The 71,100-nt window shown below is 51.5% G+C and overlaps 1 long non-coding RNA gene across 1 annotated transcript; it reads right to left on the reverse strand.

The window, feature by feature from the left end:
• Positions 1-21,620: 21,620 nt before the first annotated feature.
• Positions 21,621-26,775, reverse strand: LOC135319279 (uncharacterized). Its single transcript, XR_010377738.1, has 3 exons — positions 26,503-26,775; positions 24,114-24,152; positions 21,621-22,316 (listed from the first exon to the last, which is right to left on the reverse strand). It is a non-coding gene; the product is annotated as an uncharacterized LOC135319279 (long non-coding RNA).
• Positions 26,776-71,100: the final 44,325 nt, after the last annotated feature.

Here is a 71,100-nt window from a genome sequence, read left to right on the forward strand (position 1 = left end):
TCCAGGATCTCGACCAGGTTGTGACAGGGATTATTGGAGAAAAAATTGCTTCCAGCAGGGGAGGGGGAAAGGAGGAGCAGTCTGTCCTTCTTAACAAGATCTGCTGTCAAGAGAAACTATTTTAGCAGAATCTAGCCTACCAACAGTGGGGGGCCGACTGGTGGGGGAAGGGAGATACCTGCCGACACCCCCCTGTAGCCTTCCGTGGGGGGAAGGAGAGGGCGCGTTCCAACCCACTGTGGGCACCGTATCCCGCCTGAGGCGTGGCGTGCAGGGCTGGGGGGCCCTCGTGAGCTCACACTGCACGGACACAGGCTCACTAAAGGACTGACACCTGTGGCAGGTGGGTTCGTGGATTCGTCCTCATCCCTTTAGCAGAATTATTTATTTTGATGCTCAAATTGTTCTAGATTCTGTACAACCTTCTTTAATATCCCATGAGAAGAGAAGGCTGAATGTCATCCGCTTGTAAATACGCAAAGTTATTTTTAAGGGTGATGTTTAAACTGGTAACCGAATGTTGAACCACTGCCTAAAATTCACCAAGGAAAGAGACGCCACGGTTGAGTACCCAAGCCTTAAAAGAAAAGATTGAATGCTTTGAACCTGAGTATTTGTGTGGGGCGGAGAGAAAACAGCCGTGGGAAGAGAGGAACCCTTGAGGACCGCGAAGTCCGTGAACTGTGGAAACCTCTCTGATACGATGGGAGGTTTCAGTTTCCTGTTTCGCTCAGGTTGTAGCTGAAGGTTATTTACTTAACCTTTCCCGTGAGGTGAGTCTGACCAGCCAGGCAGCTCTTGTGCTCTCTTCTTTACTGTGATGGAATCCAGCTGGCTTAACTCCCCCCCCCCCCCCCCCCCCCGTTCTTCCGCCACACCTTCCCCCAGCTAGCAGGAAATAGAGCCCCCGGCTATCACGGTGACTCTGAATGAATTACTTGGAAATAGTTTCTTCAAGCGTGTGGAATGGCATTTGCAACTTCTGGGGCTGGCTCATGGGAAAAATACAAACAGAGCTCCCTGGTAGGAGAACCCAAGTGTAACTGACAGGGTTACGGACGCTACGCCTCTTGTGCCTGGCAGGACTTGAGAGGGCCACTCACTGCCCATCCTCATCCCACCGCAGCCTGTAGGTAAACCTAGGTACGTATTGGTTCAGGCTGGCCAGGAACTGTTCTCTTCTTAAACTGGGCTCCACTAGGGAACTAACAGAACGCCTGAAAATCACTTGCAAAAAGACTCATGCCTCTGCCAAAACCCAGTTATCTAAGGGGGTTTAACATCTTTGGATGGGGGAGAGGACAACTGGTCATAGGTGCCTGGGGAACTCGCATATTCTGGACTCTGGACAGAATGGGGAGGTGGGGCCGTGGAGGGAGCAGCCTCGTTCTCTCTTAGTCACCCTTGGAGACTCAGCTCAGTGGCCGGGCAGCACGGAAAACATGTGCTTTGAGGGGCCAAGGAGCCTGCACGTCCCTGGTCGCATTTAGACACTCCTCTGAAACGCTAATGAAGGACGGGTTTCAGGATGGCTCACAAAGTTCTCAGACTTGGTAGCGTCCCACTCCCTCTGAAGGCCAGAGACAGCGGCACTAGACAAACGGCTCAAAGGACGCAGAGAGGAATTGTCGCCTTAGTTGAAAGACTTCCGGGGAAGGACAGCTTCAAGTTCTCCTCGATGCACTACCCCCCTGCCCGGTGTTCTGGCAGCCGACGTGCTGGCTCCATCCACTGGACGTCTCCCTGGCTGATTTTAACCTGATTTCCAGCTCATCACCCTTCTCAAAGCAAACATCCAAATGCTCCCTTTGCTTTCGTGTTATCCCTCTCTTCTTGGATTAAGAAGAAAAGGTGAAAAGGAAACTGAGGGGTAGGAAGGACACGGAGACTGATACGGAGCGCTGCTAGCGAGGGCCGGGCTGCTTGGCTGTCACGGCATTTAGTCCCCACCACATGTGAGGTAGAGCCGAGGAAGCTGAGACCTGGAGGAGACAGGTGATTTGCCGGAGCGCTGAGACCCAGCCTTCGTGCACTCTTCTGAGCGATCTCCGATGAGTCAGAGGGATGGCTTATGGCCATCACTTGGCTGTAGGTTTTCCGCACGACTTTCAGCAAATCACGTGATTTCTCTGAACCTGTTTTCTCAACAATAAAATAGGATTTTTTTTGTACGTATAAAACATATATATATATAGAGATGAATATCCACATGGATATCCATATATACCCATATATTTGTGTGTGTGTGTGTGTGTGTGTGTGTGTGTGTATTTCCCACATATACATCCCTGCTAGAAAGGATTTGCAGAGCCCCCTCTCCCTAATTGACCCACTCCAATTTGTCTCCTCTCATCACTCCAGGAAAGAGCTTTCACTCAAGTCATCAGTGACCTCCACGTTGCTAGTTCCAACGGATATTTACAGTCCTTATTTTTTCCTTATATTACTTTCATGCAGCACGGTGATTTGACATTTGTACATACGGCAGAATGGCCACCACAAGGCGTCTAGTTAATATCCATCGCTGCACAAAGTTGCAAATTTTTTTCCCTTGTGAAAAAACCTGTAAGATTTACTCTCTTAACAGCTTGCAGATGCACAATACAGTACTGTTAACCGTAGTCACCATGCTGTATATTATGTTCTCAAGACTTACTTATATTGTCACTAGAAGTTTGTACCTTTTGACCCACTTCACCCATTTTGCCCACCCTCACCTCCCCCCCACCTCTGGCTGCCATCAATCTGTTCTCTGTAATAGTTCAGGTTTTGGTGTTTTTGTTTTGTTTTTGTTTTTATTTTTGTTTTTGTTTTTGTTTCGTAGATTCCACATATTAGAGATCACACGGTTATTTGTTTTTCTCTGTCTGATTTATTTCACTTAGCATGATGCCCTCAAGGTCCACCCATGTTGTCACAAATAGCAAGGTTTCCTTCTTTTATATAGCTAAATAATATTCCATTGAATATAAATAGCACATCTTCTTTAACCACTCATCCATCAGTGGACACTTAGGTTGCTTCCATGCCTTGGCTACTATAAATAATACTGCAAAGAATGCAGGGGATGCATATATCTTTCTAAGTTAGTGCCTTCATTTCCTTTGACTAAATACCCAGTGGTAGAATTGCTAGATCTTATAGTAATTCTATTTCGAATTTTTGGAGGAATCTCCATACTGTTTTCTGTAGTGGCTGCACCAATTTACATGCCCATCAACAGTGCATAAGGGTTCCCTTTTCACCACATCCTTGCCAACACTTGTTATTTATTTATTTTTTTGATAGTTGTGAGTTGATCCCTCCTTGTGGTTTTGATTTGCATTTCCCTAATGATGAGTGATGCTGAGCACACTTTCGTGTACTTGTTGGCCATCTGTGTGTCTTCTTTGGGAAAATGTCTATTCAGATACTCTGCTCTTTTTATAAAAATCAGATTGCTTGTGGGTTTTTTGTTTGTTTGTGTGTTTGTTTTGCTATTGAGCTGTACCAGTTTTTATATTTTGGATATTTACCCTTTATCAGATACATGATTTACAAATATTTTATCCTCCTCAGTAAGTTGCCTTCTCACTATGTTGATGGTTTCCTTTGCTGTGCGGAACCTTTTTAGTTTGATGTCGCCCTACTTACTTGTTTTTGCTCTTGTTGCCTTTGCTTTAGTTGTCAAATTCAAAGACTCGTTACCAAGACCAACGTCTAGGAACTTCCTATGTTTTCTCCTGGAAGTTTTTATAATTTCAGGTCTTATATTCAAGTCCATAAACCTTTTTGAGTTAGTTTTTGTGTTTTTGTGTGTGGTGTGAGATGGCAGTCCAGTCTGACTCTTTTGCACGTTGTTGTACCGTTTCCCCAGCACTGTTTGTTGAAGAGACTCTTCTTTCCCCATTGTATATTCTTGGCTCCTTGTCAAAAATTAATTGACCATGTATGCATAGATTTACTTCCCAGGTTCTCTATTCTTTTCCAATGATTTATGTGTTTGTTTTTATGCCAATACCATACTGTTTTGATTACTATAAGTTTATAATATAGTTTCAATGAATAGACGCATCATCCACACAGTTTTACAAGTCAGACTAGGGGTCATCCTTAGTGAATCATCACCTTCCCTCCATATCTAATCTGTCACCAAGTTCTCAGTATCCTCCTCAAGTCCATCGTCACAACCCAAGCCGACTAACAGAGCCTCTCACGTGGACTACTGCTGATCTTCCAGATCACCCTTGTTCCCTCCAATCTGTTCTCCATGCTGCAACCAGAGTGATCTTTATGAACTTGAATCTGATAATGTCACACTTCCTGCTTAAAAATCTTTGGTAGCTTTCCTTGCTCCCATTGCAAAACCCTTAATCCTTAACATGACCCCTAAAGCTTGCCAGGTCTTTCCCGCTAACTTCTCTGCTCATCATGCCCCCTGATTCTCCTCGTTCTGTGGGATCCAGCTACAACAGCCTTCCTTCAGGTCTCTGAATCTGCCGTGAGCCCACCCTTCCACAGGGCCTTTGCACATGCTGTTCCTACAGCCTGGACCACTCCTCTCTCTTCATCTAGGCAAACTCTACCTTTATTTTTATTTTTTAAGAGTTCATCTCAGCCATAACTTCCTCAGGGAAGTCTTCTGTGACCTCCTAGGCCCAGCTGAATGTCCTTGTTATAAGTTTTCATAGCATTAATGACAGGAGAAATTCCTTTAACCAACATCCACTTAACCGGATTTCAGATTCACTGCTACTTTGTACCTCTCTGACTGGTGCCCATGGGATTCCGCATGCAGGAAGCCAGTAGGCTGCTCTTGAACGTGACTGAATGTCTCTACTTCTCTCTTGTTTAGTGTTTGCTCATCAAGAGCCATTTGTATCTGTTCCCAAATTCATTCATACTAGTCGTGCACGCCATTGTGATCTACATAATTGAATTAAATATTATATAAGCCAATGAAATATGAGTACAAAAAGATATCCATTTAGAAGAGAATGAAACTGAATAATTCGGAAAGCCTTGGTAAAGGTCAGGCACTAAAACTTGCTTAGGAGTGAGTCAAACAATTGTAAAAGATTGAGAAAGGATTATAAAACAATACAATTCTGCAGTAAGATTTCTTTTCAACTGTGTCTTTAACTTCTCCCTCCCCTTTCAAGAAATGAAAACAGGAAATCATAGATGATACACTGAGGGTGTGTTTTATACAAGAAAGATGACAGAGAAAAAGTGCTGGCTCTGCATCAAAAGATCCATGCAGGGGTGTGTGTGTGTACACGTGTATGTCTTTTATGTTAAAGTACATATTCGTGGCATGTATCTTTTCTCCTGATTCCTTCTTCCAGATCAAAACCTTTATTTATACAGGTAGTAATGCTGGAACATTTCCATTAGGACTCATCACAGAATTCGCAGAGCCCAGTGCATGTGGGATGAGGACTCCTTGTCCAAAATGTATTAGGAATTTCAAGATGGTGACGGCAGAGCTTGCAACCAAGTGCAGGGCCCCATGATCCTGCACGACTCACATGTCCATGAAACCGGCTCTGGTTCCCACCTCCTGGCACAGAACTTGGCACGAAGTCAATGATTCCTTCACTCAATAGGTATTTATTGGGGACTCCACTGTGCCAGGCACTGCTCTAGACTTTGGAAAAACAGCACAGAACAATGGAGAAAAAAAATCCTTGCCCGCATGGAGCTTGATTTTCATTGGCAGTGCTAGGGAGTCAGGGGGGATACATAATGAACAACAAAGAAATAAAATATGTGGTGTGTTAGAAGTTAAGTGCTATGGACGTAAATAAAGGGCAGAGGACTAGGGAGCGTGAGGGGTAATGAATATTTGTTGAGTAAATGCCATGAACGTCTAACCAAAACTCTAAGGAGGATAAAATGGCAAAATATAATCAGAAATGGAAAAAACTGACCCACGGAAAATAAGAATATCAGCAAGAATCAAAACCCAGAATAAACAGACTCAGTGATGTCTGAGCTACAGATTTGGTTCTGAGCCTCCTGGCAGCCAAAGCAAAGAATGAGATATGACCAATCACATTATTCTTATTATCAGAAATGAGGAAGCAAACCAATGCCCCAGGGATAAAAGCAGAGGCTACGTCTCACTTCCTTGCAGACGCAAACCAGACTGCAGCTGTGAAAACCACCTAAAGAAACACACGGATGTGCAGGGGGGTCTTAGTATTAGAACTCTTTCACAGGATGAAAGAGAAGACTTTTCACTGCAGCATCTTTGTTTCTCCTGGAAGGGTGCTAAGTAAATTTCACCTTTGCAGGAGAGGAAACTTTCAAATCGACTCACGTTTTGAAGTTGGGATCCAACCATCGCTTCAGCCTACAAACCTTCTAACTAGTCTGTACTGGTTTCACCAACCTCCCTTCCTGACCTTCTCAGGAGGAAGGAGGCGCCAGGCGGTCAGACATTAAAGAAGTCCTGGGTCTCCGTCCTCCCCCCTCCCGCATCTCCACTCCTCGTGGATGGAGGGTGGAGCTGCTGGCACCTCGTCCTCTGCTCCTCCCTCGTTACCCTGAGGCCCCGAGCGGGTCCATCCTCAGGGACATGGGCGTGGCTTGTCTACAGACAAACCTGGAGCCCTGACACTGGTCGCTAAGAGCAGAGAGAAGGAGCCACCTCGGTTCTCGCCTTCCTGCCCCTTTAGTCTTGCCTTCCTCTCGTCCTTCTCCCTGCGGTCCCTTCTCACCACCATTTAATTAGACAAAGTCCCACGCCCTGTAAGATTCACAGAGACAGACACTTCAGCAGGACACGCGACTTGAGAGGAGTGACAATAGCAGGCCTGTGGCTCCGTCCTTGTCTTTGTGCCAGTTTTCCTGCATCTGTGTCTGTGTGTCTCTCTCCCACACATGGACAAACCAAATAAAGACCTGCATGTGCATCAGAGAGAGAGTCTGACGAGAAACAAACAAGAAGGACCAGCGACCTTGGCTCAGAGACTGTCTTTTATCTCGATGGAAAAGACAAAACCGAAGAACCTCGTTTGGTCAGAAGCATCTTGGGACCCTGAAAGGGGCTCAGGGAAGTTCATTTCATGACTATTTTAAGCAGTAAGCCTCCAGCTTCTCTCGGCCACCTGTCCGAGGCTCGTCCGATACCAAACATCAGCCCACAGAGACCAGCCACAGCCAGAGAGAGTATCTGAGCGTTTCCACCCAACATGTTGCCAGACTGTGAACCTGCTGCTGTTGGAAGATCCCCATAAAATGCAAAGAGAGAGCATCCCCACCAGCCACTGTCGCCGGCGTTAACAACTGACACCGGCCCCTTCGTGGGTACCCTCCGAGGCATCAGAGAGACACCTCTCATGAGAGGAGAGCTCGCTGCAGGATTTCTATTTGGGCCCCATGCTAGTCAATGTAACTGTTGACACGGTCTCGGGTCTGGGACCAGCTCAAGCTGCACAGTGACTGTTTGAAGTGCAGCTTAAGTGTGGTCTTTGAAGCTCTGAGCTGTGGTGCGTGTGGTCGTGTCTGTCTGTCTCTTTCTCTGCCGTGGCGGAATTGTCAACTGTTCCTCCGTGGCTTACATAACATCTATGTGAGAAGGCAGGGACCTGGGGGCTGGGGGTCCGGCCCCCCCCGCGTTGTGGGTGGCGCCCCCAGCACTGAGGGAGACCGGCATCGCTGGCGTCGACCTGCTAGATGCTGGCAGATCTGCCTGTGGTTGTGACAAACAAAGACGTCTCCAGATGTTGTCAAATGTCCCCTTGAGGAGCCCCGTAGTCCCCAGCCAAGGACCACTGCTCCCAGGACTTCTTAACTACATCCCTCAAGTTTTGTTAAGTAGGATTTTAAATTTTGTTCTAAATATTTGTTCACTTATATAATGATTTTTAATTTACCTATGAATTAATTTGAATGGTTTTAAATTCTAAATAAATGTATATTTTGTGTAATTTTAGAATATATATTTTATACATATTTTTAGATATATATTCTTTTCCTTTTTGTGGCCCACTTATAACCTAATTAGGCTGTGGTCAGGGAAGGTGGACTCCGCATCTTGATTCTTTGGCGTTTGTAGGGACGTGCTCTGTGCCTTAGTACCTTGTCAGTTACTGGAATTATTTCTCGTGTGCTTGAAAAAAAACGTACCTTCCTCAGTTTTGGGTACAAGACTCTGTAGAGGTCTGTTGGATCCGCCTTCTTCATTGTGTCATTCAGATCGTGTGATTTTTGCCAATTTTCCTACCACTCGATCTGTCAGTTGCCAGCCAGGCGTATCTTAACGTCTCCTTTGCAGATTTGTCGGTTTCTCCCTGAAAGTCAGTTGACTTCTTGCTGTTACACATTTTGAGGGTTCATAACAGATGAATACAAATTTGGATTTGTTGTGTCTTCCTGTGTATTTATCACTACACAATGACCATCTTCTTGCCTTAAGGACATTCACTCTGCTACCGCCTTAGAGCTAGTTTTGTTTTGATTAGTATTTATCTAGTGTACCTCTTTTTATCCCTTACTTTCCATATTTTGGAATTCTGTTTTAGGTATGTATTTCGAAAGCAGCATCAGCAAGTTTTCTTTTCTATTTTTTTTCACGTGGAACCTGACAATTGTCTTTTAACTAGTGAGTGTAATCCACTTAAATTTATTGCATTTCTTAGTATATTTGGATTTAGCTCCACCGTTTCTTTTTGTGCTTTCTATTTCCTCTGCTTTTTAATGCTCTTCCTCTGTCTTTGGGATTGATCAGAATTTCTCTGTTTCTCTCTTTCCCCCTATTAACTTAGAAATTACATGTTCTATTTCTACTCTTTGAGGGGTTAACCTGAAACTTTTGTCTACCCAGCTGGACCTAAATTCTAAAGTTAATATTATCACCCTCCTCCTAACTAATATAAGGAATTTAGAACATTTTCCCATTTTTTATTGAAGTATAGTGGATTTACAATCTTTTATTAGTTTCTGGTGTAGAACAGAGTGATTCAGTCACACATATACACATATACACACACACACACATTCTTTTACATTGTAGGTCACCACAAGCCATTGAATACAGTTCCCTGTGCTGTACAGTAGGACCTTGTTGTTAATAGGAATTTAGAATATTTTAGCCTATCTTAATTGTCATTATCATACAGCATTTTAGATAGTTCCACTTTAGTTTTCTTATCTTCATGGCTGTCGTTTTTGAGCAATTAATGCGTTTTCTGGTTTTGCCTAGATGCTTACCAACATCTTTAACTGCCAGTCCCTCTTGGTCCTGAATCTTCCCCTCTGAGTTCAGCGTCTTCCTTCCTAAAACACATGCACCAGAAATCTTTTCCACAAGTGTCCTTGAATGATTCATTCTCTGGGTCATTGCTTAAAAATATCTTTCTTTCCTCTTGTTTTTAAATGACAGTTGAAGAAGGTAAAAACAAAGGCTGACCGTTTTTTTCCTCTCAGCACCTTGAAGATATTCTTGTTGACTTCTGGCTTCCACCGTCGCCTTTGAGAAGTCAGTCATCAGTTCAAATACGACTTCTTTGTGAGCAATCCATGTTCCTCTCTTGCTGCTTTTAAGAGCTTCTATTTACTTTCGGTTTTTAAAGGTTTCCTATGATGTTACTGGATATAGGTTTCATTTTGTCTTTCTCAGGACTCATTTCCTGCCTCTGAAGATTCGTTTCTCATAGGTTCTGGAAAATTCTCAGCCTTTTGTCCTTTGGTTACACCCTCCTGTCCGCTCCGCGTTACCCATGTCAATTTAGTGTACTTTTTTTTCTAGGTTCTGTTTGTTTCTGCAAATCTGTCCGGGTTGTCAGGGTTTTTTTCCATAGTCTTATGATTTTTTAAAATATGACATTATAGTCTCTCTGCGGTAGCTCTCCTTCCTGAGACCAGGCTCCTGGCGGTCTCCGCCCATGGTCTGTTGCGCCTGCTGAGGTTTGCCAGGGCGGGTAGGAGACTGTAACTTCAGAGGTGAGGATGCGCTACATCCACCAGTCACGGGAGGTCCGAAGGAGCTGCCCTGAGCTTGGGTCCTGCCAGGGCCATTTCTGTACAGTTATCCACGGGGTCCCATCAGTACCACCCACCAGAGATGACCTGTCATTACGCCGTTGACTTGAGGGCTCCTGGACCACCCGCGTGGTGTCAGTACAGCCCCCGCGCCACGCGCTGGTGAGCGCAGGGCTGTGAGATGACAGGGGCCCTTGTTCTTCTCCCTCGGTGGGTGGACAGAATGCTTCCTTATAAACCTTTCCCTAGAGTTCCCTGAAAGCCCTCATTCCAACCAGCACAGACCCAAGGCCTCATACTCAGTGTTTCTGTGGACCTAAAGAACCCAACCTAAATGAGAAAAATTAGAAGCCTAAAAACCCAAACCTCCCCCTGCCTGCCCCAACTCCCAGGAGCACCCCACATCACTTCACTCATTTTCAGTTCCTGCTTCTTTTCTCCTGGGGGAATCTTTTTTACTTTCTTGTGAGCTCAGCTTTGCATGTAGAGAAATGTTTTGTTTTGTTTTTTAATACTTTGTTCAGCATTTCTAGGAGCTTTGAGATAGAAGTGTTTTCAGGTCATCTAGTCCGCCTTGTTGCAGGAAGTGGGGACCCACCGAGACATAACAGGCAACAGCGCCAATCTGACCCCCCCCCCCAACCTGGGCGCCAGCAGCCCAGTGCTTTAGCCTGGCCTCCAGAAAGCGGTCTGGCCCATCCACTCTGTTTCCCATTGCTCTCTTTCTTTTAAAAAAAAAAATTTAGTTTTATACAATTTTTAAAGGTCATTTTCCATTTAAAGTTGTTACAGAATGCTGGCTGTATTCTCCATGTCGTGCAGTGCATCCTGGAGCCTGCCTTACACCCAATATTTGTACCTCTGAGTCCCCCTTTACTGACCCCCCTCACTGATAACCACTAGTTTGTTCTCTGTGTCTGTGAGTCTGCTTCTTTTGTGTTATATTCACTAGTTTGTTGTATTTTTTCAGATTCCACACAAAAGCGATATCATGCACTATTTCTGTTTCTGACTTACTTCACTTAATATGATCTCCTGGTCCATCCACGTGGCTACAAATGGCATTATTCTATTCTTTTTTATCACTGGGTAATATTCCATTGTATATATAAACCACATTTTCTTTATCCATTCATCCGTTGATGGGCACTTAGGCTGTTCCCATGTCTTGGCCATTGTAAATAATGTTGATATGAGCATTGGGATGCAAGTATCTCTTTGAGTTGGTGTTTTTGTTTTGTTTTGTTTTTTTACATAAAGACCCAGGTCCATCTCTCTCCTCCTAACGCCCTGCATTCCAGCCACACAGACAACTCGCAGCTCTCTGAGCTCCACGCCTGCCCCGCCAGACTGGGGCTGCTCCGTCTTCTTCTCTCATTTCACACACAGCCTGGCTCCTCCGTAAAGCCCACCCCAGCCTCCCCCAGCGTAATGAATCCATCCCTCTCCTCTGCTCCCACTACATTTGAAACTATCTGCTTTAGAATCCTTGTCATATTGAATGAAGCGTTTTCACGTCTTCAGTCTGTTCAGATCTTTTGGGGTGCTGGAGCCAGATATCACCCATCATCCCCGACACGCAGCCCCATATGTGGCACACGGCAGAACCCCCCAAGTGCTACAGCAATTGTCTCAGATAATGAGGCCATTCAACTCTTGCCTAGAGAAATCAGGCTTGAAATTATAATACCTTTGTGTGTTTTAAGCTGTCTTTTTTTTTTGAGAATCTCCCCATAACTGTGAATTGTCGGTGGTGCTAGGTTGGTCACAAGGCAGAGCAAACAGGTTCAGTCTAGCCTCTGCCCATCATTCTCACGAGATGCTGGTCCTGATTCATGACCAAACGCCACCTTGCTGACTGTGTGAGTCGTCGCTCCCGATCGCGGACAGACGGTACAGCTGCCGTAGCCCCGCAGCGTGGGGGCCGGCGGGGGGCGAGTGTCCACCGAGCACATGAATAAATGTGACTGAGTGTGCAGTGGGTGCTATGATGGAAAAGGGAACGTTAGTCAAGGTGCAGGCAGAGGAAGTCAGAAGATGTGCCTGACTCCACCGCTGGCCTCAGGGCTTCGGTTGCGTCGCATTCATCTTTGTAGGCGCCTGGCAGGTGGACACGTTCAGCGCGTGTGGACTAAGCAAACGAGTGGATGAGTGAATGAAAACAAATCATGTGCAAACTGAGTGAATGGGAACATTTCAGATCTAGAGTTACGGGGAGACAGAAACCAAAAGGCCAACATTTTGGATAAGAAGGGGAAAATCAATTTTCCTAAATCTTTTGAGTTTTGCTTCATCCATGCCTGCTAGCCTTACCTGTCTGACTCTCCTGTCCATCTATCCATCCATCCACCCATCCACTTATCATTCATTCTCTCAAGAAACATCTTCCAAGCATCTTCTGTGAGCCAAGCACTGTGCTTTGGGCTGACAGATCTTAGTTTTGTGCTGAGAAAAACTTGAGGCTCTTCTAGCAGTAAAATGGTACCCATGGCAGTCTGGGAGCTGATATTTCTCAAAACTTTCATTCATTTATTCATTCATTTATTCAGCAAGAATCTTGGAGCACATCCTACCATACAGCAGAGAATTTATGTCTTATTTTATGCATTGATTCATTCAATAAACAATGTTTAAGCACCTAGTAACTGCCAGGCACAGACAAGATCTCTGCTTTCAAAGAGCGCAGTGAGGATCGCGGTACGGTTTGGGAGAGAGACCAGTAAGCTGATAAATACACTAGTGCAGAAAATGAGGAGACAAAATACTGCTGGGCTCAGAGTGCGCCTGGGGGACTGCACAACACACACGGCACACACGGGCCGTTGTGGCCCCTGCCCTCCAGGGAGAGGGCTCCCAGGGAGCGGAGCTCCCGCCAGACGATCGGGGTGCAGCCTACCTGGCCTCCTCGGGGAGTGCACAGGGGCGTGTGACCTGGCCTGAGGGCACAGAAGCGGGGTCGTGGAGAGAATGGAGCCAGACGGGCAGCCCCCACATGGGGGCCTTTCTGCCCTCACAGTGTGTCACCAGGGACACAGCCCCTGGCCCTGCGGTCCAGGCTGGCCCGCCTGCACTGTCTTCTGAGAGTGCGAGTCTCGCCTTCAAGCCATTGCAACGGAGCCCGCGCTACGGCCCCTCGGTCAGGAACTTTGACTCCCCACTGACCTGGTTTTGAACTAATGACCCAGAGGTGAACGACTCCCTATTTCGTTACTAGTCCCCCGCAGCCACCGCCCCCTCCTGCAGGCCCCCAGTGGGAGGGCTTGGTGAGCAGGGGGACAAAGTCCAGCCAGAGACCCTGGACCCATCAGCCAGCGTGTGCACCCAGCTCCGGCCCCCAGCCATCTGGCCTCCTGCCTCCCCACCCACCCCAACCCCATGCTTTCGCCTGGCCTGACTGAACAGGTTTTGGAGGAGGCCAAGGTCACCATGGGCCGACCTCCACAGATGGATTCAGCCCAAGAGTGCAGCTGTGGTCCAGCTTGACCGTGAAGGCTCAGGGCCGACACACTCCTTCCTCGGGGGACACTTCCCCCAGATGAGGTCTGAGCCTCCACCAGTTAGGGTCTGGCTAGAGCCACAGACTGTGGCTTGACTCCCCCCACTCCTCCCCATTTCCTTCCAGACCCCCATCTCCTCACTTCCCAGGCCCGCTCCCCGAGACAACCTCATCCCTTCTCCGCAGTCACTGTTCCAGGGAGAGGCCCTCCACCCGGGAACCTGGGTGAGTGCTGGTGGGGAGAGCCGCCACTGAGCCACACTCCAGGGGTCCAGCAAGCGCTGGTCCCCACCGTTCCCTGGGCCGTGGAGGAGCCCAGCCCTCCTGGACCACAGGCTGGACGGTCCCCGCCGAGGAGCCGGGCTGGCTGGTGGATGCTCAGTGGGCTAGTGGTCAAGGCACCAGAAGCACTTAACTCTTGTTCTGATGGGCATGTTTGCTCTGTGTTTCATGCACAAAATACATTCTTTTTTTGTAGGGCTTAGGATACAGGGAAATGGGAGTGCTTCATCTTTTCTAAGAATTACGGCCTTAACCACCACACTTTGAATTCACTTCTGTAAGCATGTGTATCACACATACTGAGATGGTCCCTCACACACCTGTTTCCTCCACTAGACTATGGACTCCTCAAAGACGAGGGCCCTTTCTTACCCATCCTTGGGCCTCTCACTGGTGACTGAGGACGACAGCGACGCAGCCAGCCCGGAGGGAATCCTACTTCCATCCCTGGTCTCTTTGGATTTACTTTAGAGTCTGTTTCAACTGTGGTCATCCCCAGTGGTCCAGACACTCAAAATAATCTGGGATTTCAAAATTGTAGAATAGATAAACAATATTGTACTGTTTAGCACAGGGAAATACATACAAGGTCTTATGGTAGCTCACGGAGAAAAAAATGTGACAATGAATATACATATGTTCATGTATGACTGAAAAATTGTGCTCTACGCTGGAATTTAACACAACATTGTAAAATGATTATAAATCAATAAAAAATGTTAAAAAAAAATCTGATGTGAAACGATTAAAATCAACATTTGCTGAAAAGATAGTCTTTTGATTTACACACTGGTGAGACAAATCCTGCACAGTATCACTTATATGTGACATCTAAAAACTACAACACATTGGTGAATATAACGTAAAAGCAGCAGACCCACAGCTGTAGAGAACAAGCTAGTGGTACCAGTGGGAAGAGGGACGTGGGGAGGGAGAACGTAGGGGTTGGGGAGTAAGAGATACGACCTACGAGGCACAGGGCGAGCTGCGAGGAGACGTTGCACAGCACAGGGACTGTGGCCAAGGTTTCATAGTGACTGCGCGTGGAGGATAACCTTTAAAACTTGTCAGTCACTACGCTGTACACCTGTAACATGTAATATTGTACAGCAACTATACTTCAATCTAAATGTTTTTAAATTACAGAGCAAATTGAAATGAAATGAAACGGTGAGCTTCAAAACTACATGGTGTTCCATTCGGATGAAGCCAGCTTGTCCCCAGTCGCGAACAGTAACGCTCAGATTACACGCGGGGAGAGAGGGGTCTCGCCCAGTGTCAGCCGCAGCACGTTTCTTGCGGTCACAGAGCACAGCCTTGGCTCCAGCGCGCCGTCAGGCTGTGCGTCTCCCAGGCGCTCGTCCTCCTGCAGCCTCAGACTCAGCCCTGGAGTCGCCAGGCTCAGACAGTCGGGAACCCTGAAAGGGCACTGTGCCCTTAGACACACGGCCGGCGTCTGAGCAGGGACTTCAGAGGGGAGCGCCTGCCCTGAACTTGGTCCCAGTGCCGCTTTCCCCGCCTTCCTTCCCAGCCTTAGCTCACGTCAGGGAAACCACGCGTCACGCGGGCTCCTGCCCTGAGCGTGGACGTGCCTGCTCCGCCTGGAGCGACAGGGCCAAGGCCGCACCGGGAGTGAGACGCCTGCCTGGGCTCCTCCGGCACCGACCTCTCAGCCTGGGACTTCTGGGCTCCGAGTAAGTCTTTCCTTCCTCTCTTTTCTCCCTTTATCAGAACTTTTGTCCCCTTCATTCCAAAATTCAGCCAAATTTCCACCATCCACCGCCCTGCTCACTGTGCATCGGGGTTACTTTATCCACGACACCCCCCTCCCCCTGCCACCACCCCGTTCTCTGGGTTCCCTTGAGGAAGTCGCCACGCCTCCCCGTTGGGGCTCCTTTCTTCATCGCTAAGTGGGGAAAGCGCAGCTAGCTGCTTTGAGAGCTGCCCTCCGGTTTGGAGTGCGTGTTCTCGGCACGGTGTTCCTGGCTCCCAGCACGTCCCCGGCTCCGAGGCAGCACTTCGTAAACACTTGGTGCCTTCGCGGGTGAGCCCCATGATGTAATGAATCCAGCCATCACGACCTCCTGGAGAACGACGAGGGGCTCAGCTTAAGTCCCGGCTGTGTGCCTCGCTGGCTGGGCGAGCCCGGTCAGTGGCTTCTCCACTTTGAGGCCAGAGAGGGAAAGAGCGGGCCCCAGGTCACACAGCCAGGAAGGGCAGAGTCAGGGCCAGAGTGCAAGTCTTCTGACCCCTCCTCCTAAGATGCGCTGATCGGGTCTTTTCTAAATTGGGAGGGGGCATCAGGGGTCCCTTGGTATCACTTTTCCATCCAGACTCTGGATTTAGGGCAAGAAACACAAGCTCAAGAAATGACACATGACTTTAAGAAAGGGGGCCTCCCAGGGGCCTCTGACCCACGAGCTCGCTTTACCTGCCGTGGGGAGATAAGCGGCCACCGAGCGGGCTGAGCCGCCAGGCGGGCTGAGCCGGGCCAGCGTTTCCTCCAGGAGGCAGCTCGTGTCTGGGCTGGCGGCAGACCTGGCTGCTTCTGCCACCTCCTAGGGTGGGAACCAGAACGCAGAAAGGGGTCTTGCCAGCAGGAGCAGGGGGCAGAGCAGCTTCCTCTGATGGAACCTCCTGTGAGGGCAGGGAGGCCTCTGTTCTTGTCAACAGGCCGTGCACGGCCCTAGGGGGTGGCGGGGGGTGCCGGCTGCTGTGCGGGCCTGGGACGTCCCTCCTGTAAGCGGGTCTCCACCTGCAGCTCCCCCCTCCCCTGGGGAGGACTGTTGTCACCTTCTCCTCGCCTGGTCGCAGGCTGAGAGGTCAGCACCTGAGGAAAGACCCCAGGACACCGATTCCTGGGTCACACCCTCACTGTCAGAGGCCCTGGTGTCGGGGAGACTTCAATTCACAGCCCACTGTTGCAGATCACTGCCTGTGTGACTTAGGGCAAGTTATTTTAAAAAAAAAATTTTTTGTAGGGGGAGGTAATTAAGTTTATTTATTTATTTTTTAAACAGAGGGACTGGAGACTGGACCCAGGACCTCGTGCACGCTAGACACACACTCGGCCACTAAGCTATCCCCACCCCTGCCAGGCTAGCTATTTAATTCTCTCTCTGCTTTGCTTTACCCTTCTGTAAAATGGGCGTAATAACGGCTACCTCGTGAGACTGTTGTGAGGATTAAGTCTACAACATCTCTAAAACACCCAGCACAATGCCAGAAACATAATAAATGTGAAATAAGTCCTTGCTGAACAATTCTGTGGTGTCATCAAGTTTCCTGGGGGCCTCGGGTCTTTCCCAGGCCCTTGGATGGAAAAGGAGGCGGGCAGGACAGGAAAAGTGAACTGGGTTACTGGACCCCCATTAGCCAAAGCAAACGCTGTTTCCTGCTGTCAGTGTCTGGTCCGCGTCTAAGAGAAGGCTGAAACCTGCCCTGACTCAACCCCCTCATGGGATCAGTGGGAAGCGGAGGCCCAGGGACCTCGGGAATGCCCCCAGCTAGTCCAAGGTGGCACTGGAGGCGACAGGCTGTGGTGTCTGAGAGCGGTCTCTGCGGCGATGCCACCCGGCCCAAGGGTCGGCCCCACCGCTGACGGGTTTTGCTCTCTCACGCTGGTCACTCACCTCTCAGTGCCTCAGTTTCCTCACCTTTACAATGCCTGCTTCTAAGGGTTTTTGTGAAGCTGAAATAAAATTTTATACCTAAAATGCTCAGAGTGACGTCTGACGTGGCGTTAAGCATCAGGGTTGATTTTGAGAACACCTGCCCCACTTTCCAGGCTAACAAAATTCAACTGCGAGTGGAACACTGGCTTTCATATCCCTGCATCCTTCACGGCAACCAGGAGGCCTCGTGGGGTGAGAAGAGCTTCAGCAGGCGGTGACCGAGCCAGAGACAAGGCTCACGTCTCCTCCCGCCCTGGCGGTCCCCGCCTCGCCGGGCACCCTTGCTCAGAGTGGGAGTGGGAGCCAGATGGAGCTGAATGAAGGGGGAAAGCCCCCGGAGGGCGAAAAGAAGCGACTGGAAGAAAAGTTCTATTCTAAGCAATTTCTCCCCAGCAGACATCCCTGGGGGTCGACTTGTGGCACAGGGCTACGTGGGACCGTTCGGGTGCCATTCTGACCACTAGGGGTCAGTGGAATGTTTGCTATCCTTAGAGGGTGGGTAATGTCCACAGCAAGGCGCCACACGGTCCCACCACCGCTGTCCCCTTTGTGGACCTGGATTTGGCCTGGTTTCCAGGAATCCAAGGCATCCACATTTGTCCCCTGGTTCCCTCTGTGAGCAGGTAGCTTTGGCAAGGCACGGCTCTGGGCCAAGGATGGAGAGACCCCTTTCTCCTTTAAAGCCAGCCGGCCCAAGTGTTCAAGGTCGTCCATACCCTGGTTTTCTAACAAATGCAGTCCAAGCTCCTCCAGGGCCTCTGGAGGTACCCTCCCTGACCTCCGTCCTTCCACCCCCAACATCGCATCATTCGATTCTCTCTGCCCTCCTCCACTCGCTCTCCACCGTCCCTCTCCCCATCACAAACCCATCCTCATGACTCCCACCCGTTCTCCAACGCTTCTCCCCCTTCCACAGAGCGGGCGCCGAAGGGTCTCCCAGGGCGAGCCAGCCGCTCGGGGCCGCTCGGGGCCGCTCGGGGCCGCCTCCCCCCGACGCCGTCTGTTTCCGCCTCACAGTGTAAAGCCACGCGGGCGGCTACGCGGCTTCCGAGAATCACGCCAGAGAAGGGCATCCTCTCTCCGTCCTGATCAGAAGAAACCATGGCTTCCAGCCCTGAGACACTAGGATTGAAAGGGAGGGACCCAAGATGGAAACATTAAGCCACACTCAACAGGCGTGACGGCTGGGACCCAGAGGACGTTTGGGAGAACGGAAGGCAAGCTGGCTGAAGGAAAAGCACCCTAACAACGTCTCTTAGCTCAGCTCTGACCCAGTCCCTGGGCTTCCTCACCGTGACAGCTGGGTGCGTCCAAGCAGGGCTGGAGAGGGGGCTTCCACCTTCTCAGAGAAGGCGGAGCTCACCAGGAACAGAACGCTAGCAGGCCCGCGGGTGTGAGAGCGCACCCCGGGGCGGGCTCGGGCACAGATGGTACAGAACCCGTGCGTGGGGACTGGAGACACGGGCGGCCCGGTCAGAAAGCGGCAGCGAGCTTGGCCCAGCCGCGTCCGCACCCGGTGCCGCGTGTCTCCGCGCTCTGCTGCTTTGCAGGGCGTGCGAGCCGTGGAACTAGAGACTCAGCCGAGGGGATTCCTAAGCCAAGTGCTGGAGGAACAGCTTGGTTCCTCCAGACTCTTCTAGTAAAAAGTGGGGAGACAGACACCATGAAGATGAGATTGTTGAGCCAGAAAAACAACCCAGAACTTGGAGGTTTTAGAAATTCCCAGCCTGTTCACACTGCAAAAACGGCAGAAGTTCAAGGAAACACGTGGGTCTTGGAACAGAAATCAGAAGCACAAGTCGCGATCTTTTTCAGGGTCAGAGGTCACCCAGGTACTTGGGTTTCTGAAAAGTGAGGGTAAGTGCCAAGCGATCAGGCACCTCAGGAGTTTTCCGGAATCACTGCCTTCACAGGATGTCTTCCCTGGCCTCCCACTAGTTTCTCCCTGAAGGTTTAGCAACTCAGTACAACCCAGAAATACTCCCGGGGCAGCAGCACCCACCCAGCGCCGTCCGCACAGAGTGGGAATGAATACACATCCTTTTCCGGTCCCCACTGAGGACGGAGGGGAGACTCCTGCTCCCTCATCCGGGCCGCTCTGTGGGTAGCGATAACCTTCACAGTTTTTCGGGTCCTTTTTACTATCTTCACTGAGCCTCACAGCAAACCCTGGGACATGTTTGGTGCCATCATCCCATCCTACGGATAAGAAAATTGAGGCTCAGAAAGGTCAAGTAACTTGCCCAAGGTCATTCCACTAATAAATGGAAGAACCAGGCCCCCAGCCCGAAGCATCTGACTCTAGAAATCACACACATCTCTTGTGCTAGACCAGCTCTCCCAGCATATGAGCACGTGAGTGTGCCTGTGTGTGCGCGCGCACACACACACATGTGCACACAAGTAGAAGGCAGGTGGCAGAAGGACCGAGGAGTCATTTATTTCTGTCCCTTCAAAGTCTTCGAGGGAAAGTGTCACACCTGGGGTGGGAGGGGTTGCACTTGCTTATTAATAAAATAACAATTTTTTAAAATTAAGACTTGTGTTTATAAAATACGCATTTTCTCGAAAAATTCATTCATTCCTTCATGCATTCAGGAAATGCTCAGTGTCTCTTTCCTGTGCTAAGTTCCGGTGGGTGGCGTGGGCCGTCTGGACATCAGACCAGGTCTCTGCACTGGCCCCTGTGCTCCAGCCCCTGTCCTGGGGTCACCTGCCCCCAGGTGATGCTAACAGCGAGGGGATGGGGGGAGGTCTCTAGGCAGCCTCGCCAGGATTCCCGGTGGCCGATGGAGCCTTTGCCTTGGCTTTCGGCAGTGACAGGAAAAGAATGTGCTTTCATTCTCCCGAGGCTCTACTGGGTGTGGTGGGTGCCGCTGTCCCCGGGAGGCTTCTGTAAATAAAGCCTGGCTAATCTCCTTAGCCGGGTGGTGGTGTCAGCCGGCTGGGAGCCCGCAGGAGAGCAGCGTCGCGCCTCAGATTCCCCGGATTGTTCAGAGTGGTGGGTGAGCTGCCCGGGATCCCACACCAGCAGAGGGGCCTGCACCAGCTTGCCCCAGGGAGGGCCGCGGGGCGCAGGGTTTCCTCTCGGTCTGCCGATCCGGGCGTGCTCTCTGAGGCCTCTTTGCCAGCCCGGAGGGGCCGAGCAACCCTGCACGCCCGGGCGGCTGGGCGGTCTCCAGCAGGGCCAGCCTCACCGCTTCCTCCCGTGGGGGAGCTCCCGGGGCTCCCAGGAGAAATCCCCGCTCCCCAGCCCGAAGCCCGCATCACCGGGTGACAGACGTACCCAGAGTGGGCATCTGTGGGTGTCCAGGCTTGTGCAATTTGCAAGCCCTTCTTAAGAAAAAGAACACAGACCAGAGGGCTGGAGCCTCCACCGGGCTTGGGAGGGGCCGCGCCGCGAGGGGCCTGAGGTCAGCCGTGTCCGTGTCTGAGAAGGCCCCTGGCGCCCACGCTCGCCTTCTCAGTCCCTCTCTCTTGACTCCTACGTGGGTCCCTCCAACCCAGCCAACACCTCTGCTCAGGCGGCATCTTCCACACCCTGTCTGGCATTTTTATGCTTCTGCATGATAAGTCTACATGTGAAATGACCCTTAGCTCCTTGAGACACTCGATTCAAGACAATTATCCTTGGAGTGACGATCTTTCTGGGCGCCTCTGCGTGTCAGTTTCGTGTTAGACGCTTACCCCCTGCGAGGCAGGGGACGATGAAAGCTCACTCTGGTCCCCGTGAGGCCTGCATCTCAGAGGCGTCAAGTCGCTTGCCACTGGTCCCAGGCTCAGTAAGTAGCCCAAAAAAACAGAAACAAAAACGCTGTAATTTAAAAATCACATCTTTCTGACTTCAAAATCTAAGCTCTTTCTTTCTACACCAAACTGCCTTCATTCTTTCCTGTGCCGTCTGTAACGTCCCCCACGTGCACACAGACACACTGCAGTCTTTTCCAAATCATTCATACCTGGGCGAGAACATCTCTTAAAAGGAAATGGGGCCAAATACTTGTAATTTGGTCCCAGAAAAATTCAAGTCTTTGTGTTACCACCACACTAGACCTCCTACATGTTTACTTTTAATGCTCGTTAGTGGGTTGTTATGTCATTTCTGCTTTCCGCGTGCAGACCGCCCACATGCCTACCAGTCGGCTACACCGCAAAGATGCTGTGGGGAAAACCCTCTGAAAGGCCACGGCGTTCGGCTGTCAGCATTCACTTTTGTCCACCCATCTGTGGGTCAGCTGGCCTTGGCTTGGTTTCTGCTCTGCTTGGTGTGTTTCTCTTCCCCCTTGGGCCAGTGGTTTCCCAGGGGACATTCATCTCAGGGCAAAGACGGGCACCCGAGAGGGCCAGCCCCCCCCATCAAAGCACGTTCAGGGCTTCACACATGTCATGTCATGTCTTCCAGGGCGTTGGCCCAAGAAAGTCACACAGCCAAGCTCAAAGCCCAGGGCAGGGACGCCCACCCTGCGCAGCAGGAGGCCGCGCGAGGGCAGAGGCGGCCGACATCACTGCAGGGAGACCAGCAGTCAATTGTGTGGTGTCAAGTCTGAAAGAAAGACGCTCCCAACGCGTCTTCAAGCTCTCAAAGTAGCTTCCGGTCCATTCACAGGGCGTCAGGGAAATTCTTTTCAAAAGTCTCCAAATCACTTTCACTCCAAATGCAAATAGATCTAGGCTACAAGCCTTTTTCAGAGAAGAGGAGGAGGAACGTGGCCAGCACTGAAAACTCAAAAATGCCGGTGACCCAACTTCCGAGGCAGAGCAGACCGTGGAAGTCGGAAGCCACTTTTCTGTAGGACTCCCAAGGCACATGGCTGGAAGCAACTCAAGCTCACTTCCAAGTCTCCGGGGCTCCCCTTGAGTAGGGGGGGCACAGAGGAAAGCCCCCACCTCTCCACCTATAAAAAATTAAGGAAGTTCTCAAGTCATCTGATTTCAAGTGAGACAATTTGCATTCTTTCCCTGCCCCGTGCTGTGATTAAAAGTTTAGTGTCCTACCTGCATTTGAAGTAGCAACCTGTCTGTTAACTTGGACTAACCCTAGCCTGGGGGGATGCCAGGTAAACAGAAGAAAGCAAATGAAACTCACTCCAATAAAACAAAGGAACAAAAGTTTAAAAGAAAAAAAAAAGCACTTTGGAATTCTCCAAGAAGAACCCCATACTTAAGTTATCAGGGATGCATTCCCCTTGGAAACTGTTTTGTCATTGTCCCTGGAAATCAGTGTCAGTGATTACTTTTTTAAAATATCTTTTGAGAACTATGTACAGTAATAACGCATTTTTTAAAAGTCCAGAAATAGACGCACCAAAAAATAGGGGATTATTTCTATGTCATGGAGTCATTAAGCAGTTTTTAATTTCTCCGTTATTTTTATTTTCTGTTTCTCCTCTATGGGCCAGGTGTTAATTATATAATAAAAAGAGAAAAAGATTAAAATACAAAAAGGAACAAATTAAAAATTTTTCTTTTTTAGAAATGGCAAATCATGGAGAAAATGCATCTGTGACGTGTCCCCAGGTGTATTCTGCAGACACTGGTTCTCCACGTAGTCATAGTTGTGCAGAAGTGGTGATGGGTTCCATGATAAATAAATTTGGGGAGATCTGTCTTAGACCAAATTAAAACTTAAAAAAAACCCAAAAAACTGCCAGAGTCAATAACCAAGAAGGCAGAAAAAGCAGCGTTCCCAGTTCTGCTAGACTGATGGTCCCTTTTTTCAAGAAACAGCCCTCCAGAGTACCCTCCTTGGGGGTTGCTGTTGGAGGCCAGCAGTGTCAAAGCATCAGTCCTGGTGTAGAGATGACCGTCATGGAGGAAAGACTGGTGCGCTGGACCAGTGCTAGCCAGGATGCCAGGCAGGTCTGTGTTGTCCTCTCCTGAGTTTAGTGGACCCTCTCCTCCTCCCCCAACCCCACCTCCCATCTCCTCCATCCTGCACACCCTCCCCTCTGTCATCACAAAGCTTCGGGGTCAGAACCAGGCTGGCGGAGTGGACACTGAGAACTCCTCTGTCGAGGCTAGATCCTGCTCCCCTGTGCTCTCGTGGCAACCTGGGCTGTCCTTTTACATAACATACGTTATTCACTCACTCAATCCGTCATTCGTTCCAAAACATGGGTCTTATGTGAGCGAGACACTGTGCTAGGCACTAGGGAAACAGGTAAGAGAAACAGACACTCTGCCGTCCTGGCCTTAAATTCTATCTAAGAGAAGTAACAGTGCCAGAACCGGTCGGATGGGTCATGAGTTAATAGCCGTTAAAACTGGGTGGTGGCTGCGTGGAGTGATTTGCTCTCTTCTTCTTTTGCAAATGTTTGAAATTTCCCATAGAAAGGGTTTTTTTAAGTAAATGAAAGAATCACAACATTGAATGCAAATGTGCAACTGTGGTGAGGATTCTGAAGGGGAGAGATGGAGTCAGAAGCACCGCAGGTGGGGAAGGGTTTCTCAGGTGAGGCGGTGGATGAGCTGATCTCTCGGGATGAGGACAGTGGAAGGGCACCTCCAGCGGCGGGGACGGCAGGACCGCAGGGATCTCTGCAGAGGGAGCACCACACCCCAGGGGCTCAAGGAAGCCAAGCGGTCCAAGCCCTGGGCTGGAAAGAGGATGCTGGGGGGAGCCAGAGAAGCAGGAGGGGCCGGACCCCCGCGCTAGTCTGGGACCACCAGGGGAAGCGGTGGGTCCTGCTCACCTCAAGCCTTGCATCGCCTCTAGCGTCTGTGCAACAAATCTGCAAATGAATAAAGGAAGATGAGTGAAAGGACCAAGTCAGCCGGAGGAGCCGGTGCTGGGTGCAAGCCGGAGGCAGAGCCCTAGACCGTCCTGTCCTTTAGAGGCCCGCTTCCCCGGCCTGTCCCCTCCAGCCCCCGAGGTGAGCAGCAACGGGCCTAGAGCCAGGCCTTCCTGCTCTGACCTTTCCCTCCACGTGGAAGCACCTCCCCCTGAGCTGTCGGGGGGGGGGGGGGCCCGGCCCCCCCCTCGCCCTGCCCTCACACAGGGGACAGGAGGGGCGTTTTCGGCGAGTTTGGAAGGAGAAACTGGGCTGCCCTTTCTGCTCTTTTTCTCTCGGAAGCCAGCTGCCCACGCAAGCGTGCTCTCTCCCTGCTGCTCCGCGTCCTCGGTTTTACGAGGGGCCTGTCCCCAGAGGAGGCAGCAGAGAGCTGCTGTGACCGAATGGGCCGTCCCCCCCGACACCAGTGTCTCCAGCCGAGAGCCCTCTTGCCCGTAGCTCTAGAACGCTTTCCCCAGTTTGTCAACAATGGAGGTGAGCGTCCAGCCCCAGCACGTCCTCCTCTGCCCTGCTCCTCTGCTGGCCCTGGAGCAGGATGGCGCGGTGGGTGCTGTTTATTGAGTCAACACTCCGACTCTCTCTCCTAAAGAGCGTCACCCTCGGGGGCTGCCAGCATCGACTTGGCCACCTGTCTAAGACCCCAGGTCACAGCCTCAGGTCCCCTGAAGCTTCTGCTTAAACTTCCTGTTTCTTTGCGTTCAGTCCTTGCTGGAAGATCTGACTCTCATTCTTTTATTCATTGGTTTAATAAGCAAAGTGGAGAAGGTTCCTTCTCCCACAGGGCTTACAGTCTAAAGAGAGTCAACAAGAAAGAAGCCAAGAGAATTTCAGAGAGTAATGACTACTGTCAACGTAACACAAGGGGGGTGCAGCTCAGTGGTAGAGCGCGTGCCTAGGTGCGGAGGTCCTGGGTTCAATCCCTGGTGCCTCCATTTAAATAAACAAACAAACAAACAAACAAACAAACCTGATTACCTCCCCCTGCCACCAGAAAATATAAAATATATTTTAAGAAAAATAAGAAAAGCGATACAAGCCAACATGATAGAGAGTGTCTGCAGGCAACTTTAGACAGTGGGTGGGGAAGCCGTGTTGAAATGGAAGCTGAAAGGCCAAGAAGGAAGCAGCCATGTGGATGTCTGGAGGAGACACATTCTGGGCAGAGGGAACAGCATGTGCAAAGGCCCTGCAATGGGAATAAGCTTGTCTGAGAAAGAGAATTAAAGACGCTATGGCTGAAGCACATGGGAAGAGGGGAGCCCGAAGTTGGGGAGACAGGGCCAAGCCCCATGGGGGCTCATGGTCTGGGGGGGGACTGGGGTGTCGGGCAAATCTCTGTTGGTTGCTTTCTTGGCCAGGAGCTTCCAGAAGCTCAGTGCTCTGTACTCTAGACACTGCTGCCTCTACCTTGCCCCTGTTTTGTAACACATCAGGGGGAACCCCGGGCCTTTCCCATGGTTGTTGCTGTGTTCGTGGTGGGTCATCGCTCTTGTCACATAGAAAAGTGAGACAGCTGATCAAGAGGGGCCCCGAGTCTGAGGGGCCGCCCTTGCAGCCAGTGCCAATGTTGCTCGTCGGGTTTTGGTTCATTTGCATTTGTTTTCATTTTTAAGAATTACAGTAAAAGGTCAATGCCGAACCCAAACAAGGGAGTCACAAATAGTAGAATTTCAGGCAGTTCTACGGCAAAACCTTGGGGATTCCTTCAAGTCTGCAGACTAGGGTCATGGGCAGGGACAAGCGGGGAACAGGAAAATGCAGTCAGAGTGAGAGAGAAAAGCAAAAGAAGCGCCAATTATTTCGGTCAAAAAGCAAAGATACTGGTGGTGCATCTGTCAAAGGGAGAAGTCCACGGGGATGGCCCAGGGGAGTCTCCCCGCCCTCAGCTGAGCCCTCTGAGATGGCCCGAGGGGCGGGGGGGGGGGCTGCAGGGCTGCCTTTGGAGTTCCTTGTTCAGAGTGGGTCTCGGGGATGTCGGTGTGGGGACCATTCTCACGCTCGTGCTGGAAGATATCCCACCGAACTGAAAACACTAGTTCTCTCACCCTGCCTTGCCAAGGACCAAACTCCAGGCACGCGGGCCCACGGGAGAGGGGTGCCCCTGGGAAGCCCCATCCCCTCCAAGCGGCAGGCCCCGCCCCTCCCCAGCCTGCTGGCTGTTCACTTCCTGCAGGTGAGGAAGAGGTTTTGTTTCTAGAAACGAAGCCTGCCCGCTGGGAGAAGACGTCAGAGGCTAGAGTCTGAGTCTATCACAGGGCAGTTGGAATTCTCCACCCTGCTGCCCCCGAACCTTAAGAAGTCCTGGGATCACGGGGGCTGGTCAGTCCTACATCTTCAGAGACTTTCTGTGAGGTGCCGCCTGCTCTTCTAGGAGCTGCAAACTCTCTGGCTTCACACACTTTCTAGATCGTCGCTGTGCAGACGTTCCCAGTATTGTTTGGAGCGCTCCGTCCTTTGATCTGGGTGCCCTGCTATCAGGAGGAGAAATCAGAAAGAAGCATCCTGCTTTGCTACGGAGCCAAATGAGGAAGCACTGGACCGCTGGCGGGTCCCCCTGGCTGGCGGGGCCAGGGCCCGTTTGGCAGGGAGCCCAGCAGGGGGTGCTGCTGGCCTCGGCGTCCCCCCACTGAGGGCTCTGTCTGCAGAGTGCAGCCTGAAACCCGCCATCCAGAGGGCGTGAGAGAGAGCCCCCGGGGAGACCGGGGAAGCCAGGAACCAGCGTGATCAAAAGTGAACACGGTGCTGTTACAAAAGGCAACGGCGGTGTGCAGGGACGTGGGGCCGGCCCCACTGTTTGAGTTTAGTCCCTGTCAGAGCTTGAGGTGGGATGGGCTTTCTGAAAATGCCCCCTCCTCTGCCTCTTTTCCAAGATCAGTTCATCTCCATCCAGCAAACTTCTACTGACTGTCTGTAAGGGTCCAAGATGACTCTGATCTGATCTCTGCCCACAGGGAGCTCACAGGGGGCTGTCAGAGGCACCCAGAGTGGGGTTCCCAAAGTCTGGCTGCCAGGCCAATGTGGCCCAAAGCCTGGTTTTGTAAAGCCTGCCAGATTTTTACATTTTTTTTAATCAAAAGAGGAATTGTATGTTGTGGCAAGTGGAAATTCCATGATATTCAGATCTCAGTGTGCATAGATCAAGTCTTATTGGAACCCAGCCATGCCCCCTGGGTTTTCCTGTGGTCCAGGGTTGCTTCTGCCCTGTGGTGCCCAAGGTGAGCAGAGACCACATGACCCACTGAAGGCTGATGTGTTTGCTCTCTGACCCTTCACTGAAAAAGTTTGTTGACCCTTGGACTAGAGTTATGTCTCCAGCAGCAATAATATAAGGTCATTTCCAAAGTTAAGACAAACCCCATGCTGTCTAAGCATTCTTGGTCCTCTATTATCTGTAACAAAAAACTCGATAACTTGGTGAACTGCCACTCTGCTGTGCTTATGTGGAGGTTTGTTTTGTTTTGTTTTGTTTTAATATTCCAGGAGGGAAGGACTCAACCTCCCTGAAGAAGGTTCTGAAGTGAGATCAGAATACGTACAGGAGACGAGCATCCTGGGTGACACTCAGAGTCAGACCTCCAGGGCTCAAACCTGAGCCCACCACGAATGAGAGTGACCTTGGGCAAGATGCTTACCCGGACTCTGTTTCAGCCTCATGACCCATAAATTGGGCATAAGAAAACCATTTACCTACTAGGGTTAATTAAAAGATATAAAGCACTTAACAGAATGCCTATTATCCTTAGTGAGAAATGTCACAGCTCTTGAATTTCTTTAAAGATTATGAGCTTGTGGGCTATCACTGAGTGATGAGTGATGCTGGCTAACATTTACTGTACTCTTCAGATGAAGTTGGCTTGCTTGTTTGTTCTGAAACAATCGGGCTGGAGGAAAGGGAAGCCTCGTGCATTGTTGGTGGGAATGCGAATTGGTCCAGCGGCTGTGGGAAACAGTATGGACGTTCCTCAAAAAATTAAAGGTAGAATTTCCAAAGGATACAGCAATTTCATTTCTGGGTATTTATCCAAAGAAAATAAAAACACTCATTTGAAAAGATACATGCACACAAATGTTCATAGCAGCATCACTTACCATAGCCAAGATACAGAAGCAACTTAAGTGCCCAATGATAGATGAATGGATAATGAAGATGTGATAAATATATAATGAAATACTACTCAGCCATAAAAAATGACCTCTTACCATTTGTGACAACACGATGGATTTAGAGGGTACTATGCTAAGTGAACTGAGAAAAACAAATACTGTGTGATCTCACTTAACATGTGAAATCTAAAAAACAAAGCAAACAAACAAAACAAAATGAAAAAAGACTCGTAGATACAAAGAGCAAACGGGTGTTCGGCAGAGAGGAGAAGGGTGAAAGGGCAAAAAATGTGAAGAGGACTGAGAGGTACAGACCCCCAGACAGAAAAGAAATGAGCCGCAGGGAGGTAATATACAGCATAAGAAATACAGTCACAATATTGTAATATTTTTATGGGGACAGATGGTCACGAGACATTGTGATGACCCTTTCACAACGTATGCAAATGTCACATCACTGCAGTTCACCTGAAACTAACGTAACAGGGGACAGTCAACTATATTTCACTTAAAAAAAAGAATGGGGGTACACTGTGGTTAGAGTTATATAAGTAAAACATGCATTTGAATTAAAAAATTAAAAAATGAAAGTCTTCGGCAATATGTTAAAGGGGACTTAACTGGGTGTACAATGGAAGCTGAAATCTCTCTAGAGAAAAACCATCACAAAGGCACAACGTAACTTCATTCCCTACAATGTAGACAGGGGCTGGCTGGGACCTCAGTCCTGCAGGATAAGCAGCATGTGTTTTTCGGTTGAACATTAAAAGAAGTGTCTTGTGGCAGCAAATTACAGAGCAGAGAGTGTAAAAGAGGTAAAGACACATTAACCCCGGTAGCAACCACAACAGAATAAAAGAGCTAGTTCGTGGTTGTTAAAAATAAACCCAAACAAGTTTCTACTATAACCTGGGGAACTATATTCAACACCTTGTAGTCACCTGCAAGGAAAAAGAATCTGAAAAGGAATATGTGTCTGTATACGGACGACTGAAACATGATGCTGGCCTCCAGAAATGGACACCTTGTAACTGACTATATGCCAATTAAAGAAACGGATAAATCCCGACGCCCCAGTCTGTGAAAACTATGCTCAGAACTCCAGCAAACTGCGAAGTTAGATGCAAAGATGCTCAGTGCTTTCCTGTAATTCCTGTCGTTTTGAGCTTTGATCTCATTTGCGTAAGTAGATACTAGAGAATGATTTCAATGGGCGTTAAGACTGTCGTAAAGAATTACATTTAAGGAAAAAAAAAAGAATTACATTTTTGTAGAAAATTCATTCAAGAGCTGACCCCCCCCCCCCCTTGTAAAAGTTATTTCCACCTGTAGGAAAAGCTCGAAGCCGCCAGACCCCGGGCAGGCACGATAGTTCCTTGAGGCGGTAACTCCCCTCAGGGTGCGGGGGGCTGCTGGGGAGAGCTCGCCAGGGTCTCCCAGCCTTCTCTCTGTGACCCCCAACCTGTGGGGTGACGGTCAACATCCCAGTGTGACAAAGAGGCAGTGATGCTGGCTCTGTGACCTTCAACAACCCTTTAACCTCTCCGACCTCAGTTTCCTCTTCTGACAAAAGACGGCGAGTAGACGGGTTGAACTTTAGGTTTCCTCTGAATCATCAGATCCCACGACCTTTAAGCTGCAAAGCGGCAGGCGTGACTTGTCGTCTCTGCTACTATATTTGGTCAGTGCTTGAAGGTCGCTAGCAGGGGCCGGGAAGGGAAAGGGTGAAACGAGGAAGGCGATTTACAGATACTCTGACGCTGATTTTCTCTCTCTGTGAAAGAGACTCGTGAAGGACCGACAGGGCTGGCTTCCCTTTGAACTTTTTACCTGCTGTTAAACGTCTGATCGGGCCTTGGCGGCACATGACAGGGTCCCTGACGGAAGAATTCCTTACGATTCTGTCCACGGCAGCTTTCTGTGTTAATTCGTTGCATGATGGCCGGGAAGGCAGCAGGGAGGACCTGGGCAATCCCGGAATGGACCCTTTAGTTACCTAATCCATGGCATTGATGATTCTTTCTGGAACCACAACTTGGCGCGCCCCATTTCTCTTCCCATCTTCTTCTCTTCCTACTCACCCACCTGCCTCTTAACGTTAGTCAAGCGAATCTGCTCCTCTCCTTTGCTTCCACGAAGATCAGGCTACTTTTTATACATCAGGGTGTGACACTTGGCCCTGAAGGGAAGCGAGAGGATGCAGCCACCAGTCAGAATCACATTGCTTGAAAATTTCAGAAGTTCCAGGAACCCATCCAGGACAGTTCTGTGAGGGCTGCTCTTCTCGGGTGGCTGACGACGCAGAGGGCAGTTCTTAGAGACGGACCCGCCCCTACACTTCCAGCGTCTGGGAGAATGAGTGCTTCGCCCTGAAGGTGGATCTGGGCACGCAGCTCAGCGGGCTTTCCCTGTGCGTTTGGAGGACGGAGTGGGGATATCCATCACCTGGGTACCACAAACTGCAGGTGGCTGTTTCGCCTTGGATTCCTCGGGAGGTGGCCACAGAGACCCAGGCTGCCTCCCTTAGTCTACCCACAGACCAAATGGACAGGAAGCGGCAGAAGGAGGTGTGGACGCAGAGGAGAAACTGGAACTGACATCGTCACAGCTCCTGGACACCCCGTCTGGCTGCCAGCCTGGGAATTAACACCCTCCAACCTTTCGCGGTGGTGGTGTTGCTTCGTCCCTTCAGCGTGCTGCTCAGGGTCTTAAGTACTGGGAAAGAGAATCTGACTGGCTCAGCTTAGTTCACTTAGCTGGGGGTGGACAAGGGATGGTCCCCCCAGATTGCACTCAGTGAGGGTACAGTGCCATGAGGAAGGGGAAATAAATGTTGAAACACACACACGTTCACGTCTGTACACACCAACCCACAAATGTCCAAAAGAGTGGTCAATAATTAGCCAGGAAGATGCCTCCCCTTTCCCTACCTAATCAAAAAGGTATGAACCATGGACTCAGAGTGCAAAGAGGGTGCAGAACACCTTGACAAGAGTCGCATCACACTCCCAAGTCACCAAAAGCATTATAAAATTAACACAATCAAGTTCTAATCATCTAAACAGATTTCTTTCCTATAGAAGAAGAAATTTAAAAAGGCAATGTCTTCTCACTGAGAAGTTTCCCATCAGAAGTTTCTAGTGCGCAAAACAGCAAAACACTTTTTTAAGAGAGTTCACCAATTAAAACTGGGCTTTTCCTGCAATTTTTTTTCTACCTTTGTCCTTTTATTGCGTGAAGGTTGAGACTTAGGAGGGCAATGGCCAAGAGGTGGAGTTCCTAATCACTGCTCGTGGTGCCAGATGTGCCAGGTTCAGAGAGGGATACCTTCAGGTCGCAGCTTGGATGCTGTAAATTGCATTTCTGGCAGCTATTTCTAAAGGAAGCAGGGAGACCTCGTCACTAAGTCTCACACAGTGTCAGACACAGTGCAGGCTCTCAAGGGGTCTCAGAAGGAAGGGAGGGAAGGAGAAGGGGGCGGGAAATTTACCCTTGACTCACCAGCGTCTAGATCACAGGTGGGTCACACATCTTACTCAGACGTGACGTTTTCTGACTAGCACCCATGTGGAGGCATCTAGACAGAGACTTGGGGGGGGCAGAATTATTCAGGAATCCTCCCCGCATTAGCAGAAGAGTACGGGTTTTAATCAGGAATAGGACCGAGGACGTTCTGAGAGTCCTTTTTTAATTGAAATATAGTCCGTTTTCACTGTTGCATTAGTTTCTAGTGCACAGCGTAGTGATTCAGTCAGACATATATATTCCTTTTCATTGTAAGTTATTACAAGATATTGAATATGGTTCCCAGCGCCATTCCATAGGACCTTGTTGTTTATCTATTTTATCTACGGTAGTCAGTGTCTGCAAATCTCGAACTCTCAATTTATCCCGGCCCACACACTTTCCCCCGGGAAACCATAAGTTTGTTTTCTTTGTCCGTGAGTCTGTTTCTGTTTTGTAAATCAGTTCATTTGTGTCATTTTTTTTCTTTCAGATTCCACACGTAAGTGATGTCATACGGTTTTTGTCTCTGACTTACTTCACTTAGAATGACAACCTCCAGGTCCATTCATGTTGCTGCAAATGGCATTATTTCATTCTTTTTTATGGCTGAGTGGTATTCCATTGTGTAAACATACTATATCTTCTTTATCCAGTCATCTGTCATTGAATATTTAGGTTGTTTCCATGTCTTGGCTACTGTAAACAGTGCTGCTGTGAACATTGGGGTGCATGTGCCTTTTCAAATTACAGTTCCCTCCTGATATAAGCCCAGGAGTAGGACTGCTGAATCATAGGGTAAGTCTATTTTTGGTTTTTTAAGGAATCCCCACACTGTTTTCCATAGTGGCTGCACCAAACTCCATCCCCACCAACAGCTCAAAGAACTAGTTATTGAGAAGCTAACAGTTTTGAGGGGGAGGCGTGGAATAATAGAAATGTATAGACCACTTTTAATCCAGCAATCGTATTTTACAGAGGAAGACACCGAGAACTGGAAAACTCACGTGGGACTTCCACTTCTGGCCAGAAAGGAGCAGCAGGGACCAGGACCATATTTACCATCCGACTTAAAACAGACCAAAACAAAAAAAAATCCCTTGGGATCAACCTTTGTCTCTCTTCTTTTTGAAAACCAGCTTGGGCCTGGGGAGCAGGGCGGGGACTGGGGTGAGGCCAGCGAGGCGCTCCTGGCCAGCTCTGAGGACAGCTGCCGCCTACATGTTGCGCAGCAGGTGCCGTGCCCGGCTTGAGGGGGATGGCCGTGTGCGGCTGATGTGAGACCCAGGTACAGACCTCACCTGAGTGCCTGGAGCCCCGCTTCTCATCTGCTTCCTCTTCCATGCAGTTTTGGTTTGGCCTCCTCCTTTGATGAAAACGCACACTCACGCCAGCCTCCCTGCCTCCTCCACCACAGCCCCCACCTCATCCGCCTCCACTTGGCTGCCCCCCTCCGAGTGTCCCAGAGGGGCTGCTGCCTGCAGCCCCCTGGTAATTGGAGTTGCCCCCCCAACCCCATGCTGTCCTGCAAGGCTCATGGTCCCAGATTCCTGAGCACCGGCCGCCAAGCCCTTCCTAGGAGCCAACCTGCTCTTCCTCCCCAGGTTTGCACGTTGTGTGCAAGGCCTCTGTGGCGCCCGGGCAGTAAGAGCTCCACGTAGGAAGGAACCCTGAGCGGACTGGACTGGACCTGCTTGTCCCTTGTAGGAGATGCTGATGTGGGGTGACAGGTGGAGTCTGGGAAGGTGTGAGTGGAAGGAGGGGCTAACCGGCCAGCTGAGTGTCCCTGTGCTTAGAAGGCTCTGGCAATGGGGGGGACAGCAAGCCTGCCCCTCTCTCTTGAAGTCAAAACAGAACTTGCAAAGCCAAGTGCAAACAGCCTTCCTCCGTCTTTCTCAAGGCCCCTGCAAGTCCTCCCCAGATAGCAGCTTTTAGCCAGCACCCCGGGTCATTCCCCTGCCCGGATGGAGGGAGGACGGATGCCTCGCCCTTATCAAAGCCAAGGGCAGGACTGGTGATAACAGAATCGTGGCCTAGGAAGGCCCCCTTAAGGGTCATCTCTCGCATCCCCCGCCTCGGGCTAAGTCTCTCTGTCCTCTGCAGGGAGACCCGGGCCGTCCACCCTCCCCAGAAGCAGCCCCTGCTCACGCACACTCCAGCGATGGGCAACTCCATGATCTTGGGACAGACGGGGAACGCCTTTTTGAGATCTGGGTTAGATGTCACCTGCTCTAACCAAGAGCAGTTTCTCTTGTCTTATCTCTGGTGGAGAAGGGAACAGAAGAGCAGAGGGCTGGAGGAGGACCAGGAGGGGGAAGAGAAGTCAAAACCAAAGCAGTCGAGTCCAAGGCTGAGGACACTTGGCTCTGTCTAAACCTTTGCTGCTCAGTGTGGTCCACACACGGGGAGGGTCTGGTTCACCTGGGAGCAAAGGAATGAAAGAGAAGTGCAGACTCTCTGGTGGGTCTGCTCCGACCTACTGCGTCAGCTGTTGCCTCTCAGTGACTTGTTTGTCTGCAAAAGATGGAGAGGCGAGGGGCTGGGGCTTAGCCTCCATCACTTACTGTGAGCTTTGGGGCAGGAGCCTCAGCCCAGAGCGAGGCTGTGAGCGGAGGTGTCTGAATCTGCCCCTACAGCACCCCCGTCCCTGAGCCCCTGGGCGTGCCGCGGCTCAGCTCCAGGACCTTCCCCGCCGTCGGCCCCCATGCCTCTGACCGGAAGGAGGTGGGAGCCTTCCTCCGGGCAATCGACCCCTCCGTCTTTGTTCAAATTGGAGAAGCCAGTGCTTTACACACGGCCGGGGCCCTGCCGGCTGCAGCCCGACGTCGCCCCGCTTAGGGTCTGTTTTTGTACTTGGTACAGGAGCTCCGTTTTGCTGGGTGGCAGTGTTTTTCTTCCCTTCTACGTGTGTGTGATTCACTCGGATTGCTTTTTTTGTTTGTTTTTAACAAGAGGTGGTTTTTGTGTCTCTGAATGACACCCTTGTGGCCCGTGTCCCCCCAGCCCCCTTTGATGCGAGGCCTCTGTTTTGAAAGCGTCAGGGTTCTGCCACCCGGACCTGGTGAGGCATATTTAAAGCTGTTTAAATTGACAGACCAGGCAAACAGGATTAACTCTGTGGGCCCAGGAGGGGAGGTGGGGGCAGGAGGAGCGCCGTGGGCCGGTCTACATGGCTGAGCAGGAGGGCAGCCGGCCGGGCTGGGAAGGGGCCGATGGCGCGCGCCGGCCAAGAACTCTCGATCTGGGAGGTAGGCAGAGAGCTCGCAATCTGCCCGCGATTGGATTAGACATGGTGTGAAACTCACAGCAGGGCAGTGCGGCTGGGCCGGGGGGCCGGGCCGCCGCGGGGCCGGCCAGCTGAGGCCCCGCTGCGGAGGCCAGGCCGGGTGGGGCCGCCTGGCCTGCCCCCGCCGGCCCGGGAGACGGCCTCAATGTCCCTGGCCTCGCAGCATCTTCCCGCCCCACTGAGCCTCCCTGCGTTCTCAGGGCAAGCGGGCCCCGGGCCCCTATTCACGGCGCCTCCACACGCAGCCCTGCCCTCAGGAGGGAGAGGCCCCGTCTTCCAAGCCTTTCTCGGGATCCCTTCCTTCACCTTCTCCTTTGTCTCCTTCTCTGTCGCCCTTGTTCTCCGCCCCCCTCCTGCACGGTCTGCTTCAGTCTGCGGAGTCTCCTCCATCTGGGTTTGTTCAAGAGCCCGTTCAGTGCGTGTTTTCCACTTTCTCGGGGGTTTGGGGGTTCTGACTCACATCTTCGAGGATTCTGCAACTCCTTCCTGAAGCCTAATCAGGCCGCCGGGGCCGGGGGAGCGCCTGGCTGGGTGGGATTTCGTCGCCGGGAAGCTGGCAAGGTCTAAGCCTTTCTGGCAAGGGCACTAACAGGTGCAGGTGCAAAGGGGGAAGAGCGAACTGAGGAAGCAGACGAGGGGCTGGAGATGGATTTTAGTGGATGTTCCCAGAGCCCACCCAGCAGTGAAAGGGGCTCTTTTTGTCAGGAAAGCCAGCCTCCGGCTGGTGTCACTGATGAAATTCGGTGGCCGGAGTGTGGACATTTGGGTCCCGGGCAAAGGGCCTGTCGTCTCCTGATCTCACTCTGACTCTTGTTATAAAAGGCAAATTAAAAAAAAAAAAATCTCTAAGACACTTCGCCATGCAGAGAAGTTTAGATTCTAAGTCTGCCTCCTTAGGCAAGTTCAGCTTTGGCCAAACGTCCTTTCTGCTCTGTCCGTTTCACTGTGCAGGAAGCAGGGAGGTCACTGGCCACGTGCCCTTCATCCGCTTTGAAAAGTCATCCATCTCTCAAGATGGGAACGACCCCCCACGGTCAACTAGTTCCACGACCACACTCGAGAGCTGGAAAAGGCCACAGCAACACTGTTCTCTTACTTTACAGAGGACGACCTGGGGGCCCCGAGGGCCCCAGTGTCACATCAGAGTGTCCGGTCGTCTCAGCAGCTGCCCCTCTCACTGGTCAAGGGAGAGCATGCCATGAACACGGCCTCCTGCTCCCTGTGCTTTGGGCGCCGTGACTCCCCCTCCAAGGACACCTGAGCACGGTCCCTAGCAAACCTCAGGAGCTGTGTCCCCAGGGGTACCCGGGAAAGTGCCGTCAGGACGGCGCCTCCCTCCCTCCCTCTGAAGTCCCCCAGCTCCAGACTGTACTTTTTCACTGCTATACCATACTACATTTTGCAGCTATAATTTCTTACTAGGGGACGATGAGTGCCTCTCTGGTGCCTGTCAGAGAGGACAGTCTGTGTTGGTCAATAGACTTCATGGCATGTGACCCTTGAGATCCACCTGCATTGTCTACCCAGGTGGCATGTTAACAAGCATTCCAGGTCGATGTCTGGGCTCACTAGGAAGAGGGTCGGCACCGGTTGAAATGTCTGCTGTGGATGGTGACACTTACACTGCATAGAAAGAGGCAAGCCAGGGTGTCCCCAAACCTGCAGAGCTCCACCCTGACTTCCAAAAAGGTGGCCCCCCTGCCCCCAAACAGCCTGGGTTAGGAAGCATGCCCGGGGCTCTTCAGCCTTTGCATGGCCACTGAGAAGCCCAGGGACTTGCTTCATCCCACAGGATTTGGCTGAAGTCATGTGGGACACCCAAGCCCTGGTCCTCAGAGGACTGGTGGCTTCAGCTTTCTCTCTCTTGGGAAGCCAGCAGGGATGTAAGAAGCCCACTGGCCCACGTGCCAGGAGGGAGCCCAGGGCAGCCACGGGAGAGGCCACGTGGGAGGAGCGAGGAGGCCCCAGACACGGGACTGAGATCTTCCTGGTTTTCCGCCAACCCAGTCGTCAGCAGAACGCAGCCAATGAATGACCCCAGGTGACTCCTCACTCACAGTCAGGAGAACCGCCTGGCTGAGCCCTGCCCAATTTCTGGACCCATAGAATTGTCACTTTAAGATGCTAAGTTTTGGGGTGGTTTGTTACACAGCAGTAGATAAACTGAAACACTGTCTTCTGTGATGATGGACGTGGCCTGACACCAGCGGAGGCCATCGCTCCTTCAGTCATCTTTCAAAGTCTATCACCCACAGAACTGCCTTGGTCCTGGGGACCTAGGGCATCACCCAGCCGTCCTGACGTTGCGTAGACAGGATCGGTCAGGAGCATGCTGGTGCAGCTCTGGAAAGGACAAGTGAGTGGCTTCCATTTCTTTCTTTCTTTCTTTCTTTCGTGGGTTTTTAAAAATTTTTATTTTTCCTTTTTCAGTTTTATTAGGTAGAATTATTACAGTTCGACTGCACATACACATTATATTGTATGTAAATACATATATACAGTACACTGCACATTTTTTTAGTTTACATTTATGTACTAATTACTGTTTCTAAGAACAGATTAGATCTTTAGCTTTTTAAACTTACATAGTTCTCAAAGGAATAAGGCCAAGTGCAAAATAAGAATCCACAGAATGTGGCAATCCAGTCATAAAAGACAGTCAGATGTGCTGACACAGATTCAAGAAATCAAACTAGTAACTAGTTCATTTGTGTCCTTATTATTATTGCTATTGTTCTTTAGATTCCTCATACAAATGATGTCATATGGCACTTTTCTTTCTCTTTCCGGTCCACTTAGAATGACAATCTTCAGGTCCATCCATAATGCTGCAAATGGTATTATTTAATTCTTTTTTATGGCCGAGTAGTATTCCATTGTGTATATATACCGCATCTTCTTTATCCAGTCATCTGTTCTTGGACATTTGGGTTGTTTCCATGTCTTGGCTTCCATTTCTTTTAACTTCCCTCCATCCCCATTTCTGCTGCTCCTTCACTCCTCGGGGTGGCGTGCCCATCCAAGGACCAGTTTCTGTTCCCTACAGGTGAGTTCTAGCTCATCCCAGCATCATCGTCTGCAACCACCTTCCCAGAAAAGCCCATGGTTCCCATCCGCCGAGCTCTGGGGGGGAAAGCTCTCCTCCCCGTGCCAGCTGCCAGTCTCAGCAGACCCTGTCCGAAGGTGCGGTGTTCCGCCCAGGGCCGTGGAGAGCTTGGTCCCGTGTCCTGCCCTCCTGGGGACATTCACAGAGCTCTTGGTGTGCAGCTGGTGCTCAGGAGTGAGTCCCCAGGCAGGTAAACCTCCAATGGCTCAGTAACACTCTTTCAAACCTTATTAAATAGTGACAGAGGCTGAGGAGAAGAAGGAGCAAAAAATAGTGCCCCGGTATGAACTCGAGCACTTCTTCTATTCCCAGCCGATGCACAAAAAATACTTACTCTAAAAAAAACTAGTTTCCATCAACAGGAGACCAGTTATATAAACCACAGGATTATCACACGATGGAATATGAACAGTTATAAAAAGGATGAGGAAGTTGTAAAAATATATTGATATGGAAAGTGATCCAAGGTATGGTGTTCCTTGGAAAAAAAGTTTCAAATCATGCACAAAGGGGGCTTCCTTTTTCGTTTGATGAGGGAGGGCCACAGTAGTGTATATTTACATGTGTTTGCATCTGCGTACAGAGACATGGAAAGGAGACACATGAAATTAATAACAGTGATTTCCCCGGGCAGGGCAGAGAGGCGGGAGGGGGCCGGGGTAGATGGTGAGATGGTGAGCTGAAATTTACCATCAGCTTTTTTATTGTTTTCATTTTGGACCATGTGAATTGCATTACCTAATCCAAAAAAGTGTCAGGGGAGGAAAGGAAACGTCTTTTGCCTAATTTGATCAAAGAAAAGCACAAAAAGAAAAACCAGGATCAGAAGCTTTGGATGGAACCACGTCTGTTTATACTGCCTGGACTAACCCCAGGATTTACCAAGAACTTGAACATCTTAGGGAGGGGGTGAGGCCAAGACAATGCTTTATCAAGGTTTCCAAGACTCTTGCTGGTACCTCTAGGGAGAAGCAGGCGAAGCGGGCTGCCGCACCTGCAGGGCGCGGTAGGCCGTGCGGGCTCGCGGCGTGCGCTTCTGTCCGGACTTAGGAATCTCATAGTTGGGTTTGTGGGAGTTTGGACAGACCTGCACAATTCCACAAGCCCGGGATCATTACTCCAGCCCAGATGTTCCTTGAGAGAGAGAAAGAGTTCCTTTCTCCAGCTGTATCCTCACTGAGGGCAAAAGCTGGCAGGTCTGAGGCTGAGCCCCGTGGGTCAGGTGGCTTGTGCTTTGAATACTAAACCTGGACGAGATGAAATGGATCGTACTCACTCAATCAGCATTCTTTTCCTCCTTTTGGAAAACAATATCCTAAGTTCCTTGAGAGCAGGGACATGCACACCCCAACCCATGTCAGTTACTACTTGTTGAATGAATGACTGAATGAAGAATGAAGGAAGGAAGGAAGGCCTCGTGGAAAACCTACCAAGTACACTTTATTTGCAAGTTATGCAAAAAATTATTTGCATTAAGTCTTCAAATTATTTTCTGAAGCAACGCAGTTTCCAGGCGATTTCTACCACTGGAATCTTTGCCAGTAGAGGGCAGTGGTGCCTTTGTCAATAAATACGTGTGTGTGTGTGTGTGTGTGCGCGCGCGCGCGCACACACGCGCTCCAGCCCACACACTTCTCTATTCCTTCTCTCCAAAGTTAGCTTCTTCCCGCTGTTCCTGTCAAGACAGAACGACCGACCTGCCTTCGGTCAATGAGTACACGTCAATGATGGACAGTTAAGGTCATAGTCCCTGACCCACAAAACCCCCTTGGCTAGACTTGGCAAACCCACTGTGTGCTGGAATGAACTTGAATTCTACATTAATACCTTCTTAATAACATTCAGAAACGGTGGGGATTGTTTCCCGGGGAAAGAAGATGCTGCCTCCTCCCTTCTTCCCCGGGGCCTCCGACCCCTCTTTATCTCCTGACAGGCACCATATCTAATCACAGGAATGAGGGGCCGCCCAGCGAGACCTGGGCCTTTCCGGGTGGAGGGAGCAGGCAGTGACAAGCGCCGGGCCAGGGCTGCAGGCGGCTCAAATATTTCAGGGCACAAAGAAGCAGCTGTCAAGCACTTGTGCATTCGGGAGAGAGAAGGAGTCAGACATAATTAACCTGCTGGTTCTCCCGTGAGGACTTCTCCTCCCCTGGGGCCCCTGGCCCTGCGCACTGCATGCAAATCAGCCTAGGAGGGTGTTCCCTGCATTCCTTTCCTCCGAAACTCTGGGAAAGAAGACTTACACTCCAGGGAGATAAACTCAACCAGTGCTCCTGTGACCCCAGGGAAGTCCTTCGCCCCTGACTTCTTCTGGACCTCAGTTATTCCATCTGATCCGTGGGAGAACTGAATGCACCAACTCTTCACTTCCAAACCCAACAATGTGTGTGCAAGGCCCGGACTGAGCGCCTCCCTAGAAACTGACGAGCCTCATGGCACCCAGCTGAATGCAAACGGTGACCCCGGGACAAAACTAACTCCAGAAAGTCAGGGGTATCTAAAGTCAGGTCAGGCCTAGAGGATGGACTAGAACCCATCCAAGGGCATGAAGGAGGTGTCAGAAAGGAAAGGGGGAACATTGCAAGTATCCAAATAACAATCATCCTTCTCAGTTGTGTAACGACTTACGTGTCTCCGTGCCCGGCCCCTCGCTACAAACCTCAGACTGGATTGTCGCATCGACCAGGGCAGAGACGGCCCCACTTTAAAGGTGAACTTGGAGCCAACACAGGGGAGCAAGCTCCCTAGGGTCCTCCTGTCTGCTCATTTCAGAGCCAGCCCTCCTGTACCAAGCCGGGTTCCCGGGTTTCACAGCGAGAAGGCGGAAAGCTCAGGTTGGGGGATTCGGGCAAGGTCTTAGCGGGTGGGAGGCCCCCACAGGTACCCCAATCCACCCCAAATATTATGGGTGGGAGCGTGCTCACCAGCTGTAAGTTTGTGCTGTCACCGAGCTGAAATGAAGAAGACGCAGAGAAGGAAGACACAGAAAAGACTGGTCCTGATCTTCAGAAGTACAGACTGAAGGCTGTTTGGTTCTTAGGGGCTTGGTTCATTCTACTCAGACTTCACAAAAACCTGAAACCCTATGTGTGCAGAGCCTGATCGCAGCTTCCTAAGGGGCTGGAGAGCAAAAAATGAGCATCTGTCATCTGCCGCCCTCCTCCCTCCAGCAGTGAAGACCCACCTCCTCTCTCCCTGGTGCTGAGTTACCTTCACTGACAGCTGCTCCTGGGAGCCTGCAGGATCACGGCTAGAAGTGCTGGTTTCTCTGTGACCCGGCAGAGCTGGAGGGGGATGCGTGGCCGGGGCAGGAAGCCATTGTAAACGTAGGTGGAGTCCACGCCCCAAATTGTGGGCGACTGGTGCCCACCTCTGTCCTAAAGCTTCTCTAGAAACACCGGAGGGCAGTTAACTGGGTGTATCACTGCTCCCAGGTAAGAGATCACTGAAAATGACCGTGACAATTGTTGTCACAGTTATGCCTCAGTGCAGTTACCACGTCTCTGAGCTAAGAGTCACCATACACGTGTTCCCTCACTCGATTCCCCCAAACCTGGGGCACCCAAAGGCAGGGGTTATTGCTGTTCTTTTACACACGAGGAAACTGAGGCCCAGAGAACTGAAATGATCCGGCCAAGGCTACGCAGCTGGTACACCACTGGGCTGAAGCAGTTAGCACCACTGGGCTAAACGCAAACTTCTGACTCCGTCGAGACCCGGTTTTCATTCCAGGCGAGTCATGCTGGGATGAGGAAGAGGGAGACCAGCAGCCTGGGCCCCCAGCCCTTTCTGAGGGCCTTGCTGGGTGCAGCTCCAGGTGACAGCAGTGCGGGGCTCCCTGTGCACAGGCCGGGCCACCATCAGGGGCTCCCCGTGACTTTAGGAAGCTTGAGTGGCTCCTCTATCCTGGATGGAGCAGGAAGAAGCGGGATGGGATGAAAGGGTGGGCATGGGGTGCAGAGGGGAATGAGAGAAAAAGCAATGGACTGAGAATCCGTGGCATTTTTTTTTAAATTGAAGTATAATTGACACACAGTATCACATTCATTTCAGGTGCACACACAGTGATTCAGTACTTTTACACATTATAAAATGATCACCCCGATTAAGTCTAGTTACCACCTGCCACCGTACAGAGTTCCTACAACATGACTGGCTCTGTTTCCTCGCCGCACATTTCATCTCAGTGACTTATTTAAATTTTATAACTGGGACTTTGCACCTCATAATCCCCTCCACCTATTTCGTCCGTCCCCCGCCCCTTCCCTCTGGCAGCCACCCACTTGTTCTCCATCTGTTTCTATTCTGTTGTGTTTGTTTGTTTTGTTTTTTAGATTTCACATATAAGTGAAATCACGTGGTATTTGTCTCTCTCCAACTTATGACTTATTTCACTTAGTATGACGCCCTCTAGGTCCAACCATTCTTTTTTATGGTTGAGTAATATTCCAGTGCACAACTATATACCACATCTTTTCATCCACTCATCTATGGATGGGCACTTTGGTAGCTTCCATGTTTTGGCTGTTGTCAATAATGCTGCAGTGAAAAAATAGTAATAATCCTGGAGGGAACAAAGGGGTGCATATATCTTTTTGAATTCATATTTTCATTTTCTTTGGATAAATGCTCAGAAGTGCAATTGCTGGATCATACAATAATTCTACTTGTACTTTTGTTTGTTTGTTTTGGGGAGGAAGGGAGGTAATTAGGGTTTTTTTATCTTTTATTTTTAGTGGCGGTACTGGGAGTTGAACCCCAGCCCTTGTGCATGCTAGGCACACGCTCTACCACTGAGCTAGACCCTCCCCTCTACTTGTAACTTTTTTGAGGAACCACCGTACTGTTATCCGTAGCGGCTGCGCTAATTTACATTCCCACCAACGATGCACTAGGGCTGCCCTTTATCCACGTCCTCACCAGCACTTGTAATTTCTTGTGTTCTTGGTAAGAGCCGTTCTGACAGGTGTGAGGTGATCTCTCCTGTGGTTTTGATTTGCATTTCCCCGATGATTAGTGACCTTGAGCATCTTCTCATGTGTCTGTTGACCTTCTGTGTATCTTCTTTGGAAAAATATCCGTTCAGATCCTCTGCCTGTTTTGTAATCAGATTGCTTATTGGCTATTGAGTTAACTCGGGTCTTTATATATTTTGGGTGTGAGTCCCTTATTGGTTGTCTTGTTTGCACATATCTTCTCCCATTCAGTAGACTGGCTTTTTGTTTGTTAATGGCTTCCTTTGCTGTGCGGAAGATTTTTGCTTGTTTCTGTTTGCTGCCCTTGCCTGAGGAGACAAATTAAAAAAGAATACTGCTCAGACTGATGTCAAAAGCACACTGCCTGTGATTCTTCTAGAAGTTTCATGGTTTCAGGTCTAGGAGTCCGTGGAGTTTAGTCCCAACTGTGCGTCCAGCTGCAGCTCGGGGAAAGTCACTTCATCTCTCTGAGTCTCAGCCCCACCCTGCAGAGAATACAGTGTTGGAACAAATGATTTTAAAGTCCCTTCTGGCTCTAAAATGTTAGGATTAAATATTCACCTGTGTCCACACACACACACACACACACACAAACCATTGCACCAGGTGATGACTGTTAACACTAATTCTTTAAGTAGTTATGGATTTCCTGTTCAATGCAAAGCAATTCAAGTGCTCAATAATGATTTAAAGATGAACATACGCCAGGCGCACATTTAAATTTCAAGGTAAACTGAACTGCTTGTGTTGGGATATCAGCCTGCGTGTGCCGAGACGAGGGCTGGAAACTCAGGGTAGGTCATCGGTGACGCGGGCGGGCGGGCAACGCTGAGTCCCCTGCCCCGCTTCACCACTAGCTGTTAGAAAGCTGAGAAAGTGTGTCCTGCTGTCCACGAGCTAAACCAGGTATCTGGAGGCGGATGAAAACACAGTGACACCACACGCATAGACTCAGTGAACTATTTCACACGCCAAACTCCACAGCAAGAGCTGAAATGGCCCTTAAGACACAAATCATCCATGTCCTATGGACTTGCCCTGTGCCAGCAGAGAGAAGTGACTGCAGATGGGAAAAAGTTAATAGATGGTGGTAGTTTGCCGGGAGACAGGATGCTGTGAGCACTGGCGGGGGGCGTCTCTCCTGTCCCCTTCTGCCTAGTGCCACCACGGAATGAAACCTCCTGCTTTCCAGTTGCATCTGGCCTTCTAGTCCCACCACGCAGCCAGGTAGGAGAGAGGCCAGGCCACCTAAGACACAGAGAGGCTGAGCCGCTTGCCCGGGCCCACACAGGACACCTGTCACCGGGCTCTGGCGCAGGCCTGGAAGTCACACGTCCCAGACTTTGCTTCTAGCCAGACACTTGTGTTTTGCCCAACGTTTGTTGAGTGGTAGACACATTTCAGTGGAAACGGGGGCCTGGCTTCTCTGAGGCTCATCTGCTGCTTTGAAATATATTCATTTGGACACGGGGCCCCGTCTCGGCAGACGGCTTCCCTCCTCCAGCCAGGAGGCCGAGGTGCCCACGTCCCAGTCTCCATGGCAATGGACTGTGCAACGGTCGTAGGTAGCGCGTGACCCCAGCAGGTGAAGTGGGCCAAACCAACTTCCTGCTTCCAGGTAAAGGTCTAAAAGAGGAAGTGCACAGAGCTCCCTCACTCCCCGCCCCAGACCTGCTCTCCTCCGGAGCAGCGAACGCCTCGCACTTTGTGGGCCGGTTGTTTTCTGTCCATTATTCTTGCAAAGGGAGGCAAAAGCACTTCAGCTTTCCTTGCTGATCACAGTCCCGCTCCCCCATCCCTCTGCCTCCACCTGACTCCATAAACTGCAGACAGAGAAGGACCCGCAGCTCCCCTGGCACAGCCACGCCTGAGCAGGGACCCGGGTATCTAGGTGCGCGCCCTGGACATGAGGGCGATGGACCAGTGTGCTCTGTGCTGAGCCATCTTCAAAAGAAGATGTCTCACTGAGAAACCAAGGGCTGACCTGGCCTTCCCTCCTCCGTCAGCTTTGGGCATAACAACAGCCCCCAAGCCACCTGCATCGCATATAGAAAACACTTGTTGCCTGCAACGAACCGCTGCTGTAACCATCGTCCTGGGAGGGGCTAGCTAGTCATCACACTGCAAGGAAGAGGACACCTTGACAGTGGTCTGGAGAAAAAGGGACCCAAGAGAAGGCACTCTCTGTCCCCGCCAGTCCTGTGTGTCCAAATCCGACCCTTTCTGCAAGACCACAGACAAAGCCCCTTCTTCCACAAAGTCTCCCTGAGCGCACCTGGCAGGGGCCTCTGCTCACCCCGCCCAGCCGCAGCACCTGCTCCAGCCCCCGCCCGGGTGGGTATCACTCCCTCTCGCGTCCACGGGGAGGCTGCGTCTCACCTTCCCCACTGGACGCCATAAGCTGCGTAAGGACAGGGTCTGTGTCTGGTCTTTGTGTCCTGTTTGGCCTTGACCGCAGTAACTGCTTAATAAACCAGAGTAAATGAATAGACGACTGGGTGTGGCTTCACCACCTGGGCCGTTTCCACCCGCCTTCTCCCTTCACTCTTAGCAGCTCTTCTCCCCGCCCGCCACAAAGAGGCGCTACTTCACGCCCAGCTGAGGGCGTAGGGGCCCAGGCTCACCTCCCCTCCGTCTTCCAAACCCTAAGCACACCCTGGAGGTTAATGGTGCCCAAACAGCTCCTCTGGGACAGTGGCTTTCCCCCAAAGGCATTTCTTTTTATTTTTCGAGCAATTAAAACAGAGATCCTTTTTTGAGATCTTTGCTTAGGATTCTAGAATAAATCGGTCCTTGAGCTGCAGGCAAGAGATCTCCTCTTTCAAGATGACTAGAACCTTTCTTCTGCGCAGTTTAACATGTAACCTTTCCTAATCCAGCAGCTCTCTAGAACGGGCTACTCCTTCCACTTGTACCATGTCCTGTCTTCTTGGAACAATTCGTTTTAGCTCTGGCTGCAAGTGACAGGAACTCACAATAGTACTGGCTTAAACAAGGTGGAAAGTTATTTCTCCCTCTGATAGAAGAAGTCTGGAGGAGGTAGTGCAGGGGTGCCAGGGGAGCTTCCTAAGGCCATCAGGGACTCTGGATCCTTCTGTGTGTGTTATGCTATTCTCAGAGCTTGGCTCCTACCTCATGGCTCAGAATGACTGCTGAGCTCCAGCTCTCACACCAGCAGCCCACCAGCAGAAACAAGGAAGCAGTGAAGAGGGACATACTCCTTCCCTTTAAAGACACTTCCTGGAACTTTCCACAACACTTCCCCTAAATTCTACTGGCCACAAGGGAAGTTGATAAATGTCATCTTTATTCTGCTTAGGATACCGATCCTAATTTTTAAGATCGTGTTTCTGTGGAAGAAGAGGGTAACAGCTACTAAGAACAACTAGCAGACTCGGCCTCACTTTCTGTCCTGAATAATTTCATCTTCGAGTGACCAGTTTTCTCATTCCTCAGGGGTCAGGGTTGGCAGAATCTCTACGCCCACCTTTGTTTTTCATAAACCAGGAGTTTAAATGGGGGTAGGGGAACCCAAGGAATAACAGGTTAGGTGAGTGTCTCAAAGCACACAGCAAACTAAAGCCAAGACAGGAGGCACGCATGGCGGTCCTGACCGCCCCCGCCCCGTCCCACAAGAGTCATGGCTTTAGGAGGCTCAGCTGGGTCCGAGTCAGGAGCGGAGGCTATCACTGCCCAAAGCCCTGGGTGCCAATGGATGCCAGGATCCAGAGGGGCGTGGGAGTCCTGGCCATGAGTAACCTTGGGAGGCTGTCGATAAGAAATCTGTGCCCGGTGGCGCTGGGTGCCAGTTGCCCATGGACTGAAGCTCCCCAGTCCCATCCCACCCCCCAGGGCACCACCCACCTCCCAGCTCCTGCACCAGCTGTGGCATCTCCTACCACCTGGCAGGTGGCCTGTGACCACAAGAGGCAAACCTCCCACCTGCACCCACTCTCGGGGGCCCTGAGTTTCCAGGCGGACGCATCCCTGCCTGGGCTAGTGACTACGTGCAGACTTTCCTGTTATCTTCCTGAATCTGCCCCAGCCCCTCCAGCTTTGAGGCTGCCTACCTGAGCGGGACTTGCCCTCCCGCTGATGTTGTCTCCTCCGCGGGGCCTCAGGAAAGGTATTTGGGCTGGCGGTTTGCCTGCCTCCTCTCCCCAGGTGCCGAGCCCTCTGAACGTCCCACAGTCAATGGGGGCAATGACTCCAGTTTGGAAACACCTTGTCCACATCGGCTTGTCATATCCTGGGGAGGTGGAGGTGGGCCAGGTACGGGACTTTCCTGGGCTGGAAGGCTGGGTGCCTGGGTTCCATTCAGGGTTACATGGACCCACAAGGGAAGAAAGAAGCTGTCCTACCTAAGGTATTATCGAGGGGGAGCAGGGGGCGTCCGTTCAGATGGGGAAATAGAAGTTCTCCAGGTGTCTATGCTTCCGAAATGCTGTCTCCCCGCCGTGGGCGGGACGGCCACCTCCTGATGGCAGACAAGTTATTCCCACTCCCATTTCACAGATGAGGACACTGAGGTCCAGCCACTAGGGTGGGGTGTCATTTCCCATGCCATCTGCACTTTCTTGCACAGATCGCAGACCCTTTCTAAAGGGGTGCTGGACCACTCTCCAGGCCAGCCCTCCTGCTAGATCTGCAGCGGTGAATGAATTCTCCATTTTTTTTTTTTTTTTTTTTTGTCTTTGAAAAGCTCAGTGTTAGAGAGTTAACTCTTAAGGACAGTTAAGCTAAGTTTCTTTATTATCAAACTGGGTTCCCTTCCTCCTCCTCCTCCTCTTCCTGCCCTCTCCCCTCCCTTTCCTCCTCCTCCTCCTTCCTCATAACAATATTGCCTTTTAAAGAATGAAGTCCTCACCTCTTGTCCTCTGACCCCTGCCCGAGTCCTCTCTTCACTCTGCTCTCCACAAGCAGCACTGCTGGCAGTTTGGGGCGCACCCTCCTGGCCCCACAGGGTCAGGCAGGGTCCTCTTTTCCCAACGAGAAGACAGGCCTGGAGGACGAGGCAGGTGGGAGGGCTCCATCTTCCACCAGACCCAGGCGGTCTCCCGCCTCCTTCCTCTCCTCAGAGAATCCTCCAAGGACAGGTCCACTGCATCTTCCCCAGCATCCTGCCTCAGTATCTCCACACCCCAAATCCAGGGGGCCTGGGGGAGGCCGCCCCATCAGGGAGAGGAAGTGGGCATTGGCCCAATGGCTGGGGTGGAGAACCTCAGAGGCCTGAGCTCCTGCAGAGAACCACCCACGGAATGTTCCCAACCTGCCTGGACGTCATCCAGGCTGGAGGACCGCCGCGTGACCCTCTTCCCGACACAGGCAAAATCAGACTCGGAGATCTGTGCGAGGACATCCCGGCTCCCGCCCGGCTCAGGACCTCGCCGGGGCTCCACGGAGAAACCGCCTGCTCTGCGACATGCCTTGACCCAGTCTCTCTTTCAATTTTAGGAAAATGAGATACGACGGACGGATTGTGAGTGGTGACCATTAGGGCGCCTGAGTTCTGCTCCTCGTACGCAGAATTTCATTAAGAATTTTCCGTATCTTGTCTCCATATGAAAGATGAATGGAGACTATATCTCGTTCCTCTTGAGATTCCTAAGTTTAGAAGATGCGCGCTTTGGAAGGAAGGAGCTCGGCGTGAAAGTAGCAGCAGGCGATGGAAAGACTGGGCTTCCAGTCCTGGCTCTTGTCTCACCAACTGTGCTCTTTGGGCAGGTTGTGTTTTTTAGGGTTTTTTGTTTGTTTGTTTGTTTGTTTGTTTTAAGCATCTCCAGTTCCTTACTGATCTACTTGAAAGTAATTAAACTGATCTGAGGGTTAAATGCGATAACGCTCATAAAAGGAGCTAGCTTGAGACCTGGCACATGATGGGCTCTGGTTACGAGGGGTTTCAGAACCAGTCTCATTTTCTTTGAGAGAGGCGTTGTCTTACTCCAATTAGTTTAATCCAGTGGGCTTCATGCATTTTTTTTTAAAAAAAGTGAAATTCTTTCCACACTTCCAGTTCTGAAGACCGTCACCACCCCCCAATCTTGGTGGCAGGCTGGAAGATTTTTTTTTAAATGTTTATAACAATGGTTCATTGAGCAACTACCAAAAGTGAAGTGGACAGCTGAGGCAATTTTCTAGATAATCCCCACCCCAAATCGGGGACGCCCGGGCTGAGTGATCAGGACAGTTGTCCCAGGTCCTGCCTCATCTTGCCCAGAGAGGACCTGTCTGTTTTACAGATCCTTCACTTAGCCTGTTCTTTTAAATGTAATGCTGGTTCACTACTTGGTTCTGACTGCGCGAAGGCAGCACAAAGACTCCTTGCAGGAAAGAGAATGGTTGTGCCTCTTCTTCACCATCTCAGGTGCCAGTTTTCAATGGCTGTTCGGTTCCGATCAGTAATCTTAATAGCCTCACTTGTAGTCATTTTTGGAAAAGCCAGAAACACAGCCCCGTCTGCTGCCTCAATTTGTTTTTTTATTGAGCTATAGTTGACTTACAATGTCCTGTTAGTTTCAGTGGTACAGCTTCGGATTCCTTTGCGTTATAAATTATTGCAGGATATTGAATATAGTTCCATGTGCTCTACAGTAAATCCCTGTTGTGTCTCTAGCCTCATTTGCTTTTACCACGTCCCCCTGAAGGGTCCTAGACACATTTGAGTACTGCCAGTTTGCAAGGAGAAAAGTGAAACTCGGAGAGGTTACAAGACAGGTCCGTGGTCATACAGGGAGGCTACAGTCACATCTGAACCACAGTCCAAGTCTCCAGATCTCAGGCACGTTTGAGGACATTTGAGAAACCTCCTCCCATTCTTTGGGGAGGGTCAAGATGATACAGGAAAAATGGAGCACAAGAGGATGGCCATGTCCCAGGTCTCAGGGGAGTCCCTGGGATGCGCCCCATCAAGCGAGGGTCCTTGGCTTCGGGCAGGAAAAACTCAAGAGTGAGCCATAGTTGAGTAAAAGTAGATTTATTCAGAGAATTACACACTCCATAGACAGAGCACAGGCCGGCTCTGAAGGCCAGAGAGGCCACGAGCTGTGGGCGTGGGTGTTTAGTTTAAAATAAAAGTAGTCACCCACTCCACAGACAGGGTGCAGGCTGTCTCACGCAGCCACGAGGCGCGGGGGCAGGTGTTTTCATGGGCTCGGTAACTTTGTATGCTGACAAGTGGGAGGATTATTCCAACTACTTTGGGAAAAGGGTGGGGATTCCCAGGAATTTGGCCACCACCCATTTTTTAACCTTTTTTGGTCAGCCTTGCAACTGTCATGGCGCCTGCGGGAGCGCCACTCACCACGCTAATATATTACAATACACGTATAATGAGGCTCAAGGTCACTGGAAGTCAAATCTCCTGCCATCCTGGGCCTCAAGGTCTACGGGGAGTTGAAGCTTCCACCATCTTGGCGCTAACTGCTGTGTCATTCTTCCAATGGCTGCGCCCTGCCCGCTTCCCTCCTGTCTCACAGCCTCACAAGAGACAACTTACGTCCTGACAGCCTGACGCAATTCAAGGAATGCTGGAGGACCACCTTTCCTTCCTGTCTACCCCTTCACCCAAAAGAATTCCTCCCACTTAGATGCCTGAAGTGAGTCATTCCTTGGAGGACTCCCAATCACAGGTCCCAAGATGGTCTGGGGCTGAGTGTGTGTTGAGTCAGTACACCTGGGGTGGAGCCCAGGGACTCGTACCTGTTCAAGGCTCCCCAGGTGACGTGCAGCCAGGCTTCAGCTCAGTTTAAGTTGAGCCTTGCCTTTGTAGCTGTCCTCGTTTGCAAAAGAAGGCACCTAGGAGGGATAAGCCCAGAGGACCAGAAGCTTGATGCAAAATTTCCCTGGTCCTGAGAGATGGTCCTCAATGAAAGGGCTCCCTGGTCAAACATGCATGGCGCTGCTAGGCACACTTTTTGTCTTGTTGCAGGTGAGCTGTTCATATCAGCATGGTAAACGGCTCTCGGAATTCTTAGTCAAACCTGGTCAGCACAGCATTTCCCCAATGGAGCTGATCCAGAAACCGCCCCCATTTCCCCCCAAAAAACGTTAGGGTTCCACGGGACTCACTTTGGGAAACACTGACTCTGTGTAAACCCCCTTCACCGTGCTCTCTCTGGGTCCCTGGGAAAGTAAAGGAAGATTAGGGGAACTGAAAAAGTTTCAAACAGTTAAAAACATTACCCAATAAATGCTCATTGATGTCATAGTTGTGCTTGGGACCAGCTCGATTTTAAGGTCTCATGAAATACCCAGAGGCTGGGCGGGGTGAGGTCCAGGGTCCCTTCTAGGATGAACAGATGCGAAGAGTGGACTGAGAACTGTGCCAGAAGCCAGGAGACGTGGGTCCCAAATGCTTTCATTTACAAGTTATGCGATGACACCTGGCTGAGCGTCAGTTTCCTCAGACACACCCCGTAGGGCAGCAGGGAGGGTACTGCCCAGCACTGGACACACATCTTGGATAAAATCAATGCTGGAAATCCATTAGGACTTGGCTTTCTCAATGTCTTGCATTTGAAGCCTTCCTTCCCACCCAGGTCTTCATCAACAGCTCCACTGAATTTTCTTCTGAAATCATTCTGTGCATCAACCTTAAAACTGCGATTTTTTTGGAGGGGAAGGAGGTAATTAGGTTTATTTACTTATTTATTTTTAATGGAGGTACTGAGAATTGAACCCAGAACCTCGTGCAGGCTAAGCTTGCAGTCTACCAGTGAGCTGTGCCCTCCCCTCTGAAACTGCATATTTTAAAGGAGGGGTCTGATATAGCCCCAACCACTGACTCGCCCTGCCCTGGGCCACGCGCTCCCCTTCCTTTGCCCGTTCTCCCAGAGGGAGATTATTATAACCAGCCCCGGCATTTAACACAGCAGGTCTGCAGTTTCACACCAGGCTTGAGAAGTGGTGCTCCAAGGCCCCTGAAGCTCTTCTAAGCAAGATACAGGCGTTGAGGGGTTTGCTGGGGTGGCCTGGCCCCTAATGAGTGGTTTTAGGCACTGAGCAGAATGGATTGCTGCTGACACACAGTATGGCCCACTCAGGCCTCTGGAATGTTATCGCCTCTCCTCACCGGAAGGCAGGTGTTTGTCTAGGTTGACCCAGGGTCGGGTACACCTGGGCTGAACCCGGCCAGTCTTTCCCCCAGGCTGAGTCTCCACATCCTGACCCAGTCAGGGTCAGGGGCCACTGGAGATAAAGGTCCAGGGTGGTGATGGTTGGGGGGAGGTGTATTTCCAATGCATCTTGCATTCAGGGAAGACCCAGAAAAATTTCTCCATGAACAGGTGTATCAGCATGGGTTGTCGGGAAGCCGAACCTCAGTAACTTAGGATCGTAAGACGCTGTTCTGAACACCGAGGATTTTCATCACGACGGGCGAGCAATGCTGCGTACTATTCTAAAAGCCTGGTACGGGGAGGGTATAGCTCAGTGGTAGAGCACATGCTTAGTATGCAGGAGGTCACAGGTTCAATCCCCAAAGCCTCCATCAAATAAATAAATACAAAAATTAACTAATTAATTAACCTAATTACCTCCCCGTCCAAAATGCAAAAAAAAAAAAAATTATTTTAAAGCCTTACACTTGCCCTCGTGATGCCAGGAGGCGGCTTCTATCCCTTTCCTCATCTGCATGTGCTTTAGTAACTTGCTTACATTTCCACAGCCATTCAGAGGTGACTGCGGCGAATGTGGGAAGTCTGGTTCCAGAAACAAAGACGCCCCCCACCTTGCTAGACTGCCTCTTTAACGTTAACGAGGGTCTCAGCCTTTGAAGCCCCAAATGGGGCTGTAAAAAGCACGTTTGTTCAAGCTAGTGTTTCACAGAGCAAGGCGGTCTGACCTTACAAACAGGACGAACCAAGAAACCAGAAAACGGGAGTCAAGGGTTAGCACCCCCGTGAATTCCATTCAGCTAAATCGTCCTCCAATTACTTTGCGTCCTGGACCTCCCTGCCCTGGGGCCCGGCACTCCCCCTGCCTGCGACGCAAACATGGGGCCGAAACGGGTCCTTCAGGTGCTTTAACCTTTTCCTCCAAACTCCTGGGAGTAACTTGGAGAGGTGTGGCGGCCAGCACAGGCAACGTGGACATAGATTTCTTCACTGAGTCACCAGTGTCTAAAGCACCTCTCGCAGGATGTGCACGGCTGGTCATTCAACTGACCAAAGAAAATGAGGCCAGGATCCTCCCAGTAAGGGAGGAGACAACTACGCAATAATGGGGCCACAAAAGAGAGGATTAAGCGTCCAAAAGGAACGAGAAAGCTCTGCAGGACTTGGGAAGGGAGCAGCTGGCGGGGGTAATCCCAGAAGCCTTCCTGGAAGAAGGGTGACTGGAGTGTCTGCCATCACCTAACAGCTGTTCCGGCTCCAGAGCCAGCCCGGAAGCCCTCCTGGAGCCCCTGGCACGCTGCGTCACAGCGTCCCAGCTCCCAGAGCCCCGCCAGCCGCTGTCCCCAGCCACAGCTCCGAGGGCCCTGTCAGGACTTCCTGAAGGAACAGCTGCTTTAAAGTCGGGGCGGGGAAGAGCGGTGCAAGTTAATCCACTGGTATTCTGCCTGTGTCTCTTCTGTGCTGCCAGCCCCCCCCCCCAGGAGGCAGCTAACTGTGCCGGGGGCCGGGGGGTGGGGGGGAGCAATGGACAGCGGGGAGGGAGATCAGGCACCTTCCTGGGCCTCCCTGCCCTGGGGTGACTTCTCCAGTTAATGTTTCCCCCGCGTCCTCTTCCTCCCCCTGGCCTGCTGCTGCCCAGCTCTGCCTGCTCTAAAGGCCCCAGAAAGATAAATGATCGTGTTCACGTGAGAGTGGCGGGTGGGGTGCAGCGGGGTGGGTACTGAAGGCCCACGTTCCTCATTGTATTTGCCTTCTAGCTCTCCCGTGAGAAGGCATGGAGATTGAGGTTTATGTTGCTTTAGGGCTCGGATTGGGGTGCGGAGGCAGAGAAGGTAAGAGGTGTTGCAAAGACCACACAGCCAGCTGGCACCCGGACCCCTGAGCGGTGCCCAAGCCCCCGACAGCTCAGGTGAGCACCGCTCCCACCGCTGACAGCTCATCTTCCTCAGCCTCTCACCCGATGGCCAAGTAGCCAACACTCGCACCACACAGACACAACAAAGTCCGTTTTGTCGGGGGCCCAGAGCGCTTTCTCGAATGTGAATCTCCCTCCAAACTAACCCCAAATAAAGCAGGGAAGTCCTGATACTTCTTTAGGCACAGCCCAGTTGCTTTAGGGCTTGGTTTCCGCGCGCCTGGTTCAAGCCCTTGCAACGCCATGACTTTCCAAAATCGCGGAGCCGGTTTATTCCCTGAGGACAGAGGCGTGCATGTATTTGTGGCCACTCGCCACACATGTGTCCGTTTATTCAGTCATGCCTTTGCAAAACACGTTTTAAGTGTTTCATGCTATTGTGTTCAATCTGAGGGGGAGGAGGACAGGCTCGAGGCTCCAAACAGAGAATTATTATCTTTTTTGTGTGGTTTACTCCTTGCCACCTGCCATCTTGTGCAGTTCCTCGAGAGCCCCAGGAGGGGGTGCTGTAGGCCCCTTTCTACAGCTTGGAGGGTCGGGGAAACCTCACCGGGAACCTAGAGCTGCAAGCAGGTGACGGGCACCACGGCAGAGGCTCCCACATGGGCAGGCATGGGAGCCACAGCTGAGGAGGAGGAGGGAGCCAGGACTGCGGCCTTCCTCTTGGGCCGCCATTCAAGGTCCTCGGAGAGAAAGGAAGGAATCTCTCTGACCCAGGAAGGAAGATCAGGATGACGTGGCCATGCACAAAGGTGTGCTCCTGACCCCTCGATGGCTTTGTTCATCATCCCCAGAGGGAGATCTGCACAAACACGCGGGTCATCAGAGGGCACACTGTGGTTAGATCAGATGGATGCTGGGGTCACACCATCACCTCTTCTTTGTAACCACAGCAGATTGGAGGAGGCAAGACTTCAGAATTACTTTCATAAATAACTCAGACCAAGGCATTAAAGTGAAAGGAGGGGGCCCAACTCACCAGGGGTTGGGGGTGGCAGCGGAGGGGACAAAGAGGAAACAGACCCCCTGGCCTCGGCCTGACCAGCCCCAGCAACCTCAGGGGCATCCCAGCGCCTGTGCCAGGACCGTGCATGGATGAGGTTCTCAATTACTCATTAGCCAGCTTGGTGCCGGCCCCCAGTCCCCGTCCTTGGCTGCAAACAGAGACGAAAGCACAGCCGCCAGCCCTGGGAGCTCGGTGACTCCCTCAGCCGCTGGCATCACCAGAGCCAGTGGCCAAGATGGACGGGAGGTCGGGCTCCCGAGCGCGGCTGTGCCCTTCTCCCCTCTGCCTCACCCAAACAAACACCCACCCTTAGTGCAGGAGGGATGTAACCGACAGGGCAGGCTGCTTGAGCCAGCTCTGCAAGGACACCCAGGATGTGCTGATGAGAGGGAAGGAACCCTCTGCAAGGTCCTTCGACTAGACCCCTGGGGCGGACGGCTCCACCCTCACCTCAAAAGTCACCTTGGGCTCAAGTTCAAGGTGTAGCCATGCTGTCCTGAGGCCCTAGTTCCCCTCAACCTCTGCTCCCCATCCGTCTCCCAGAAGGGGCCGTGGGTAGGTGCCCACGTGACCAGGTCTACACTTGCTTCTAAGCCTCTCTCCCGATCCCTCACCAGCCGAGATCATGGAAGTCTAGAAAGCAAGTCCCTCCCACAACGTGGTAGGGGAGATGCAGTTGGCCTCCTAAGTCCCCACTACCCGGCTCAGGACCAGGCCTGGAACCAGTCACATCTCTGGGCCGCTCTCTTGGCCCCGGGTCTCTGTCCAGGGCCCCAGCAGTGGAAACAGGAGGCTGATATTCTAAGCAGAGAGTAGGGAGGGGCGGGTGTTCAGAGCCTCCAAAGGGCCTGGTCCCTGATTCCCAAGCTCATTCTTGACTAAAAGCCAACCAGGGCTGAAGGCTCAGGGCAGCAACAGGAAATCTTCATCCAGCCCATTTTCTCACCATTCGAGAAACATCTAAGTGACTATAATGTGCCAGGTGGGGGTAGATACAGAGACCTGGTCCCTGACCTCGAGGAGATCTTAAACTTGGGAAACACCAGGGTAGACAGACAGCAGTTCTGACAGTGAGAGCACCCAGGAAGTTCCTGTTGCTCACAGCGGTCATGCAAGATGCCACCTTCATGCCCTCTTTCCTGGTACAAAAGAGGACACTGATGCTCAGAGTACAGGGCCAGGTGGCAGGGCTGGCAGTCACATCCAAGTCTGTACCGGTGCCTCAGGCAGGGACAAGGCTCAGTTGACGGAGGCGGCCACCTGGGAGCTGAATTTCCCCATCACCTCCTCCCACTGCTTCTTTCCCACCTCTTCTGCTTCTCACCTTGGCCCTCTGACTTTTGAGTCTAGATTTGACCTTTGCCTCCCTCATCGTCTTTTTGTTGTTGAAGTCTAGTCAGTTCACAATGTTGTGTCAATTCCTTGTGCACAGCATCATGCTTCAGTCATCCATATACACACATATATTCCTTCTCAGATTCTTCTTCATTATAGGTTTCTACAAGATATTGAATACAGTTCCCTGTGCTCTACAGTAGGACTTTGTTGTTTATCTATTTTATGTATAGTAGTTAGTGCCTGCAAATCCTGAACTCCCAAATTATACCTTTGCACTCCCTTCCTCCCCGGTAACTGTAAGTTTGTTCCCTATGTCTGTGAGTCTGTTTCTGTTTTGCAAATCAGTTCATTTGTGTCTTTTTTCTTTTTTTCAGATTCCACGTATAAGTGGTATCACATGGTATTTTTCTTTTTCTTTCTGGCTTACTTCACTTAGTATGATCATCTCTTGGTCCATCCATGTTGCTGCAAATGGCATTATTTTATTCTTTTTTTATGGCCAAGTAGTATTCCATTGTATAAATACACCACAACTTCTTTATCCAGTCATCTGTCAATGGACACTTAGGTTGCTTCCATGTCTTGGCTACTGTAAATAGTGCTGCTGTGAACATTGGGGTGCGTGTGTCTTTTTGAATTAGTTTCCTCTGGATTTGTGCCCAGGAGTGTGATTGCTGGATCATGTAATAAGTCTGTTTTCAGTTTTTAAGGAACGTCCATACCGTCCTCCATAGTGGCCGCACCAAATTACATTCCCACCAACAGTGCAGGCAGGAATGTTGGTGGGGACCCTCCCTTTCTTCTGTCACCCCTGCCGCTTAAATCCATTCCTAGGCTTTCAACCATCACCTTTTTACTTGCAATTTCCAAACCCGAAGCACCAGCTCACACCTCGCTTTCTGCTCCAGATCCCTGTTTCATTCCCCAGTTATTCCAGGTCCTTAACACCAGCTTGCTGTTCTCAGGCTGCTTTTCTCCAAGTCTCTGCCCTTGGCTTGGCTTTCAATGGCCTGAACCCCCTGCGTCAGTTTATTCTTATCCCAAGACTCCTGGCCTGTGTCCGTCTGACTTCTCTCCCTACATGGCTCTTTCCACACGTTGCTGTCAGGCATCTTCCGTGGTCCCTTAATACCTACAGAACGTGTCCAGGTTTCCACGGCACGCTCTGTGTTCTGGTGCCAACCTATTCCGCACTCTCTCCTTCTCAGGTCCCATACCCCAGCACGACTCTGTTCCTCCAGGGCATCTCTGCCGCCAGCGCCCTCCTGGACCTCTCTCCCCAGAGCTGCCCACCGCGCTTCAGGATGCAGCTTGAGCATCCAGGGCTGGTTCCTAAACCCACAGTGAGATGTAAGCCCTCCCCGCCTGGATTCCTGGTTATTTCACGTCCTCAGACACTTGGGTCCCTCCATGTCTTGTACTTTGGTGCTGGGGGAAGGAGCTTGGGCTGTGAACTTGAAATGAGTATGAATTCTGGTTCAGCAACTTCCTAGCTATGTGACCTCGGATCCTTTAATAGGAGTCTTTCTCGCCCCCGTCTGTAAAATGGGCTAGAAGAACATAATTTCGCTGTGAATGTTAGAACTAAGACAGACAAAAACACCCCCCACGAGCGAGGGATTGATAGACAGAAATTATTCACATTAAGATGCATTAATTTATTTCCCACTAGAACATAAATTCCCAGAGAGTTAAGCTGACAACATCTATTTTCTTTTTTGCATCCACCTTAGTCATCAGCACAGAGCTGGGAATACAGAACTCTTTCAAGCAATACTAGCCAGACCCTGGAGAAACTGGAGGAATCAGGATTTGCTCTCGTCTCCTTGGCAGCCGCCCTGTCTGGGCCGCCTGGCACCCTGGAGTCAAAGGTTCCCTGATCACAGCCCTTTCTGCTCATCGGCCTGCTTCCCCATCCCAAGAGCCTCCGTACCCCCCTCCCCTCACCCTGCACTCCTCACAGAGGGCACGGTTTAGGGCAAAGGCAGGAAGGACCTCAACTGCAGGTAGAAATGAATACTGAGAGCTTCTCAAAGGAACAGGGATCATAAATCACCCTGAAGTTGGGAAGAAACCCCGGGAAGTCGTGCCACGCAAACCACAAGTCCCTTAACTTCTGTTAAGAAGTGGCCCCGAACCCCTAGAGCCCTGGCAGGAGCCTCCTTTCTCTCTGTTGCTTGGCATTTGGCCACTGTGATTCTGGCTGAACCCCAGCATCCCAGAGGCATGTGAAGACGGAACCCCCCGACACCCCGGCCCCAGAGGCGAGTGCAGCCTGGGCCTCACGTCTCCGTCGCCTTCCCCCTTCATTCAAACCCTGGGCGTCTCCAGGTTCTAAGCAGCGAAATGCAGGCAGACTAGGTGCCCTTATTCCGTCTTCCTTGCCTCCTCCATGGCTTCTCCTAGAATCCAGGCCGGAGACTGTTCATGTCTCAGGAGGGTGTCCCGGCCAGGGGTGACACAGCCTGTCCCAGTCTCTGGCCTCTGCGCTGCCTAGGGAAGGCTGGGGGCCGGGCCCTGGAGCCTGGGAGGAGAGAACCCCAGTTGCAGATGCGAGCTTGCGAAAAGCTTTGATGTTCCGAGCAGGGCTGGCAGGCGTGGGAAGTGAGACTTCTGTTCCCCGGAGCTCCCACAGGCAAAGCCTCCCGTGATCGTATAAGGCCTCAGCCCAGCCTCAAGGTGCTGGTGCGAGTCTGTCTCGGCCCAGAGGAAATCAGGCCAGAACCAAAGAATGCACTTGAATCAAAGTGGAAAATTAGACGCTGTGCAAGAGAAAGCTCTCCTCTCCAAAATATCTAAGCGTCCAAGTGCGCCCCTGTCTAGCTGGGACAGGAGCCATCAAAATGCAAATGTGGGTTTTGAGAATGCTAATGTTGGAATTGGAGAACAATACTGAGACAGACTTCTTGGGGCCGGAGAGAGGGCCCCAGGGCAGGATGTGGGAGCCGAGTAGGGGGCAGGGATGAAAGGGGGAAAAGGAAGTAGATTGAAGGAGCCCGAGGGGAGAAAACAGCAGGAGTCAACTGAGGCTGAAAGAGGCCGGGCGGGCGGGAAAAGGGGAGCGCTGGGGGGACGGGTCAGAGGACCTGACCGCTGACGGCTGACCTCAGGCTGAGCGCCAGGGGAGGGGCGGGGGAGCTCAGGGAACGGCTCTGAGCGGCAGCCCGGGGGGCGGAGCATCAGGACGCGCCGGGAGTCTGGGCTTGGACTTGAGGTCAAGGCCTGGCGAAACAGACAGAGGGACCCGTGTTTCTGAAAGGGCAGTGAAGCCAGGAGACGTGCTCTGCTTGGGTGCAGCTGGCCGGCAAAGCAGGGAGTGAGGGGCCCTGGAGAGGGGGCTTGAGAGCCAGGTGGGGGCCAAAGCCAGGCTTGGGTTGGTGGGTGAAGGCAGGAGCTACCTCCCCAGGTTTAAATTTGCTCTGGCCACTGCGGACAGCTTGCTTCCTCTCCGGGCCTTGCTTTTGCATCTGTGAAACGGAGGCCATCAATGCTGGGAGGACAGAGTAAGTCCACACCGAGCCTGGTCCAGTGCAATGCCTTGTGATGTCTGTTGTCAGCACCACAGACTGAGAAACCGAGGCTCAGGAAGGCCTGATGACATGTGCGACTCAGACCACAAAGGAGCGGTGCAAACTGGATCCCAACTCGACGGTCAGACATGTGCCAGTCCACCCGCCTGTCCCCTGGTGTGGAAAACAGACCCCGGACGTGAGCCATGGGACCCCAGGGAGGCCAACGAGTGGTCCATGACGTGAAGCCCGGAGCCAGCGCAGAAATGGGAGCCTGGAGTCTGGAGCGGAGGCGGCCGAGAAGGAACCAGCTTGGAGTGGGGCTCACACAGAGGGTGGGGTCGACTCCTGAGTGAGGCAGGAGGGAAGGGGACGGGGCACAACCACTGAAAGAATGACACAGCAGTTGAGGACAGGACATAAACTGGTTAAAACCCCGACTAGGCTCAAGATGGCAAAAGATCAACTCCCAGCGGACCTGGAGGCCCAAGATGGTGGAAGATTTGACCTCCAGGAGACCTTGAGCTTCATAATGTGTTCATTGTCACGTATTAGCAGTATTGGCCCTCCCACAGGCCCCATGGTAGCTCCCAGGCTGACCATAAAAGGTCAAAAGTGGGCGGGGCCCAGTTCCTGGGAATCCCAGCCCCTCCCCCAAAGTAGCCAGAATAACCCTCCCACTCATTAGCATATAAAATAACTGAGGCTGTAAAAAACGAGCCCCCCCCCCCCCCCCGCACCTCATGGTTGCTCTCTGGCCTTCGGAGACGGTCTGCTCTCGGTCTATGGAGTGTGCAACTCTCTGAATAAATCTACTTTTACACAACTATGGCTCACTCTTGAATTCTTTCCTGCCCAAAGCCAAGGACCCTGACTTGATGGGGCGAGTCCCAGGGTCGCGCCTGGGACCTGGGACATGGCCATCCTCTTCCGCCCCATTTTCCTGTATCACTTTTCTGTGGTTTGGGGACCTGTTCCCTTGCCGTTTCTCAGCAGGGCCACCTCCAGCCCTGGCCCAGTTATAGCTCAGGCAATCACTGTGCCACAGCTGTGTCCCCACCCAGATCGTGAGTTCCAGGAGGCAAGGGTCGTGTCCCATACCTGCCTCGTGTCCTCCAGGGCTGTGCACAGCACGGGATGAATGGTTGCCCAATGGGTCCCTCCTTCAGAGACCAGAAGGGTCTGTGGCGCCAGGCTCTGTGTTCAGAGGCAGGGAAACACAGATGTTAACCCACCTCCTCGTCTGGTGAATGGAGGAAGATGAGAAAGAATGAATGGAAACTGGGAAGGGCCAGCCCCCTCTGCTCACTGCTTTACTGACCTCGTCGATAGCACAGAGTCAGCCCCCCAGACACCTGCTGTCTCTTCGGCACATGCTGGGCTATGCTGGCTGCAGGTAAGTGGCTGCTGCCGGAACCTCAGAACCATGAAAAAGTGCTACCTCTACAGAAAACGGGATGCACCGCCCTGCTACACACACTGCAGGCAGGGAGGTCCCAGAGCCATTCGCATCCTCTCACCTAGACTCCCCTGGGACCCAGGACTGCCGGGAGCTGAGGGTGGCCGGAGGCAGGGCGAGCTGGGCTGGTCCCGGGTGTGGAGCTCACCGGTCCCGGAGGCAGCGCACTGAGGAGACACTGAGACTCCCACCACGGGGAGCCCGCCAGCGGAGCGCAGGGCTCAGCCGCCCAAACATCTCCCTTCTCGGGTGGAGACATACCCCACCAGAGTCAGCGGAAGGATTCCATGAACACGCTGGCTAAAGAGGGAGCTTTGTGAAGTAATGCACACATTTTCTCGGGTAGACCAGGCTCATTTCGTATGGGGTTAACCACAGGGAGCTGGTGAGACGGTCCCTCTTCAGTGGAAATACCACAGACTGAGGCTGTGTGTTGGGGGGGGGGGGGGGGACAGGGAAACTGAAAGTGGATCAGGCCAGGGCCTTTCCGGGGCCCACAGGAAGGACGAGCAGAGAGACAAGACGGCCCCGAGCAGGGACTGGTGGGACTCCCGGGAGTCGGGTCTACACAAGCGCCTGGTGACACGGACCCACCAGCTCTGCCCGCGAGGCTCCACAGCGCAGGCTCCGAAACGTCTCCGTGTCGCCTCCAAGGGGCGTCAAAGGACCAGGAGCACTCCCTGTCCTGGAAGCCAGTTCTAGAAAAAGGCCGAGGTCCCCTCCCAAAGGGCCCATGAAGGCAAGGACGTATGGTGACCAGTTCCCAAGCAGCGGGACGGTGAGAGAGGATACAGGTACATTGTAGCCTTTCAGCCCTGGGATCCCGCTGGGTGGCCAGGTTCCAGAGGAATGGGAACCAGTACAAGCACACACAGATCACATCTGGTACAACGTCAGTCGGTATGGAAAGGGCTGAGTTTCACACTCTCACATGCACTTTTTACTGGGAGAAAATGGGGAAAAAATGAGAAACTGAGCTTTGACAATAGACCAGTGTTGATGAACTCTCTTCAGTTTGATGGCTTCCTGCTCTTCCCCACCATCATCTTCTCTTCCCCACCAGCGTCATCTCTTCCCAACCATCATCCTAACCTAGGTTTCCATCATCTCTCACCTCCCACCCTATCTCCTCCGTCCCACTCTGTCTCCCCCTCCTCTACCTCAGTTAACTCATGCCCCATGCCTCAGTTGGTAATATTGTAAAAATAAAAACTGGAACATCTTCCTCTTAAAACCCTTCAGTGGTTCCCCATGGCCCTCAGGATCAAGACCAAAATCTCTAACCTGTTCTCCAAGGCCCTGCAGCACCCCGGCCCCCCTCCCCTCTCCGCTGTCCCAGCTGCGCTGGCTTTCTCTGGCTCCTTCAGCATGAGGGAGCCTTCCCGTCACAGGGCTGGTGTACACACCAGCAGGACCCTCCTGCAGCGTTCAGATCAGTTTGTAATCATATGTGTATGGTTGTTTGATCAGCAGCTGTTTAATTGGGGTGACTGGCGGTTGTATCAGTCTTTCTCCCTTGAACGGTAAGCTCTCTGAAGACCGAGACCAGAGTCAGTTTTGCTCCCTATTCTGGTCCCCGTGCTGGACAGAGCGCCTGGCACACAGCAGATGGTTAATAAATGTTTGCTGAGTAGATAAAGGAATAACCTAATGGAGCCAGTTCATTTCACAGATGCTTCAAAGCTCAAAAGCACTGGGGCCAGATGAGGCACCCAGGGCTTGGAAGGGCAGTGACCTGACAGAGATGACATGGTTTAGCCATCGGGGAGCTGGGACATGGTTCTGAGTATGACCTCCTCTCCTCTTCACGTCATTTTGACTCAGCCATTTGGTGGTGGTGGTGGCGGTGGGGTGTGTGTGTATTCAGTGGAGCTGATGGCAGAGCCAACTTCCAGATCACAGCCAAAGAAACAGCACTCAGAAAGGTCTCCTGTCATGTGTCACACTTCCTTGCTGTAGCATCTTTCTCTTTTAGAAATAACCACAGCTGGTTCCCAGACCTCATTGCTAATCCAAAGAAACTACAGTATAAAAAAAAGAAAAAGAGAAAAAAACCTTCCATGTTTGAGAATGCATTTTTTAGTCCAATTAAAAATACGGGCTGAGCCTACTGCATACCAGAACAGACACTGAAATCAACAAAATATCAGAGCAGAGGACCAAACATTTTAATTAAATGGACACAGTGGACTCTGCTGTGTGGCAGACAAGGCTGTAGCCGGTGGTCTCAAGGGCACACTCATCAGGAAGCTCCGGAAAGGAGCTCTCCTGTTTGCCCTCGTGCTGCTGGGCTCGTCATAACAGGTGCTCCATAAATATTTGTAGAAGGAATAAGTGAGTGGAACTTTCACTGGGCCGGAAAGAGTCCCTGACAGCAGAAGGAAGCCCACAGCACCCAAAGTGCCCTAGCCATCTGTTCTAGTATTCGTTTGCTTCCCTTGGAAGGCCCGTGATTTCACAGCACAACTGCTTAACAGAAGCAGATCAGAGATGGATTTGGTTACCGCTTGGCTCTTTGAATGTAGGTAACTTCCCTAACCTGTTTGAGCTTCCACAGCCTCATCTGTTAAATGGGTACAGTGATTCCTTCCTCTCCTGAAGAACATTTTTTTAATGAATTCAGCCCAGTACTTAGAGTGGCACAGGCACTGTGCTAGGCACTGCGGATGTGGTACAAACAAACAAGCAAGCGAGCAAACAAAAAACAACAGAACTGGCTTCTGTCCTTTCTAGTGGAGGACATCTTAAGAAAATAAATAGAAATAAATATACAAAATTACAGTTTTGGGGGTGTGCTATGATGGAAAATCACAGGATACTTACTGTAAGAGAACAGCAGTGGGACCAACTCAAATCAGGATGCAGGGAGGGCCCAAGAAAGTGCCATTGATGCTGGGACCTGAAGGATGAGTTAGGAGTTGGCCAAGGGGGAGGTTGGGGTTGTAGTAAAGGGAACAGCACGTGCAAAGGCCCTGAGGCAGGAAAGAACTGGGGGACGGGGGAGTGGGGATTGCAAGCAGTCCAGGAGAGACTGACAGGGATAAGGCTGGGTAGGGAGGGAGGCAGATGATTCTCAAAAGGTTTTAAGGAAGGGAATGGCTTGATTCTACGTTAATAAAAGCCCTTGGGTTGCCGGGCTGCCGGGTGGAAAATGGTTTGGGACTGAGGACAGGAACCGAACCTCAATGTTCCTCTGGGTGTTGACTTTTATAAAAACCAGAATCTTAGGGGTGATCGGGGCCCAAACCTCTCATTTTAAAGATGGCAAAAAACGAGAACCACAGCTGTGAAGAGACAGCCAGGCTTCCTCGTATTTATTTAGCTGTGAACAGGGACTCTGATACCTCTTTCCATCACTTCCTGCACCCTTTATGGGTCTGTGGCTCTTTTAGTGCCTTCTGCAACTGGGGGAGAATTAACTGACGGGCGCTGGAGCTCCGGGGTAGCCAGGAACCGGACTGTCCGGGGCTTCCCAGGAATGGGCTGCCAGGGATGGGTTCCCAGGGATGCGCCCCGAGCCGGCCCCCGAGCTCCTGGCAGCTCCCAGCAGCTCACGCGCTGCCATGTAAACTTGGGGCCCGAGGCCCTGAGGCAGCCTCCCTCAGAGATGGCTCAGCCCTTTCTCTTCACTTCCCTCCCGGGCCCTACCTGCCTAAACACACGGCCGGAGCCTCCCGGCTTCGCCCACGCGCTTCGCCCCCGCCCGCGGGACAGGAAACTAGCGGGGACAACCACCCGCCGCGCCTCCCGCGGACCCCGCGGCCCGGATAGCAACCGGCTAAGCGGCGCTGCGATTGGCTGGCTCGGGTAAGCGGCGCTGCGGTTGGCTGCGCCCTGCTAGCGGCGCTGCGATTGGCTGACCCGGCGCAGCGGTGCCCCGATTGGCTGGCCCGGCAAAGCGGCGCGGCGCTCGCCCAATCGCGGGCCGGGCCGGGCCGCCGCCGGGCCTGGCGGCGGGGCCGCGGGGAGCGGGGTTTGACATGCCTGTGGTATTTGCTCAGAGGGGCATGACCACTTTGGGCAAGTCTTTAAATGTGAGTCAGCTTTCGGCCGATCCCTGGGAAAAATTCCTTCGGTGTTGTCAGGCAGGGTTCGCTCGCTGCAGCTTTTTTTTTTTTTTTTTTTTTAAACAATTCAAAAGGGATAATCCACTGAATGGGGAAAGGCATTCGGACGGGTCCCCGGCTCCTCTGGCAGTTCTGGGGGCCAGGCACCCCACCCCGGGCGGCGCCCCCGCCGTGCGGTGCCCCAGAAGCTGGTGGTCAACAGGGTCGGGGAGCCTCCCTCCCCTCCCCGCGCCCCCACCCCGGTCTCCAGCAGGGCGCACAGTGCGGGGCGCACCGACGGCAGTGTGAACAGTGCCCCCTGGAGTTGTGCGGCGCATCTCCCGCAGCGTGGGAAATGCCTGACCGCCTCTTCGCGGTCCTGCCTTGGCCCATCTCACTGTGGGTCATCTCCACACCTCTCTAAGCATCGGCAGAGTCAAAGGCAGCCGTCAAGGAAGTGAACTGGTCTGGAAGGGTGGACACGTGGGGTGCTCTCCTAGCTCGCATTCCCTAATTGCTTGGGCAAGTCAGTTCTGCACCCCGGGCCTCAGTTTCCACATCTGCAGGATGAAGCCGTTGTTCCAGAAGGGGCCTTCCAGGGGCGTTGGAGTCCTGTGAGCGTAGCTGCGCCAGGCCATCGCTGCAGCCCGCTCTGGCAGCCTGCGCGCTTGGGGTGGACGGAGCCCTGGTGCTCGCCGCCAGCTCCAGCAGGACTCCACAGACGCTTCCCTAGTGGGCCCGGCTTTTCCTCCCCATATGTCATCTCAGAGACTCGCAGCAGACAGGGCTGGGAGCACAGAGTGGGGAAAAAGACCAAAAAAGGCCGAGGGCTGAGGGAAATGAGCAGAAACTGGAGGGATTTATGTGCGATTTGATTTTAAATGAATGTCTTGTGCAAAAGAAGAGGCAACTTGGCACCTGTTGCTGGTGAGTTAATAGCTGAGGCACTCTCGGCAATAGGGATGCAGTGCTGTGAAGACCAGATTAGCTCATGTAGCAGCGGAGTTTTTAAGGTTGACCAGAGCGGGGCTGTGGAGTCTCTGCCTGGAATCTTTCAACAATCTGGTGGGCACCACACTGCTTCACTGAGGGGCTTTGAAATCCCGGCCATGTAAAACCATGGAAGCCCTCGGAACCCACGAGAACGTGGGACTGCTGGGGACTTGCGTGGGGGAAGCCCCGTGTGATAAAAGAGCCTCCCACACTGCTGCTAGCTCAGGGTATGACCTTGGACAGGTCACTTGCTGCGGTAATCTCCTTCTTATTTGCTGCAGGAGGAGGCGTCAGACTAATGGACCTCTTAAAGCCCCCTCCAGCTCTGACAGTCCATAAATTAAATGCAATACTGTGTGGATCGTTGCTTTGAAAATCACAGGGCACTGGGGGGTGGGGGGTCCTTTTGGTTGTTACCTTTATGTGAATGGAGGTGACCTGAGAGTTCACTAAGCTCTGTGACTGGTTGTCAGTCAGGCCTTCTGCAGCCTACAGTCTGAGGTGGCCACAGGACCTTTGTTTAGCATCAGGGTTTGCTGTGGCCTGGGAATCAGTCTTTATTCTGTTCCTCTTGTCGGCCCCTCCCCTGCTTCTGCAGCCTGAGCCTGTGTTCTCACTCTGCCTTGGTTTCTCCACCTCCCCTTGCCTCTTCCATTCTCCCGTGATTCCAATGAATCGTGTGGTGTCTTTGCCAAGCTGGGATGCCCTGAATCAGAACTGCCAGTCTGGAGGAAGGGATACTGGAACCCAACTGGTTTGCCACCACGAATTTGGACCATACCTCTTTCTCCTGATTTGATCTCCCCCTTTTCCTGGTGGCTCTGAACTTCACAGAGATGGGGTGGTGGAGGGTGGGCAAGGAGTAGGTTGAAGAGAGAGAAAGAAGAAGGCAAGGGCCCATCATAAAGGAAAGAAAAAGACAAAAAATGGTTTTTTTTCTTTTAAAATTATTTCTACCAATTCACAAATAGAAAAAACCATCTCCGGTATGTTAAGGAGGGGCGGATGATCCCTGTGTGCTATGCCAAAGGGGCCTTCCTCGAGCCCGTGGGAGCCGGGTGGAGATCTTGGCTCTGCCTGGGCAGGTCAGAGCAGTCTCCAGAGGAGGTGACATCTAGGATGCTTCTTAGTGATGGAGAGGAATTTTTCCTGCAGCCAGAAGCACGTCTAGGCTGGGGGTGGGCACGAGCGCAGCAGAGCTGGGACAGTGTGTGGTGGGTGTGGGTCGCCTACAAAAGGCAGGTGCCAGGTGTGTGGAGAGTACAAGGTGCTTGGGTGAAGAGCGCAGAAGGGAAGTGGAAGAGAAAGACCATTCTTCTCTGGTGTGTTAAGGAATTTGGACTTTATTTGGCAGGAAATGGAAGCAGTCACAGGCTTTCCAATCTGTAGGAGAGATCCGTGAGGAAGACCACAGTTGAAACTTCAGGTCATTCAGTGAAATGCAGATCATGAAACGCACTTTGGAAATGGAGTGGATGAGGGTAGAATGGAACGGAAACCAGAAAGTCCCGTGCCATGAAATCTGTGTATCTGTGTGTGTTTGTGTGCTCCGGGTCATACTATAAAAGTCATGCTGAAATCCACTGGATTTGCAGACCTTCCTGGCTGCCTCAGGGAGGGTGGGCTGGAGGTGAGGGTCAGTCTGTTTATACAGCTGCAGGTGACCTGCCTGCCCTTCAAGTTCTGGAGAAGAAAATTGCTTCACTTTTGAAGGGAGTAGCTGATCTCATCCAAGTCCTCCTTCACAGAGGAAAGATGATAACATCGGCCCTGCAGAATAATGGAGGGGGCTGTTGAAGCGTTTGGTGGCTTGCTGCCTGGCAGGGCACTTGCTTAGCAGAACGCACAGCAGGGCTAGTGGCTGCTATCTCTGCTCCAGACCTGCGTGGGCCTGGCACAAATCATGATACGGTGACCAAAATATCACGGCATTTTCCCATTCTTCCAATGAAACGTTGCACACTTACCGTAACCAGCGTCTGGGGCCAGCGGATGTGTCCAGTTACACCATGTGATGGGTGTCCGGGTACCAGTTCTGCAAGGATAGGAGACCTCATTCCCCCAACGTGAGTAACGGCCTCACATGTAAAGCACTTAAGAAGGCCATTTCATAATGTCCGTGGTCAGTAATACCAGTGTCTTAACAGACCTGCGTGTGTGGGAGCCCTTGGGGGTGACGGAGTTGTAACTGATACAGTCGTGGCACATCTCCCTTCTGCTGACTTCAGAAACACCAGAGCCACTGCTGCTGTGCGCCCAAGACAGGCCCGTGGCTTTAAGACTGGTTCTGAGAGTCCATGTTTGCCCTTCCTCCAGCAGCTTTATGCGCAGGAGGGGCTCGCCTCCTTCCCAGAGTCCAGCCACGTGGAGAAGGCCGCTCCCTTGCCGTAATACAGCGTGGTCCAGGCGCCCGACTCTGTGGCTGTGATTCCGTACTGCACACACCCATACCCCTCTCTGCTCACCCTAACCCAAGCCGGTGCGTGTGGGGCAGAAAACGGTTCATTTGTACAGCTTCTTGGTTGCACCTTCAGGGTAAACACACTCACAGCTCTCTTGGACTCCATCAACCTTGCAGCTCCTTCCTATCTGATCTGGGATTTTTCGGTCCCTTCTTCCCAACTGATACGTAATCTGTCAGCAAGAGTGACCTGTCACAGTCAGGACACCGCTGTGTGCCAAGTCCTCTACTGGACACTTGATGTATTCAGCAAAATTCCAGGAGATATTTTGACCTCTCTTTACAGATAAAGGCACTAAGACTTGGATAGTGTTTAAAACTTCACATCTAGTTAGTGATCAGTTGAGTATCAAAGCCCAGTTTCTGGAGCCTGTAACCCATGCTCTGACCCCTGAGATAGACTGTCCCCTGATTCTTTTCAATACCTTCCTTGCACAAGAGCTGGGAACACCTTTCTCTCACTCTTTCATTCCATCTTGGGAAAACCGTGAACACCCACTGACCTCCCTAAGAGAGACGGTCTAAATGGAACCTATCTGTGCACTGGGACTCAGACAGAGGAAGAATTTCCAAAAGTCCTATGTCCAGACTCCTGCCTCTTGACGGAGTCCCTTGGCTATGAGAGAAAGGACGGTTCTCAGCATCAGAGAGAAGAGAGGGAAGGAATGTGCCCCAAATCACACGGTTCCTGATCCTGATCTAAATAAACTTGAACTCTAAGCCCGCTGTGTGCACCGCTGTACCCCACCCTACACCCCTCTCTTCACCACTTAATTCACTCCTTATTCACAGTTTTGCCCTCCGCCCCTACCTTCCTCAGGACATCATGGCTGTGCCAGAGACACCAATCAGTCATTCCCCAAATATTGGAGTGGGTCTACACAACCACCTTCGAAATGAATAACCCTGCTCTTGGCAGAGAAGTAATTAGCCCAGGCTTAGGCATCAGCCCTTCGACATCCAGGAATGAGATCAGAGGTGGCCAGACGCACAGGGAGCCTACGACAGGGGGAAAGTGTGAGTGTCCACTAGCACCGAACTGGAAGACAGACGGTCCTTTGGGCCAGCCTGACCTAATGGATGGGACCTTGTGCTGTACACTAGTGACTGACACATTCTAACTGTCGGTGCTTCAGTTAAAAAGTTTTTTATTTTTATTATTTTTTAAAATTGGAGAACACTTTACATTTAATAGAGGAGGAAATTGTAACTCATGACATTAGGGGTTTAGGCCAAGGTCATATAATTAGAAGTGGATGGAACTGGACCCTTAACCTGAGCTTTTTATCAAGTACGTGACTTTCGCCAGGGCAAGGGTGGCACCAGACATCCAAGATACAGTCCTTCCATCCTTAACTGAAGGTCATCTGTATCCCTGAAACCTCAAGTCTTACTCGCCAGAGCCCTTCCCGATTCTGACTGTGACTGTAACAAGATATGGGGCTGCCTCTCTGTTTTTGCAGACAGAGGAACAGAGCAGAGAGGTGGATGGTTTCTGTCCATATTGATTCCGGCACCCTGCTGAAATCAGAGTGGAATGCACAACCGTCAGAGAGCTCTCTGCACACGTAAACAGAAATTGCTGCTTTCACATGTGTATGCTTCGAGTGGAAAATATTAGAGACCTTTGTCACTTTTCCATAATATTTTTGGAATACAGGAGCCCTCTGGTGGCCAAAATAGCAGGAAGATGTCCTTGAGAAAGGCGGGCTGCGGCGTCCTGCCAGGGCTCCCCTCGGTGAGCTCGGCCTTCCTTGTGAGGTCACTGCTTTGCCATTTAGCCTTTTTCTCCCTATTTTCACGGAAAGTCATTTGCTTTTTGCACATTCTCCCTTCTCCTTTCCCCCTCAAGTTCCTCTCTGCACCGTCCCACACAAGCCCAGCTGTCACCCCAGGGAGCCCTAGAACCTCTCCTCCCTGCGGTCTTTGGCTTCAGAGGGCCCCTTCTGAAATCTGGCTGGTTCCCCCGTGGCAGGTGCCGAGTGACAGCTGCTGCTTCAGTCGTGTGGAATTCAAAGCCCTAGTGGGTGTTTCGAGCCCGCAGATGGATTAACTAATGATGCCTGCTTATC

Source organism: Camelus dromedarius, chromosome 25 (assembly GCF_036321535.1).
Source record: "Camelus dromedarius isolate mCamDro1 chromosome 25, mCamDro1.pat, whole genome shotgun sequence".
Taxonomy (NCBI): Eukaryota; Metazoa; Chordata; class Mammalia; order Artiodactyla; family Camelidae; genus Camelus; species Camelus dromedarius.